The sequence below is a fragment of the Notamacropus eugenii genome, chromosome 2, assembly GCF_028372415.1.
Source record: "Notamacropus eugenii isolate mMacEug1 chromosome 2, mMacEug1.pri_v2, whole genome shotgun sequence".
Lineage (NCBI taxonomy): Eukaryota > Metazoa > Chordata > Mammalia > Diprotodontia > Macropodidae > Notamacropus > Notamacropus eugenii.
In genome coordinates, this window is record NC_092873.1 from 101,139,579 (window position 1) to 101,201,185 (window position 61,607).

At 39.6% G+C, this 61,607-nt stretch overlaps 2 protein-coding genes across 4 annotated transcripts; both read right to left on the reverse strand.

The window, feature by feature from the left end:
- Positions 1-24,952: 24,952 nt before the first annotated feature.
- LOC140526097 (uncharacterized) lies at positions 24,953-32,670 on the reverse strand. 3 transcript variants are annotated; one of them, XM_072642037.1, is made up of 5 exons: positions 32,520-32,670; positions 31,849-32,253; positions 28,043-28,127; positions 26,075-26,169; positions 24,953-25,545 (listed from the first exon to the last, which is right to left on the reverse strand). In XM_072642037.1, the coding sequence occupies exons 1-5, from the start codon at positions 32,569-32,571 to the stop codon at positions 25,493-25,495; spliced, it is 690 nt and encodes a 229-aa protein (XP_072498138.1). In that variant the 5' UTR covers positions 32,572-32,670; the 3' UTR covers positions 24,953-25,492. The 3 variants fall into 3 exon arrangements, with proteins under 3 accessions (XP_072498138.1, XP_072498137.1, XP_072498139.1); XM_072642036.1 differs by having other exon boundaries at positions 26,075-26,196; XM_072642038.1 differs by lacking the exon at positions 26,075-26,169 and having other exon boundaries at positions 32,520-32,667.
- A 12,341-nt stretch (positions 32,671-45,011) lies between these two features.
- On the reverse strand, positions 45,012-58,227 carry LOC140526096 (uncharacterized). The gene is made up of 7 exons (XM_072642035.1): positions 58,030-58,227; positions 57,358-57,759; positions 53,521-53,605; positions 50,370-50,405; positions 49,453-49,568; positions 48,241-48,275; positions 45,012-45,978 (listed from the first exon to the last, which is right to left on the reverse strand). Exons 1-7 carry the CDS (start codon positions 58,085-58,087, stop codon positions 45,838-45,840), a joined length of 873 nt encoding a protein of 290 aa, XP_072498136.1. The 5' UTR covers positions 58,088-58,227; the 3' UTR covers positions 45,012-45,837.
- Between the last annotated feature and the right edge of the window lie 3,380 nt (positions 58,228-61,607).

The window sequence follows — 61,607 nt, forward strand, 5'->3', positions numbered from 1 at the left end:
TGGTTGAAAGTAATTAAAAATCTGTGCGAAGCAGGGTGGTTACTGAGATGGAGAGACCAATTCTGGATTTGAACTCAGGGATTTCAGGATGGGTGCTCTATTCACTGAGCCCCCTAGCTGCCGCAGAAGCAATAATTTTAAAGGCAAAAGGCCTTCCCTGAATTAACAAGGGATAGATTATTTGTTCTTCCTTACTGCGGGATCTCTGTAGAGGGCTGTGCTGAGCTAACCTCACTTTGCAGAAGACCTGTGACAGGAAAGGGGAGGATGGAGGAGTGGTCTCTCCACTTTCCCAAAGGTTGAGTGACTTGTGTTATACAATAAAGAAGTGTTTGAGCATGATTTAGAACTCAGGCCTTCCTGTCCTGGGCCATTGCTCTAACCATTCCACTGGTTTTGTTGCAGTCATTATTCAGTCATTTTTTTTCAGTCACCTCTGACTATTTGTGACCCTATTTGAGGTCTCTTGGCAAAGATACTGGAATCATTTGCCATTTCCTTCTCCAGCTCATTTCCCTCTCTGGGCCACAGCTTCCTTATCTATAAAAAGCAATTGGGCAAGATCATCTCTAAATTCCCTTCTAATTGTGAAAGCCCATAACTCATCCAAGACAAAGGTTTTGACCCCTGAGGAAGGTCATGTGTATCTCTGTACCAACATCCTCCTCCTTCTCTCCTGTATATACAGTAATTCTGCATCACAGAGGATCCTTGTTCTCACTTCTAGGATTCAAGTTTTTCATATAGGATTAATTAATCCTTGGGGATGTTGGGGGTAGGGAAGGTGTAAGTGGGCTTGCTTATTAAGAATACCTCATATAGGGAGGGATGGATTGAAGAAGGAAGAACTGATGAGCAGCAGAAAGGGTCCAGCTGTGTTCATATACCATCCATTTGTGCTGGGTAAATTAGCCCACTAATATGTTAATATAGGGAAATCAATTCCTAATGTATAAGATAATAAGATCATTAATATATTAATACATTGATTTTTCAATTATAATCAAATTATTTCTCATTTTCTTGTCCCCAGGAAAACCATTACCACCTTACTGTCAGAGACTCATGCTTTCTCTCTCATGCCCCCTAAGTCTCCTATCCCCCAAAACTTGAGGTTCTATACTAAATAGATCTTTTAAGGACTACCCAGTCCCTCACCACTGCCTCCTGAGGGGAAACTTATTTGGTCTCCAGTTCTTGCAATGCTGGCCTATTCCACAGGCTCACTGGGGATATGAGTGGAACCAAGGTTGTGCCCCATCTGTGTGTTGGCATAGATTAAATCTCCAATACTGAGCTGGGTGGCATGCATCAACCATACACACTGGATGACTTCAGAACCTTCTTCTTGCATTTCTATGGTGACATCCTAGGAGACAGAGAGAGAGGGAGACCATCAACCAGAAAGTAGATCAGGGTGGGAAAAGCTGTTGGTGCCAAATTTGGTGTCCTCAATGTGGGGGTGTGGGCTAGAAGAGAGGGAAGTGAGACACTACAATGGGGGAGGGGAACATGCCTAGGAAACATACCTGGGAATGTCATAGAGTCACATATAAAATATTGGAGCTATCTAGTACATTTCCCTCAATTTATACAGAAGAATACTGAATCCAAGCAAGGGGAGATGACTTTCCTAACACATGGAGTTAGTGGTACAGCCGGAACTAGATCCAAGATTTCCCAGTCACATTCATTCATTCAACAAGCATTTATGAAGCAGCTATTATGTGTCTGGTACCAGGCTAGTTGTGTCCATCAACCTTTACCAAGTGGCTATTATGTGCTGGGTACTGTGCTAAATGCAGGTATTTTATTTGGATATTAGGGAATTACAAGGCATAGCTTATGAGGCAATAATAATCATACTAGGGAATTCAGATCAAGTCCAACCTAAGGAATCCACAGTGAATTCTGTAACTGCCATACACAATGGAAGTAGCTTATGAGGTTCAATCATGCAGCACACTGTTTACAATGTGCATTGGGACCTTGGCTTCAGTCCTAGATCCCTCAGGAACCCCATTTCCTGACACTCTCTTTTCTCTGTTGCTATGACATTATCTTATTCTCCTCCTTCCTGTGAAGCCATTCCTTCTCATTCACCTTGGCTGGATGTTCATTCAGATTACATTCACCCATAAGGAGCATTCCCTAGGACTTTATCCCAGACTCTTTTTTTTTCCTTTTCTCCTATTTCACTTGGTGATCTCATTAGCTCCCATGAATTTGTCAACTCTATGCTAAGGATACTGAGATCTGCTTATCCAAAGCCTTACTTCTCTCATAGGTTTCAGACTCAAATTTCCAACTGCCTATTGGACATCTTGAACTGGATATTCATAGATACAATATTTCACCTCATAATCATCGCACCCTGTTGTTTTCAGTCCAGAAATTGCATTATAACTTTTCATTGTGTAATTGTCACAAGGCATAATTCTGTTGGTCATGCCACGTAAAAGGTAAATAGAGCAGCAATGTATTCACCAGTGGCATATGGATACACATTTATCTTTCATGCCTTGTGATCCTAGAATTCTTAGCGCATGTGCATTGTCAGTATATTTCTGAAAGTTGACCTGTGGAGTTTGATTAGTGTTGAAGTATTAACAGTATTATCACTCAACCCAATGAAGAACCTTAGGCACAAGGGGAATGTATGGGTAAGTGAGGCTGCTATGAGAAAGTTGTTCAATATGGTGAAACTTACATCTTTCTGCATTAGCTCAAGTGTATGGTTTGCCAGCAATACATTAATATCCAAAACATTTTTTTCTCATTATGTATTTAATCTTGCACCAAGGATAGTTTAGTAATAAATGATTTTTAAGTAGTACTGGCACAATTTTTAAAGCTTCACATAATGGTCACAGTCCACTTTTTTGCAAAAAAAATTTTTAGCATATAATCTGTGATAATTATGCAGTGAAATATAGTATCTCAAACTCAAAATGTCTAAAACTGAATTGTTTTTCTCCCCAAACCCTCCCCTCTTCCAAGTTTCCCCATTACTATATAGAGTATTATTGGAAGCTCATATCCTTTGTATCATCCTTAATTCTCTCTCTTTCTCTCTGTCTCTGTCTCTCTCTCTCCTTCTATGGCCAATTTGCTGCCAAGGCCCCTGTTAATTTGACCTTCATAACATCTCTCTCATATACCCCTTTCTCCCTTTTGACACAGCCACCACCCTAATGTAGTCCCTTATCAACTTGTTGTTCAGTTGGTTTTCAGTCATTTCCAACTCTTCGTGACCTTCATGACAGGTTTTCCTGGCAAAGATACTGGAGTGGTTTGCTATTTCCTTCTCCTTCTCATTTGACAGATGAGGATACGGAGGCAAACAGTTGGTCTTCCTGCCTCAAGACTTCCCCCATTCTGGTTCATCCTTCACTCAGCTGAGAAAGTGATCTTCTTAAAGCTCATGTCTGATTATGTCACCCACCCCCAACCACCTTCAAATCCAGTCAACACAAGTGGTTCTTTATCACCTCCAGGACAAAATATACCATCCTTTGCCATTCAAAGCCCTTCACAATTTGGTTCTCCACCTTTTTAGTCTGCTTACTCCTCAATCCCCCACCCCTGAAGTACTCTGTGATCCAATGTCACTGGCTTCCTTGCACAAGACAATCTATCTCTTGGTTTAGTTCATTTTTGCTGATTGTTCCCTATGCCTGGAATTCTCTCCCTCCTCATTCCCACCTTCTGACTTACCTGCCTTCATTCAAATCTAAGCAAGAATCACATCTTCTATAAGAAGTTTTTCCCAATCCCCCTTATGTTAGTGGCTTTCCTCTGTTGACCATCTGTAGAGAGCCAGTCAAAAAAGCATTTATGAAGCACCTATTATGTGCTAGGCATGAAGGATACAAAGGAAAACTAAAGATTGACCATCCTTCCTCTCAAGAAATTCACAGTCTAATGGAGAAAACAAAATAAAACAACTTTGTATAAGCATAGATTTAGCCCCTTGGGGGCCCAAGGCAACTAATTCTCTTAAGATAGTAAGTTCCAAAACAGTGGTTGATATGCATTGGTAAAGGGAATTTCCTCCTTTGGAGTTTCCCAGTGCCATCATCATCCTGGACTGAAAAGGGAAAAAAAAAACTTCCAAGGAGATTACAGGATCAGAGGGACTAGAAAAAGAAAAGAATTTAGGAATTATCTGGTCCAAACCTCTCACATTATAAATAAGAGATTTAATCTCTCTATAGAGAGATTAAAGTGAAAATAACCTATATTTCTATACGTTCTATGATTTATCCTCTCTAGATTTAGAGCCAGAAGGAAACATGGAGGACATCAAGTCAAACCCTCCCTCCATCCCCATTTTATAGATGAAGAAAAGTGGTCAAGCGACTTACCTTTTGACTTACGCAAGATGACACAGCCAGAACTTATCTGTGGTGAGCTTCAAATCTATATCTTTCTCACTCCAAGACTAGTCATCTACTAGTCATCATCCTAACTTGCTGTGTGACTGGAAAAGTCAATTAACCTCTATATTTCTCTGGTTCCTTATTTATAATGTGAGAGGTTTGGACCAGATAATTCCTAAATTTTCTTTCCTTTCTAGTCCCTCTGATCCTGTAATCTGCTTGGAGGGTTTTTTTTTTCCCTTTTAGTCCAGGATGATGATTGCACTGGGAAACTCCAAAGGAGGAAATTCCCTTTACCAATGCATATCAGCCACTGTTTTGTAACTTACTATCTTAAGAGCATTAGTTGTCTTGGGCCCCCAAGGGGGTAAGTGATTTTTCCAAGGTCACTGACCCAGTGTATGTCAGAGGCAGGACTTGAAACTAGGTCTTCTCTCCCCAGGGGCCAGTTCTCTATCCACTGGGTCATGCTGTTCTATGCCATGGAGAGAACTCCCTTCCACTACAGGTTCTAGGACTGTTGTCTAAGGCAAATGAAATAAGATATGTGAAGTTGTTTTGAAGGGTACAATTCTCCGTAGACACAAGTAACTTACCCTAGCCTTTTTCTTCTGCTCCTGAAGGTCATCAAAGGCATGATGGCAATCTTCATCACCTGTCAAAGCACATGTCTTTAGAGGACCTGCCCTTTAGGAGGGAGCTGAGATCTACTCCATTCCTCTTACCTCCCCCAAATTGGGATCTGTCTACTGAAAGAAGTGTTTGCTGTGTTTCTTGATACTTTTTACCCTTCCCCCAATTAAAACTTACCTGGTTTATTTTCCACTTCTACTTAGTACCCCAAAGAGTGTCTGTGTATTCTTGTGTATTAAGAGACAGAGACAGAGAAGAAGCAAGAGAGTGGCAGAGGCAAAGAAAGACAGAAAGAGACAGAAACAGAGAGAAAAAGGGATAGAACCTGAGAGACTGAGACAGAATGAAAAAGGAAAGAAAGGGAAGAAAAAGGAAGAAAGAAAAGAAAGAAAGTGGGAGAGAGAAAAAGTCAAAACCGAAGAGAGTGATAGAAGTAAACAAAGAAAGAGAAAGACAGAAAGAGAGAGGGGACATGGGGGGAGGCTGACAGAGACAAAAAGAGAGACAGAGGTAGAGAAAGAGAAAATCAGAGAGGGAGAAATCAAGTTTCTTCCCTATTGAAAAGCCTTCAGTGGCTGCTCACTATCTCTTGAAAAAAGAATTTCTGGCTTGGCATCAAAGCATTCTGCATTCTAATTTTCACCTATGTTTCCCATCCTTATTTCACATTACTCGTCATTGACTCCACCTCACCTTTCTCATCCTGACAGTTCTGTCTCCATGCCTGTGCACATGATGCCTCCTGGACCTAGAATCAGACTTCTCATCCCTTAATCTGATCTTCCTCTACTAAAGTCCCTCTATTCCTCCCTGGCTTAGGCCAGGTACCACCTGCCCTATGATGTCTTTCTTGATCCCCTCACACATGGGTCCCTAATTTGGCTCAAAGTGATCTCTTCCTTTTTAAAGTTCTGTTTTTGCTGAACCTTGGACCATGACTTCAGTGGGTTTGCGTCAAAAAGTGAATAGCATAAGCACTCAATTAGGTATAGAAATCTTACCCTATAGGAATGCTGCCTTGTTAGAGTTAGATGAACTATTCTGCTGGTAAATCCTGTGGAGTTCTTGTTTTTCTTAGCAGCTTCTGAATTTCCCCATCATTTTCATCAAACCAGTCTTAGTGTTTGTGAGTGTTCTGACCCAGTTGAACAAATGCAGTACACCAAATCTCTGAGAGCTGCCCACTTCTTTTCTGCTCCACTGTTGTCAACTGTGCGTTGGTTCAACTTTCACTCCAAGTCAACAGCAAACTGTTCATGCTCAGAGAAGGGCTCTAATTTGTTGACATTAATTCTTCTGGTAGTTATTTTGCCTTGGGTGCAGCACTTTTGATGAATGCAAATATTTAGCTTGAAAAGGATAAGTCTATGATCAGTCCAGTGCTCTACACCATACATTGCCTTTGTTACTCAAATATCTTTTTTGTCTCTTCTCTTATAATCATATAGTCTATTAGTAGCCAGTGTTTGCTGCACAGGTGCATCTGTGAAGTTTTATTGCATTTTAGTAAACAGAAGACAATGTTGGTGATGAGAAGGTCATGTGATGCACAAGTCTTCAGCCGTAAATGATCATTGCTGTTGCTGTTTCCAACTTCATGCCCCCTTAGGACTCCCTGCCAAGTCTGGTAGTCTGAGCCTACTCTAGCATTAAAGAAACCCAGAATTATAAGCTTGTCCTCCTTTGGCACATTGATTATATGGGTCTCTAGGTTATCGTAAAATTTTTCTTTGACTTCATCAGCATTTAATTCCATCAAAAGTAAAGTACAAGTAAAAGATAGAGAGATGCTGGATTCCTGGCTCAGTAAGAAGGCTGATGAAGTTCAGTTTTATGCTGATAGTAACAATCCAAAGCGCTTTTATGATTCCCTGAAAACTGTTTATGGACCAATAACCTATGATGCATCACAACTACTCAGTGCTGATGGAGCCACATTGATTTGTGATAAGGACATGATCCTAGAGAGATGGGCTGAACACTTCCATGGTGTTCTCAACAGACCATCATCAATCAATGCTGAAGCCTTTGACTGTTTACCTCAGGTTGAAGTCAGTCCCTCCTTAGCTGAACTTTCAACTGAAGAAGAGGTTCTGAGGGCCATTAGGCTCCTTTCATGTGGCAAAGCACCTGATACTGATTCTATTTCAGCTGAGATTTACAAGGTAGGGGGACCATTGCTCATACAAAAGCTGACTGAAATTTTCCAGGTTATATGGCAAGAGGAGGTTATCCCCCAGGAGTTCAAGGATGCCTCCATTGTCTATCTCTATAAGGGTAAAGGGAATAGATTGTCCTGCGACAATCACAGGGGGAATCTCTCTCTTAGTCATTGCTGGCAAAATTCTTGCTAGCATCCTCCTTAGTAAGCTGATCTTTCACCTGGAAGATGGTCATCTACCTGAGATACAGGGTGGCTTCAGATAGGGCTGAGAAACAATGTTTGCTGCCCAACAACTCCAAGAGAGATGCCAGGAGCAGAACAGAGGTCTGTACACAACTTTTATAGTTCTGACCAAGACTTTGACACTGTTAGTCATGAGGGCTTAGGGAAAATTGTGTCAAAATTTGATTGCCCAGAGAAGATCATCAATATTGTATATCAATTTCATGATGGCATGTTTGCCCAGGTTCTGGATAATGGACAATGCTCTCATGCCCTCCCAGTCACCAATGGAGTGAAACAGGGCTATGTGCTTGCTCCCATGCTTTTTATCATGATGTTTTCACACGTTGACAAATGCTTTTAATGAGGATGAACATGGCATCAAGGTCAACTACTGTACTGATGGTAAGTTTTTCAATTTGAAAAAGGCTACAAGCCAAGATCAAAGTGGAGGGAGTGGTGGTGCATGATTTTCTGTTTGCAGATGATTATGCACTCAATGTAGCCTCTGAAGTTGAGATGCAAAAAAGTATGGATCAATTCTCTGCTGCCCGTGCTAATTTTGGTCTAATAATTAACACCAAAACACCACAGGTGCTCCATCAGCCACCATCATACCATCTGTATGTGGAACCATTGGTTTCAACAAATGGAGAAGTTTTGAATGCTGTGGATAAGTTCACTTACCTTGGCAGTGTACTTTCCAGGAACATACACGTTGACCATGAAGTTGATGGCATGCATTGCCAGAGCTAGCTCAGTGTTTGGGAGGCGCCAAAGAAAAGTTTGGGGCAGAAGAGGTGTTAGACCAACTACAAAACTGAAGATCTACAGAACAATTGTGCTGACCTCATTGTTACATGTTTGTGAAACATGGACAGTCCACCAGTGCCATGCCAGGAAACTGAATTGCTTCCATTTGAACTGTCTTATGAAGATTCTGAGGATCACCTGGAAGGATAAGGTACCAGACACTGAAGTCCTTGCTTGAGTTGAACTGCCAAGTGTTCAAACTATGCTTCAGAGAGCACAACTCTGATGGGCTGGCCGCATTATTCAAATGCAAAATGCATGCTTGCCAAAAAGTCTATTTTATGGAGAACTTGCAGGGGGCAGGCAATCATGTGGTGGCCAGAAGAAATGACACAAGTACACTCTCAAAGTCTCTCTCAAAAACTTTGGGTTTGACTGTGCAACATGGGAGCCATTGGCACAGGACGGCCCAGCATGGGGCACCTACATCAGAAAGCAGAATTAAGACAGCCCAAAGTAAATGCAGGATGCACAAGTTTGGGATATCTAACCCAAATACTCACATAGACTATCAGTGCCCAACCTATGGTAGAGCATTCCGAGCTTGAATTGGTCTGATCAGCCACAGTCCAACACACTGAAATTTTACTTTACAATGGTGACGTCATTATGGTCTTTTTTGAAGAGGAAGGACAACAACCAACCAACCAACCCCATAGGAAGTAGTAGGGAAAAGGAAAGAAAAGGGAAGTTAAATTGAGGGAGGCAGTGATCATAAGCAAAACACCAGTGAGGAGGCAAAGGGAGAAAGAGAGAAAAAAGCATAAACAAGGGGGAAAATAGGGTGGAGAGAAAAACACAGTTAATATTCATAACTGTGAATGTGAATGGGATGAAGTCTCTCTCAAAATGGAAGCAGATAGCAGAGTGGATTAAAAACCATAAGCCTGTAATTTGTTGTTTGCAAGAAACACTTTGGAGGCAGAGGGATACGCACAGACTAAAGGCGCTTCACCTGAAGTGAAAAAAAAAAATGAAGCAATCTTGAGCTCAGAAAAAGCAAAAGCATAAATAGATCTAATTAAAGGAGATAAGGAAGGAAACTACATTGTGCTAAAAGATACCATAGACACTGAAGTAATATTGATGTTGTGTTAGAATCTGGACCCCTAAAATGAAAAGACCATGTCTATGGGACCTGGACCACAAAGAGGGAAAGACCCTGAACTTTTCCACAAATTTCATGAACCCAGCACCTGAACCCTGGCAATCACCTGAGGCACCTGGCCCATCCCAGCCAATAATCCTTTTAACTGCCCTTTCACTGTGGCTTTCTGGCCACTTAACTCCCTCAGTCATCTGCATTTGGCTACTTGCTTACTTAATCCCATCCAGAACTTCCCACAGTCTTTCTGCATTAAAGTGGTTATCTTGTCCTCACGAAATTGTTCAGATTCTTAAAATTCAGCCCCCTAGTATTGGCATCACAAGTACTGCAGACTCACTAGGAGTCAGGCTGCTTCTCTTGGTGTTACAATAAACCAGCTACTTTGACTGAAAGGATTCTAAAGTAGTTGAATTCTTTCAAAAACAGACCTGTGCCCAATACCCTTGCATTTCAAGGTTCCCAGCACCCCTAGACCACAACAATAGCATTAGTAAACATATATGCACCAAGTGGTATAGCATCCAAATTCTTAGGGGAGAAGTTAAGGGAAGTAGAGAAAGAAATAGACAGCAAAACTATACTGGTAGGGGAACTCAACATCCCCCTCTCAGAACTAGTTAAATCTAAGCATTAAATAAATAAGAAGTTAAAGAGGTGAATAAAATTTTCGACAAGGTAGATATGATAGAACTCTGGAGAAAATTAGAAAGGGATATACCTTCCTCTCAGTGCTTTGTGGCATCTACACAAAAATTGACCATGTATTAGGACATAAAATTCTCATAATCCAATTCAGAGAGGCATAAATATTAAATGTGTCCTTTTCAGATCATGTTGCAATAAAAATTACATATAGTAAAGGGCTATGGAAAAATAGACTAATAAATAAATGGAAATGAAATAATCCAATCCTAAAGAATGGGTGGGTCAAACAACAAATTGTAGAAACAATCAATAATTTCATCTAAGAGAATGAAATAATGAGATAATATTCCAAAACTTATGGAAAACAGCAAAAGAGGTCCTTAGGGAAAGTTTTATACCTCTAAATGCTTATGTAAATAAGATAAAGAAAGAGGAGATCAATGAATTGGGCATGCAACTAAAAAAGTTAGAAAATGAACCAATTAAAAATTCCCAATTAATACAAAATTAGAAATTCTGAAAGCCAAAGGCAAGATAAATAAAATTAGAATTAAGAAAATTTTGAACTAATAAATAAAACTAAGAGCTGGTTTTATGAAAAAAAAACAGTAAAATAGATAAATCTGGTTAATTTGATTAAAAAAGAAGAAAACCATATTACTAGTATCAAAAATGAAAATGGTGAACTCATCACCAATGAAAAGTAAATTAAAACAAGAATTAGGAGTCATTTTGCCCAACTGCATGCCAATAAATTTGACAATCTTACTGAAATGGATGAATATTTACAGAAATCTAAATTGCCCAGATTAACAGAAGAGGAAATAAAATGTTTAATAGCTCCATTTCAGAAAAAGGATTGAACAAGCTATCAATGAACTCCCTTAAAAAAATTTCTGTGGCTTGATGGATTTACAAGTGAATTCTATCAAACATTTAAAGATAAAACTACTTGAGAAAATAAGCAAAGAAGGAATCCTACCAAATTCTTTTTATGATAGAAATATGATTCTGATACTTAAATGTGGAAGAGGAAAAACAGAGAAAAAAATTATAGACCAATTTTCCTAATGGATATAGATGAAAAAAAAATTAAATAAAATATTAACAAAGAGGTTGCAACCACTTTTCATGAGGATGATACACTATGACCGGGTGGGATTTATACCAGAACTGTAGGTCTGGTCCAATATTAGGAAAATATCAACATAACTGAACATATCGAAGGCAATCCTAACTGAAATCATGTGATTATCTCAATAGATACAGAAAAAGTTTTTGGCAAAACACAACAACCATCATACATTAAAGAGCATGGGAATAAATGAGGTCTTCCTTAAAATGATAAGCAGCATCTCTCTAAAACCATCAGAACACATTATAATTAATGGGGATAAGCTGGAAGCATTTCCAGTAAGTTTGATGGTGAAACAGGCATGTTCATTATCACCACTGCTATTTAATATGGTACTAGAAATGTTAGTTTTTGCAGTAAGAGAAGAAAAAAAAGAAATAGGGAAGAAACAAAGGTATCACTCTTTGCAGATGATATGATAGAATCAAGTAAAAAACTACTTGGAATAATAAACAACATTATCAAAATAACTGGATAGAAAATAAACCCACATAAATCACCAGCATTTCTATATATTGCCAACAAAGCCCAATAGCAAGAGATAGAAAGAAAAATTATATTTAGAGTTACTGTAGACTTAATGAAATATTTGGGAGTCTTCCTGCCAAGATAAAGTCAGGAACAATATGAACACCATTACAAAACACTTTTCACACATATAAAGTCTGATCTAAATAACTGGAAAAATATCAGTTGTTCATAGGTAGGGTAGACTAAGATAATGAAAATGACAATTCTAACTAAATTAATTTTACTTATTCAGTGACATACTGATCAAATTACCAAAAACTTACTTTATAGACCTAGAAAAAAATAACAAAATTCATCTGGAAGAACAAAAGATTCAGAATATCAAGGGAATTGATGGAAAGAAATTCTAGGAAGGTAGCCTAGCCATACCCAATTTTGAACTGTATTATATAGAAGTAATCATTCAAACTACTGGCTACTGGCTAAGAAAAAGAGTCGTGGATCAGCAGAATAGTTACATATACAAGACATAATAATTAATGACTGTAATAACCTACTGTGTGATAAACACAACGATTCTAGCTTCTGGGATAACAACTCATTATTTAACAAAAACTGCTGGGAAATCTGAAAAATTGCATATGAGAAGCTCGGCATAGAGCAACATCTTACATCATATATCAAGATAAAGTCAAAATGGATATATGATTTAGATATAAAGGCAGATATTAATAAGAAACTAGAAGAGCATGGAATGTTTTATCTTTCAAATTTGTGAAAAACAGAGTAATTTATGACCAAAGAAAAGATAGATAACATTATGAAATGCAAAATGGATAATTTTGACTACATTATATTGAAAAATTTTTGCACCAACAAAGCCAATGCAACGAAGATTAGAAGGGAAACAGAAAGCTGGGAAACAATTGTTACAACCGTTGTCTTTTCTAAAGACCTCATTTGTCAAATATATAGAGCAATGAATCAAATTTTAAGAATACAAGTCATTCCCCAATTGATAAATGGTCAAATGACATGAACAGGCAATATTCAGAGGAAGAAATTAAAGGTCTCTATAGTCATAGGAAGAAACACTCTAAATCACTATTGAAAATAGAAATGCAAATCAAAATATCTCTGAGGTACCACATCATACCTATCAGACTGGGTAACATGACAAAACAGGAAAATGACAAATATTGGAGAAGATGTAGGAAAACTGGTACATGAGTGCATTTTTGTTGGACTTGTGGACTGAGATTGAACCATTCTGGAGAGCAACTTGGTACTATGTCCAAAGGGCCATAAGACTGTGCATACCCTTTAACCTAGCAATACCACTTCCATAGAAGAATGCCAAAGAAATCATAAAAATGGGAATCAGGCCCATATGTACAAAAATATTTACAGAATTGTAGTCAGTGCAATAATCACAGAGCCTACAGCAGCTATGAATATGCCAGCACAATTCTGAATAGTGAATATAATAGTAGAATATAACAGATTCTCCATACTGAAGGCAGAAGAAAAACATTAGACACCAGAAAGCTAAATCCATCACAGTAACAAAGAAATCCACCATAGCAAGCAAGAAGTCTATATACATTATCAGGCTTTCCCAGAAACAAACAAACACACTTGAGTTTAGCTGTCTACCTTTCTCTCTCCCTCAGTTCTGAATGCTCTGACTAATTTCCTCTCAGCTCTGCTCTATTTCCACCACTTCCTGTTCCACCCTTCCTGCTCCACTCCCTGCTATTCCATGTGACTTGACTCATGTGACTCAGGCTTCCATGTGACCCAGGCAGGTCACTAGGGTCCATTAATGAATGTGAAAGATCTTTCCATTTAAATTTCCATTGAAAGAACCTCTTTTTCTGGTGACCAAGAATTGAGGGGATGCTTATCAATTGGGGAATGGCTGAACATGTTTTGGTATATGAATGTAATGGAATAATATTGTTATGTTGGAAATGATGAGCAGGCAAACTTCAGAAAAACCTGGAAAGACTTATATAAACTGATGCTTAGTGAAGTGAGCAGAAGCAGGAGAATACTGTACACAGTAACAGGAGTGTTGTGTGATTACTAATAGGATAGACTTAGCTCTTATCAGCAATGTGAGGATCTAAAATAACTTGAAAAGACTCATAATGGAAAATGCTATCCATATTCATAAAAAGAATTATGGAGTCTAGATGCAGATTGAAGCATTATATTTGCTATTCTTTTTTTCTCCTTTCTCATGTTTCCTCCCACTGGTTCCATTTCTTCTTTACAACATGAAAAATGTGAAAATAGTTTTAATATTAATGTGGATGTAGAGCCTATATTAGCTTGTATGCTCTATGATCGGAGAGGGGAGAAAGGCAGAGAAAATTTAAAACTCAAAATCTAATGGAAGGGAATGTTGAAAACTAAAAATAAATTAATTTTAAAATTTAGCATTGAGCAAGTAGAAGCTAATGACTCTATGAGACACTGAGAATCTCTCAAACAAAATCAAAAGAATGAAAAAAGGAGTAGAAAATACAAAACACCTTATTGGAGAAACAATTGACCAGGAAAATAGATCCCAAAGAGGTAATTTAAGAATTATTTTCTACCTGAAAGACAAGATCAACAAAAGAACTTGGACAACATTTCCAAAGAAACTATCAAGGAAAACTTCCCTGAGGTCCTAGAACCAGAAGGTAAAATAGTCATTGAAGGAATCTGCTAATCAACTGCTGAAAGAGATCCCCAAATGAAATTTTCAAGGAATATTGTAACCAAATACCAGAATTATCAAGATGATCAAGGAGAAAATACTCCAAGCAGCAAGAAGTAAACAATTTAAGTATCATAGAATCACAGTCAGGATTATGCAGAACTTAGCTGCTTCTAAATTAGAGAACTGCATGATTTGGAATATGGCATTCCATAAGGAAAAGGAGCTTGGATTACAAACAAGCATCAGGTACACAGCAAAACTGAGCATAATCTTTCAGGGGATAAGGTGGATATTCATTATGGTAGGGTTTTTCCAGTCATTCCTGATGAGAAAACAAGAGCAAACAAACAAACAAAAATAAATCTTCAAATATAAAATCCAAGAGAAGCACAAGAAGATAAACAGGTAAGAAAAGAAAAAAATCTTATTCAATAAGGTTAAATTATTTACATCCCTACGTGGGAAAATGAAACTCAGTATTTGACAAAAACTGCTAGGAAAACTGGAAAATGATATGGCAGAAATTGGGTACAGATGACCATCTTACATCATATACTAATATAAGGTTAAGGGGGCAGAGCCAAGATGGTGGAGTAGAAAGACTCACTCTAGCTCTTTCCCCATAAAATACATGTAAAGAATGACTCTCAACTAATTCTAGAGCAGCAGAAGCCACAGAAGCACCAAGTGAAGGAGATTTCTAGGCCAAGGTGACCTGGCAGGCCAATGGAAAAGGTCTGTAGCATTGGACATGGAGCATAGCGCAGATCAGCCTAGGCCATGCAGCACTGGGAGGAGCAGGACCTGAGCAGGCCTCAGGGGCAGAATTCCCAGCAGCAGAGGAGGTTCTCAGATCCCTCAACCCACAGGCAACAAAGGCAGCTTCAAAGGACAGTGAGAGAGCTTTTTCAGCTGGGTGAGAAGGGAGCAGGGTGCCCCCCTAGCTCCAGCCCCAGGAGGTGGCAGCAGAGGCAGCAGCAGCAATGGGCAGTGTGGCTGCAGTGGCTATGGTGGCTGTGGCAGGCAGCAGCCAGATTCCATTGTTGGAGCCCTTAGCTTAAAGAACATGAGAGAACTGAGCAGCTGATCTGAACCTCAGCCTTGAGTGGTGGCCCTTTCCTCCCCCTAAATCTCTTGGAGGAATTGAGCAGCTGAACTTAATCTCATACTGAGTGGCTGCCAGGCCCTGGGAACACTTGGCCTAAAGCCCCTGAGGGAATTGAGCAGCTGATCTGAATCTCAGCCCTGCGTACTGCTGTGGTGGAACTGGAGACAGTTGCAGAGAGGGAATTCTGCTACTTGCATATTCTGGGCAGAAAAGTATCTTGTTGCTCCCAGACCAGCATGCAGGCTTGATTGTGCCACCTTGGAGGAACTGAGTTCTTGCAGGTCCCCAGAGTATACCCTACTCTTGACAAAGGACTGAAAAGTCAAGCAATTGATTGGGAAAATGCCCAAAAAATGGAAAAAATAAGACATAGAAGGTTACTTTCTTGGTGAACAGTTATTTTCTCCCATTTTTTTGGATGAGGAAGAACAATGTTTACCATCAGAGGAAGACATAAAAGTCAAGTCTTCTGCACCCCAAACATCCAAAATAAATATGCAATGGTCTCAGGCCATGGAAGAACTCAAAAAGAAAATTGAAAATCAAGTAAGAGAGGTGGAGGAAAAGTTGGGAAGAGGAATGAGAGTGATGCAAGAAAATCATGAAAAGTGAGTCAACAGCCTGGTAAAGGAGACCCAAAAAATGCTGAAGAAAATAATACTTTTAAAAATAGGCTAACTGTCAGCACTCTTTGTGATGGCCAAAAACTGGAAATCAAGGGGATGCCCATTGATTGGGGAATGGCTAAATAAATTATGGTATATGAATGTAATGGAATACTATTGTACTATAAGAAATGATGAACAGGAAGACTTCAGAGAGGCCTGGAAAGACTTATATGATCTGATGCTAAGTGAAAGGAGCAGAACCAGGAGAACTTTGTGCACAGCAATGACCACAGTGTGTGAGAGTTTTTCTGGTAGACTTGGAACTTCATAGCAATGAAAAGACTTAAAAAAATTCCCAATGGTCTTCTAAGGCAAAATGTCTTCCACATCCAGAGAAAGAACTATGGAATTCAGTCACAGAATGTAGCAGACGATTTTTTTTGTGTATGTATTATATTTTGGTTTGTTATATGATTTCTCCCATTCTATTTAATTCATCTACACATCATGACTATAGTGAAAACTTATTTAATAAGAATGTTTGAATAGAACCTATATAAAATTGTATGCTGTCTTGGGGAGGGATGGGGGAGGTAGGGGGTAAGGAGGGAAAATAATAATCTAAGTTATATGGTAGTGATTGTAGAACACTGTAAATAAAGAAAATTAATTAATTTTTAAAAATAGGCTAACTCAATTGTCAAAAGAGGCTCAAAAAGCCAATGAGGAGAAGAATGAGTTAAAAAGCAGAATTAGCTAAATGGAAAAGGAGGTTCAAAAGATCACTGAAGAAAATAGTTCTTTTAAAATTAGAATGGAAGAGATGGAAGCTAATAACTTTGTGAGAAACCAAGAAAGTACAAAACAAAACCAAAAGAATGAAAACATGGAAGATAATGTGAAATATCTCATTGGAAAAGCAACTGACCTGGAAAATAGATCCAGGAGAGATAATTTAAAAATATGGGACTACCCGAAAGCCATTATCAAAAAAAAAAAAAAAAGCCTAGACATCATCATTCATGAAATTATCAAGGAAAACTGCCCTGATATTCTAGAAACAGAGGGCAAAATAAATATTGAAAGAAACCACCGATCACCTCCTGAAAGAGATTCAAAAAGATAATCTCCTAGGAACATTGGAGCTAAATTCCAGAGTTCCCAAGTCATGGAGAAAACATCACAAGTAACTAGAAAGAAACAGTTCAAGTACTGTGGAAATACAATTAGGATAACACAACATTTAGCATCTTCTACATTAAGGGATTGAAGGGCCTGGAATATGATATTCCAGAAGTCAAAGGAACTGGATTAAAACCAAGAGTCACCTACCCAACAAAATTGAGTATAATACTTCAGGGGAAAAATGGTCATTCAGTGAAATAGAGAACTTTCAAGCACTCTTGATGAGAAGACCAGAGCTGAATATTTGAATTTCTAAGATAAGGTTAAAATGGGTACGTGATTTAGACATTCAAGGTGATAGTATAAGCAAATTAGGAGAGCAAGGAATAGCTTACCTGTCAGATTTATGGAGAACAGATGAATTTATGACTAAACAAGTGATATAGATCGTTATGAAATGCAAAACCAATTATTTTGATTATATTAAATTAAGAAGCTTTTGCATAAAGAAGATCAAATGCAGCCAAGATTACACGGGAAAGAGAAAACTGGGAAACAATTTTTATTACCAGTGTCCTGATTAAAGACTCATTTCTAAAATATAGAGAGAACTGAGTCAAATTTATAAGGATACAAGTCATTCTCCAACTGACAAATGATTAAAAGATGTGAACAAGTCATTTTCAGATGAAGAAATTAAAGCTATCTATAGTGAAAAAATACTCTAAATCACTATTGTTTAAAGAAATGCAAAAGAAAAAAAACCTCTTAGGTACCACAACACACCTATCAGCTTGACTAACATGACAAAACAGGGAAATGATAAATGTTGAAGAAGATGTGGGAAAATTGGAAGACTAATGCATTATTGGTGATATTGTAAACTAATCCCACTATTCTGGAGAGCAATTTGAAACCATGTCCAAAGGAGTATAAGGCTTTGCATATACTTTGATCCAGCACAATACCACTGCTAAGTCTGTTTCTCAGAGATCACAGAAATGGGGAAAGACCCAGTAGAACAAAAATTTTTGTAGCAGCCCATTTTGTGGTGGCAAAAAATGAAATTGTGGGTATGTCTATCAATTGGGGAATGGCTGAGCACGTTGTGATATATGAATGTATTAGAATACTGTTGTTCCCTAAGAAATGATGAGCAGGCAGACTTCAGAAAAACCTGAGAAGTCTTACCTGAACTGATTCTGAGTAAAGTGAGCAGAAGAAGGAATTGTTATTGTACACAATAACAAAAACATTCTGAGATGACCAGTTTTGATAGATTTAGTTCTTCTCAGCAATACAGTGATAAAAGACAATTCTAAAGACTCATGATGGAAAATGTTATCCATAACCAGAGAAAAAAACTATAGCGTGAGAATGCAGATAAAAGAATATCATTTTCTCTTTTGTGTTGTTACTTATTCTTTTTCTTGGTTTTCCCCTTTTATTCTGATTCTTTTTTCACAACATGACTAATGTGGAAATATGTTTAATATAATTGTACATGTATAGCCTATATCAGATTGCTTGCTCTCTTGGAGATGGGGGAAGAGAGCTAGGGGGAGAAAAAAAAGAAATTCAGTTCAAGAGTTGAGTGTAGTATCAAATGGAGGCAGGGAGACTAGCCAGTAACATGAATTACTGCAATGATCAAGGTAGGAGTTTATGAGGGTTTGCACCAGGATAGCCCTGTCAAAGGAGAGAAAGGTTATATTTTAGAGATTTTATGAAGGTAAAATCAACAAGCATTGGCATCAAATTTGGTAGGTTGCGGGGACGGTGGGACCGTGAGGAGTAAAATATAACACTTACCTTGTCAGCCTGGACTATTGGGAAGATTGTTATGCTCTCAGCAGTGACAGTGAAATTTGAAAAAATGAAGGTTTATGGAGGGGAAACATATCAAGTTCAATTTCAGGACATGCTGATCTTAAGCTGTCTGTGTGATATCCCATTCAACATGGGCAGTGGTAGTTGGAGATGTGAGAGTGGAGGTCAGTAAAGAGGTTGGGGCTAGATAAGTAGATTTGAGAACCATCAGCATAGTGATGATAATTCAATATATTGGAGGAGATTGAGAAGAACAGGTGAAATAATAATAGAGGCAGAAGAGAAATAGGCAGAACCCTGTGGAAGACCCACTTTTAACTGGTGTGACCTGGGTAAAGATAAAGCAAAGAATACTTGAAAGGACCAGTCAGATAGTTGGGAGGAAACCCAGGACAGAGTAGAGACACAAAAACCTAGAGAGAAGGAAGTTTCAAGGAGAAGAGGATTATAGATAGTCAGAGACTTCAGAGAAGTCTGTAAGGATGAGGATTGAAAGTAGACCATTAGACTTTGTTTTTAGCTTTCAGCACCCCTTACAGCCCCAGCCCACCTTGGAGAGGTCTTGGTGAGTCAAGGCTGCAACTGGAGGATGAGGCAGAAGGGGCTGCTTCCCCTTCCTGGGAAGGGAGAAAGTTGTTGGAGTGTGAATGACCCCACCTCAGACCCCTTCAGTCAGTCCCACAAATTCCAGTGGTACGTCAAGGAGGAGCTCTTAGAGAACAGCAGCATTTGAAATTCTCAGCTCCTTAGTATTGCTGAGAACAAACTCTACTGAATGGAGGAAGAAGAGGAGGACAGGACTGGGGGAGTGAGGAATTACTAGCTGGCTTCTGTCTTGGGTAAGTCCCCAGAACTCCACCTTCTCCTAATCCTCTTCATCGTCCTCATCATCTTTTCCACCAGCTGAAGCATCAAAAGAGAGGCAAGGGGGAAGGAGTCAGTGGGCAAGAACTGTGATCCCTGACCCTGTGTGTGGCCCAAACCCCTCACCTCACTTTAACTGTGGTTAGGGAAGGGGAACCAACAGAGTCACTCTGGGCTGGAAGATGGAAAGATTGGGGATGTACCAGGGGGAGCTGGTCTCCAGGGGCAATTTCCTGGGAAGGTCACGCTCATCCTCAGAAAACCTCTGACACTTAAGATGTGGAGTTCAATGTCCTTGAAAAAATAAAGTTAACAGGTGACTATTAAACGAGGAAACATGGGAAAACTAGGAAATTCTTTGGAAGAGAAAAATACTTCCACTTCGTGAGGAAAGATGAGTTGGAGATAGGATAGAATACTAAAACTGCCTCAGTGAGAGGGGATTTTGAATGACTCTGGAGAAAAGAATTTGGATCCTAATGTAGGAAAGAAGCAGAATTATTGGGAGAGGAGGAAGAAAGACAATAAAAATAGTAGGTAAAATACGAACAAGAGAAATACTAGTGAGTGGGATAGGTTTAGTGAAGACTTCTCAGATTGTAATTCTTCTCCCAGGGGTGAGGGAAGGCCTAAAGGCTCAAGGTTACAATATTTTTAGAATAGAATAGTTCCATATAAGGATATAAAACGGTGTAGTGTATTAGGGTCTCAATGATTGGACAAAACTCACATAATTCCTCGATGTGTTCATTTCAAAAGGGATTGGTTAGATTTCGTGTCTAGAATGTAAGATCATATTCTCAGCTAATGAGGATAATGGTCAGTGGGGGGGAGGAGGGACTTGCGTTAGGGTCTATATAAATCACTGCCCTTTTCTTTGTCTTCAGCTTTCCTACTCCTACAGGTTAGCCCCGCTTCTCGAGAATCGAATAAATCACTTTTCTGTCATCACTCTGAGAGGCCTCTGAGTAACTGATTTACATAGGGACCTGAGCCATCCCACACACTAGCCTCAAGCCTCCCCAGTTCCTGCATCCACCTCTTCCCTTCCCCACTAAGTCTCCAGCTGCATCTTCAAACACCACATCTTGCCAAGGTTTCCTAGATGCCATCACCCCGCCTCCCTCCCTTACCCTCCCCTCTCCTCCTCAGTTCCTATTTCCAAAGGCTAAAGATGCTTCATTCTCTGGAGAACGCTGTCTGGACTCTGGAAGTCCCTGAATGTCAGCTTCCTTGGGTGGGGAGTCAGAAGAAAGAGGTGGGAGCAGGGGCAAGGAGATGTTAAGCTTGTGTATCTCTACCTGAGGGGAGGGGAAGAACTGCCCTTCTGGTGGAGTAAGGGAGAGGGGAGTGAGAAGGTGCGAGGGAATCAGTCTGTTTGCAGAAGTGGTAACAGAGCAGGGAATCTTGTCTCCTACTGAGGGGAGGGTGAGGCTTGCGCTCCACTTCATCCTTGTATCTCACCCTGGAAAGAGGCAGAAGTCCCTCCCCAGTCCAAGTGCACTTAATGTCTAACATTCTGAGGGCTCAGAGTGGGCTGGAGCAGGTTGGATCATGGTCAGAGGATATTCTCATTCTTCTGACTGGAACATGAGATAAGGCAGGTGCAGCAGGAGGTGAGAGTCTGGAAGGTAGAAGGAATGTATGTGTTTGGGGCAGAGGCCCCCTGTCTCATCCACAGAGATACGTGAAGCAGGAGATAGAACGTGCTCATTCAATAAAGAAACATTTATTAAGGCTCTGTAGGTTGGGGGCTGTGGAGAGGGTGAGGTGAGGAGTAAAATTGTAAGAAGATTGGAAACATGAGGAGAGAGGGCTGTGAATGCCAAAGTATTGTATATTTGCTCCTGGAGGAGATGAGGGATCTCCCAGAGTATGTTGATTAGGGTTTGAGCATGGTGGTGCCTATGCTTTAGGAAGATCATTTTCGTTACTGGAAAGAAGATTGAGCAGGCAGAGACATGAGGCACCCAGTTGGTTACTGCAGTAGTACAGGAATGAGGAGATCAGTGTCTAGCAAGGTGGCGGCAGTGTCAGAGGAGAGGAAGGGGTGGATGAGAGAGATGTTATGGGAATGAAATCGACAAGCCATGGGAGCAGATTGAGTATGAAATTATGTGTGTGTGTGTGTGTGTGTGTGTGTGTGTGTGTGTGTGTGTGTGTGTGTGTGAAGGTGGTGGTGGTGTGGGTGTGGGTGTGGATGGGTGAGTGTTGGTGAGTGAGAGTGAGGAGCCCAGATAACACAAAGCTTGCCAGCCTGCATGACTGAGAGGATGGTTGTGGATCCTGAGTAGTAGCTTGGTATCTGAACTCTTTCTTTATAGGGTGTTTACAAGGTTTTTTGTTGTTATTGTTGTTGTTTCTTTGTTCAGTTTTGACTTGGAGTAGATTTGTTTTATTATGTTCCAGTAAGTTTGTAACTTGAGGTTTCTTTTAGGAAGTGATTGGTAGATTTTTCTATAATTTTGTTTAATGCTCTGGTTCTAAAAGATCTGGGCAATATTTTACTTCATTACTAGGCATTTCAGTGGGACATAACTGTCAGGCATTCCAATATTTATTATTTATATGTTCTTAATCTGGTTTCCAGCTCCATTTTTAATTTGAGGTATTTTATTTTCTTCTTTTTTCTATTTATTGCCTTGATTTTAAAATTTCTTATTGTCCAGTGATGTCATTATCTTTTGCTTGGTCCTTTCTGTTTTTCAGGGAATTTAGTGCTTGGGAACAGTTTTCAATTTCTTATTCCAACCTATTAATACCCTTTCTAATTCTTTCTGGCATGTCTCATTTCTTTTCCAATTATTTTTCTCAAGTACTCTCATTTCATTTCCAAAAACAGTTTTTAACTTTGGATCATCTCTTCCAGGAATTTTAATTGAGTTTGTGCCTAAACTGTGTTTTTTCTCCGAGTCATTGTTCGTAAATATTTTGAGATTATTTTGTCTTCTCAACTGAGTTTTGAGCTTCCCTGCTAACAAAATAATTCTTTATGTTCTGGTTCATTGTTTGTTGAACATTCTTTTAATTGATTTTTTGCCTGAGTCTTGTGTTAGTGCTGGATTCTGTAGCTGTTCTGGAGTGAAAGTCTGGGCTGATCTTATTGCTGCTTTTGTGAGAATTGAACTCTCTGTAATTTCAAGATCTCAAGGAGAGATTAAGGACTTGCAAGCCCTCATTGTGTAGGTCTCCCTATTTAGTCTAATCCAGGACAAGTGTACCTGTTTTCCCCTTAATCTAAATTCTTGATCTGAGTTTCAGCTTGAGCCACAGTGGGATGATGTTGGACTGGGGAGGGGCTTCTGCCTCTTTCCAGGGTGAGATACAAGGATGAAATGGAGCATGAGCCTCACCACCCCTCTTTGGGACTCATCTGGAAGGCTTTGTTGTTCATAGGGACAGAAGTGTAGCCTATCCTTTGATCTGGTGTCTGTACCCTGCTTATTCCTCTACAGCCTGGGCTAGATGCTAGAACTGAGACCCTGCTCTGTTCCTGGAGTCTGAGCTACACTATGGCTCCTTCCTTTTCAAATTTTTCCTTTCTAAGTAGGCCAGGACACCATTTAGGTCCTCCCTAACCTGGAACACCAGCCTCATGGGTGCGACTCCTTCTTAGTCTGTCCTGGATCAATGACAAAATGGGCAATAAAGCTATCAGTTGGCACTTGTATCCACTACAGTGCTCTGGTCCTGGTTTCACAAACTTTGGTTCTGATATAAGACATCCTCTTGATCTGGTGCTCATTCTCTTCCTGGGCAATACAGGATTCTGTTCCAATCCCATTAAAGACCTCTCTGCTGTTTCTCTGTTCTAACCTGAGCTAGACGAATGACTCAGTGGGACTTCTTCTGTATTTCCCCATTGAGATTCAGTTTGCTGCCTTTTCTATGTTTTTTGAAGTTTTTTTTGGAGGGGAGCTTGTTTTTCTGGCTTCCTGCTAGTTTACCATCTTGACTTCATCTCCCTAAACCCTGAGACTGTCCTAGAGCCTAGAACTCTTGCCTGAGCCTCTAGAAGGACAGAGCTAAAAATGGAGCTTGTCTTATTGCACTAATTTTCTGTTCTTCCGCCCATGAACACTATGTTTAGGACCACAAACAGTGTGCAGATTTAGGAGGAGAGTGAGGGGCAAAGATACTATCATTGGAGCTGAGATGCAATTAAGACTCAAACAAATGGGAATAGAGTTGTCTCATCTGAGAGGGAGCAATTCAAGTGGACAGCTGCTGCTAAGGATATGGGGGTATATACATAGGAAGGAGATCTATGGTGGAAGCAGATGGAGACTCCTGGATCTCTTCACTATGAGTTTTGTTAACCACTCTCTATGGCCAGAAGGGGCCAATGGCAAATGAGAGACTACCCTTTCTCTTCTTTTTGTTCACACTAGCTCTTCCCCACACAGCCTTACTAATCCTTTTTCCAGTTCCAGGGAAGGGATTTGGCTAGCGAGGGTTAAGAACAAGGGGAGGGTTGAATATTGAACATACAGTCCTGCAAACTAAGCAGAAATTCATTATTCCCTTTTGGTCCCCTGGGGTCCAGAGATCAATTAGTAGGCATATCCACTAGGTCCTCAGATCATAGATCATAGCTCAGAAGCTGAAGAAAACCTCACACATCATCTAATCAAGAGGCTATTAATGTATGGTTGAAGAACCCTTTAGGGTTCCTGATATCCTTTCTGAATATCTGCTAGGTTAAAACCAGTTTCACCATAATACCAAGACTCTGTCTCTTAAAATTCTCATTCTCTTTCTGGTGTGGGTCAGATTTTCTCCATATATTCTAATGTAAATAACAGACTCAATGCACAATCGAGTAGGACAATCCAACTATCTCTTATTAATTCTTACTTTAAAGAGCTTTGCAGGAATATGTAAAATAATGTGGCTCTTCTCATTAATTTTGCTTTCTTTAAACATTTTTTTATTCAAAAAAGTTTTTAACATGTAAAATGTTTATTTTTCTTATTTGAAATGTATTTATAAATATTTAAAAATCTTGTCAATTCTCATTTATAATAATAGATATTGATAGAGTCCCCATAAACTTAGACCAGCCTAAACCAGATTAAGACCTAATTGAGAAATAGGTAAGAAAATGAATAAATATACAATACAATGCAGACAATATTCATAAATGTTTTATATAAGTCAACTGTAGCACACAGGAGTCATTATGTACAAGTGAGTGACCCCCATTTATACTTGAGTTTTACATGATATTCCCGAAAATGTGAAGAGGCCAACCTGGCCAACCCAGGAAGTCTCTTCAGGGAAATGGTGAGAAAGAAGAATGGATCAGTAATTGAGGGCCACATTATGAAAGGTCTTGAGTACCAGGAATTTGAGCTTCATATCAAATACAATGAGGAGTCGTTCTAAATCCTCAACAGAAAGAGACTCATACATCCACAGAGCAACAAGAATGTTAGGAACAGACATGTGTGGTTCTCATCATAAAAGAGAAAAAGGGGTGAGCTCTGAGGTCCACTCAGAGCTGAAAGGGCAAATAAAGGGCTTTGGATGTGGATAGGAAATCAGCATCGCTATGGTGACTGGATTTCTTGTCTTGATAGGGAAATCCCCATATTGCTCTTGGCTTGGGCCAAGCTCAGGATGGCAGGAACATGCATCAGGCTGGGATGTACATTGCAATGAATTCATTTCATTTCAGGTCATTTTGTTCTTGAGAAAGCCCAGAGTGGCTCCTCCCTTTCTCTGAGGAAATAAGAGAAAATTCAGTTAATAAATCTTTCTCCATTGTACTTTAGCCTGAAATTATTCCTTTTTCCCCTAAAGCCTGACTGAAATCCACCCAAGATGAGGTCTAGGTAGAGACCCCAGCCAAATGGACAAAATCAATGGCACAGAAAAAAATGAACCAATTACCATTTTCACTTTCTCATTATCCCTCCTCCTTCCCACTCCTTTGCAAATACAAGCTCAGTGTGTGTCCAGCAAGGCCTCCACATGGCCTCCAGCTCATAGTCTCAAGGTAAATACTAGAAATACAAGCTACATATATTCAGAATGACATTTCCTTTGTATTTATTTATTACTGTTGGCTTTTCAAGGGAATCTCGATCACAACACCTCAGACTCTAGCTCCAAGAATGAGACTTTTAGTAATACCTGGGCATCTTTCCTTCAGGGCTTGGAGTTGAGGGAACTGCCTCTGACTGGGGATTGAAAAGGCCACACTATCTTGTGCATTTAAAATGAAGTCAGATTGAGGGATCCTACTCACCTGGGTCCCTGCACCTGCCCAGCAGAACAAGCAGAGCTGTGAAGACTAGGCCTTTGGTCACAATGAGCCCACACAGTACACTGATAATGGGGGAACTGGAGAAAATAGAAGAGTGTTGTGGACTATGGGAGAAGGGTAAACAAGAAAAGTAAGATAAAGGCACAGGAAAGCAGTGTGGTGGTGGGGTGAGCGACTCTTAGGTCTTGTCCTCAGCTCCACCTGTAGAGGTTCCCTTTACTCCCTCTGCTGATTATCTCCTATGTGTCTTACCTCCTGTATAATTTATCCTGTACATAGATTTTCTATGGAATTGTTTATATACTGTCTCTCCCATTTTTCTGCGAGCTCCTTGAGACCAGAGATGGTTTTTTTTTCCTTTCTCTGTATCCTCAGAGCTCAGCAGAGTCCACAGCATACAGTAGGTACTTTACTGACTTTCTGATGGAATCCTCCTCAGGTACTATTCACATATGGTACATAGTATGTCTGCTATAAAGGATTAATGGATTGAGGGTGAAAAAGAGCATGCCTCCCTGCCTCCTCCAAGGAACACTAACAGGCTGGAGGCTTCAGGGAGTAAAAGAACAAAGAGGGCATTTGAGGTGAGACACTAAGTAGGGGGAAGGGGAGAGAGGAAACACAAAACATCCTTCAGTAGAAATTCAGTGGTCACCACTTCTGTGTACTTTGTGACTTCAGGATGTATGAAGATTTGATTTGTTTTTTTTTGAGATTTCTATTGCCACAGGGGTCCAAAGCAGGGCTGAGGCTTTCAGTGAATCCAGGAGCATTTAGGAATTAATGACCTGCCCAGATCCAGGAACTGCACTGGATGGTGGGAGAGAAGGACAGAAATGGTGGGATCTCAACCTGCAGGGAGCTCCCCCATGTTCTGTGGGAATGACAACACATCCACCAACAGGTAGATACAACGTTCTAACCAGATCAATACAAAGGAATGTTTAGGGAAGTCACTGCCAATTAGAGGGAATGAAGAAAGACTCCTGTAGAGGGGGTTGCTTGAGTTGAGTCTTGGAGGAAACTCCAGATAATTAAGGGTAGATGTGGGGAGGATTGCTTTGGAAGCTGGGACAGACAGTGCTGGCATGGAAATGAGAGCTGACATGTCCTGTGTGAGGAAAAGCAAGGAAGATTGTTTGCCTCAAGAACAAAGGATGAGGAATACAGGAAAGTTCTAGAAATCTAGAAAAGCTGACTAGGGACAGAGTATGAAGAGTGTGAGAAGGAACTCAATAGTTTGGATTATATCCTAAAAGTAATAGGAAACCACTAAAGGTTCTAGGGGTGACATAGCCAGATTTCTGCCCATCAACCATGACAGAACACTGTCCAGCTTATCAAGAAGAGAGATGTGTTTAACAGAGAGGAACTGGGGGATTAGTCTGTTTTATCTGGAGGTGAGGAAGTGTGATAAACAATATTCACTGTCATAAATGTAGTGGTTCAGGAGTGGAAGGGCTCAGCACAGGGGTGGGGACCCTGTGGCCTTCTATGTCCTTAAGTTCAACCCTTTGACTGAATCCAAATTTTACAGAACAAATCCTTTTATTTTTATTAATACAATTTTGTCCTTCTTATATTATTATTATTATTACAGCTAAATATTAATGCAGCTTTCAACATGAAAAGTTTCCCCATCCCTGGCTCAGTATATGACACAAAGTAGTGCGGGTTCAGGAGTGAAAAATGGCAGCCAGTGCTAAAAGAAATGAGATTTCAAATCATCTTAAACACTGAAATGAGGAAAAGGCAGAAACTAGTAAGTGCAATCCCACTAGGCCCAAGAAACTCTCATCTCCCTCTGTTTGCCCTTTTCTTCTGGCATCTAGAAGGGAAAGCTGGAAAGAGCTGACCTTAGACTAAGAGTCCAGGGCAGCACAAGACAGCCCCACACTAACTGCTGAGGGAGCTCCTGAGACAAAATGGATTTCTAAAAAGGAGTTGTACCTGCTGGTGGCCAAGGGGGTGGCAGAGGTGATGAGAGGTATCTCAGTGGCAGGTTGAGAATATTTGGTGGTCTTGAGTATTGTGGCTGAAAGAAGAATAGAAGGAAATATTTGGCTTTGACCAGACACCTTCACCTTTCTTCTTTTCCCTGTAGGGCCCGGAATACTAGACTGCTTGCCTCAGTGAGGTAAGGCCCAAGCCTAGAAAAACCTTTATGCATCATATACAGGCATGTTGTGGGCTAATATATTATATTGTATCATATTCCATTCCTTATGTATTGTCATCTATTCTAGCATATTTCTATTGCCAAGGTCCCCATCAGACTCTTTTTCCATTCTCAGGCACTCTAAGGACCTGATACTTCCTCTATCCCCAGGATTAGGGTGTAGTTCATGTCCAGAATGATGGCAACTAACAGTTCCCAGCTGCAGAGCATTTATAATCCCCAAAAAGTGTTTTCCATACTCATTGTTACATTGGTATGTACCTTCCCTCTCCACACCCATTTTACAAATGAGGAACTAAGCTGAAGAGTGGTGGAATGACTTCTGTGGGACACAGGATGAGTATCTTTCACCACTAAGATTTGGCCCTATGTCAAGCGATAGAATATAAATTCTGAAGGCAAAATTGCCTTTGGTTACCCTATGCCCCTCCTCCTTGTACAGTCTCTTGTAGTTTCCATCAACTCATCTTTTTCTAAGTTTTGGCATGTAGAAGTTGAGGAAAGATCAAGCCTCCTTAGGACAAGCAGGCAGTATAGGTGCTCCCCAGCTTTGCCAAGAGAGAAGCTCTTTTGTCCCAGGTGGTTAACTTGTGACCAGCTCCTCAGCTCAGCTGACTCTGCTCTGTCTGTAATATCTCTCAAGATTAGGAAGTGTGATATAAGAGAAGAAATGGGTAGAGGAAACTCCTACTTCAAACCAACCACACTGGACAATGGGCTAGGCCTAAAGGATATCAGATCTTAGGTTATGGAAAGCTTAAATTTGAGAGTAAGTGAATTTATGCTAGACCCATTGCAGCCCTAGGCTCCCTGTGGTTGAGTCAGTGAATCTTGGAACACGCTAGTGCATACTAAGGTTGGGAGAAGTTTAGGTGTAATGTACATAATTATGGGAGAGAGAAGGAAGTTTTTGGAAAGTAGAGGTACCTCTTGGTGGCCTAATTGTTGCAAATAACCTCTGAGCTAGTTTGTATCCCTTTCCTGGGGCTCTGTTTTTGACCTGCAAAGAGAAGAAACAGGAGACTATCTCCTGATCCTACCCAGGTGATGCCAGCACAGGAATGCTGGCCCTATAAGGGAATGACACTTTAAAAAGTACAATGCCTTGTGTGTATATAATTTATGGTATATCTTATGGTGCTGTGTCAGATCCTATTCATTATACAATCTCGAGGATTCTATCCTGTCATTCCTGCGGCTGTCATGGTGAGGCACCTCAGGGGTCCTTCCTCTGCCACGCCAATAACATGGTATATCGTGTCTTACAGGCTGTTCTTTCTTCAGGAAATGGCTAGAGCTGTTGTCACATGAAAACAAAGTTGCATCTTCCCTGCCCTAGCTCCAGGTGAGTCACTGAAGCCTCATATACATAGAAAAAGTACAGAGACTTCAGGAATAAGAGGAGCACAGCAAATTTTTGTCTGTTTACAGTTATTTGTTGTTAAGTGTATGCACATATGTGTGTGCATATATGCACATACCGTATATGTATGAATGAGTGTGTTTCCATGTATGAGTGTATGAGACACTGGGTCTCCATGATTTCCAGGGATAGCTTCTAATCAGGCTTGGAAAAAGGTAATTTACCTTCACCAGGGAGAGAATCTGGGTAGTACAGTGGGTGGAGTATAGGGCCTGGAGTTGTAAGTTCAAATCTGGCCTCAGACATTTACTAGTCTGTGGCAAGTCATTTAACCTCTGTGTTGAATTACTTTGTATTATAAAATCCAATAACTTTTTCTCAATGCTCATTCTTCCTGACCTCTCTGTAGCCTCTGACACTATTGATCACCCTCTTTTCCTTGGTACTCTCTCTTCTCTAAGTTTTCTTGACCCTGCTCTCTCCTTGTTCTCCTCCTACCTAGATGACCATTTCATCTCAGTCTCCTTTGCTAGATCCTCATCTAAGTCATGCCTTCTTAGCCTAGGTGTCTCTCAGAGGCTCTCTTCTCTTTTTCTCTACTACTTCCCTTGGTCATCTCATCAGTTCCCATTGGATTGAAGCATTTTCTTTATGCTATTGCTTTTTAAATTTATCTATCCTACCTTAACCTCTCGGCTGACCTCCAGTCTCACATCTCCTACTGCCTGCCAGATATCTCAGACTGGATGTCCAATTAACATCTAAAACTCAGCATGTCAAAAACTAAACTTATTATCTTTATCTTTCCCCCCTAAACTCTTCCTACCTGTAAATTTTCCCATTGCTGACTAAAGCAACATAATCATTCCAGTCTTCCAGGCTCAGTCATCTTTGGATCCTCACTGTGTCTCACTTTTCACATCCAATTTGTTGCTAAGACCAGTTGATTTTACCTTTGCAACTTTTCTCAAATGTGATCCCTTCTCTCCTCTGATCCTGTTACCATCTGGTGCAGGTCCTCATTCCCTCATACTTTAGCTATTGTAATAGCCTTGTAGTAGATGTGCCTGGCTCCTCTCTTTGCCACTCGAATTCATCCTCCATTCAGCTATCAAAGTGGCTGAACACAGATCCAACTATATCACTTCTCTACTCAGTAAACTCCAGTTGTCCTCTATTGCCTCCAGGAACAAATACAAAATTCCTAGTTTAGCAATGTAACCTCCAGCACCACCTTTCCAGTCTTCTTACACCTTCAACCCCAACAGATTCTCTTAGATCCAGTGAAACTGTACTCCTTTCTTTTCCTCAGACAAAGTACTCTGTCTCTTGACTCCAGACATTTTCTCTGGTTGTCCCCCATGTCTGGAATGCTCTCTCTAAATCTCTGGTTCCTGACTTCCTTCAGTTTTCAGCCAAAATCCCACCTTATACAAGAAGCCTTTCCCAACCACTCTGCCTTCCCTTTGTTAAGTATTTCCTATTTATCCTTTATGTAATTGCTTCTACATATTTGCTTCCTTTTTGCCTTCCTCATGATAGTGAGATCCTTGAGGGTAGGTAGAATCTTTGGCTTCTTTTTGTATCTGTTGCACTTAATATTTAACACAGGGTTAGGGACCTGGCACATAGTAGGAGCTTAATAAATACTTATTGACTGACTGTGTGCCTGAGTTTCCTCACCTGTAAAATAAGGATAACACTTACCTCCCAGGGTTTTTGTGAGAATAGAATGGCATAATATCTATAAAGAGCTTAGACAATACCTGTCACATATGAGGTGCTTGATAAATACATATTCTTAGGGGTTCTTAACTCTGGTGTCTAATGACTCCCAAGGGTTCATGGACAGATTTCAAGTAAATTTCAATGTAGAGAAAAAGCACATATTTATTTTTACTAGCCTCATGTTGAAATTCAACATTTCCTTCAATAATTTAAAAACATTATTCTGAGGCTGGATCCATAGGCTTCACCAGACTTGAAAAAGGTCCATGACACAGAGAAGGTCAAGAACTCGTGGGGAAAGAATGATTGTGAGGAGTGGGGAAAACTGAGGGGAATGAGGGAGGGGAGAAAAAGGGGGGACTAGAAAGGATGAAGGGCTATCCAGAGATCCTGATGATAGCCACCGTCCCCTTGGAAAGGTCTTCATTTAAGCACGTCATTAACAAACTTGTTGATTTGAACAGGCTCTACCTGGAAGGGACTTACCTGGGGACACCACCAGGTGGAATCTCTTCAAGATGACTCTTTTCCCCTCAGAATCAAGGATCCCACACTCATAGATACCTGAATTATTTACTCTGAGCTTATACATCACGATGGTCATGATGCCACTATTGCGGTCATAGGAGGAGAGGCATTCATTGCCTAAAAATGAAAACTGGAAGTTTCCTTCTGAGCCTAGTATATTACAGTCCTCTCCACCCTCTTTCTTTTTACACCAGTTCATCCATCCATCATATTCCTGGAACTTGTAGGAGCAGTTCACCCTGAATGTCTCCTCTTCCAGTTGTCTGTGCTCTTCCTCAGCCTGATTTTCTTGTCCCCTGAAGCCTGAAGATTTTAGCCCCACCTCCTGAGGTTGGAACTCAGCCCGAGTACTCCCTGGCTTGCCTGGGGAATAAGAGGATGAGTGGGAACCTGTCTCCTCAGAGAGCATCCTCCTCTGCTCTCCCATAGACAGAATATGCCTCAAAGAAGAAGCTCAGAGAATCTCTCTCCCTTCTCTGCCTCTCAACACTCCACAGTGCCCACACCATCCCTTCTCCAGAGCCTTCTCTCACATTCCTCCCCTGTTTCTCATTACTATTCACTTGCCCCCCAGCCCTTCCCTTCTCATGCTCAGTTCTCTCTCAACCCCTACCTGTTTCCCACCCCACCTGAGTTTCCCAGTGACAACAGGAGCAGCAGCTGTAGGATTTCTGGGGCCATGCTGGTCTTCTCTTGTTATTCAGAAGAAGGCAATACAGGAAGCTGCCAACCCTCCACTGGCCCCCAGGCAGATAGTAGGAGGGGTGGGGCCCTGATGCTGCTCTTCCTCCCTCTGAACCTCTATGAGGGAAGAAGAACTAAATGTGGGATCAGAGGGAAGGGCCCTGAGGCAGGAAGTGAAGGGCATTAGAAGGAAGCCCAGACCCCAGAGGGGAAGGGCAACAGAGCCTTTCCACAGTGGAGGATGGTGGGGGAGGAGGGTACCAGTTACATAATTCAAGGCTGAGGTCCATGCATCTCTCAGGTGCCTCAGCCTGAAGTGTCTCCTGTGAGATATGTGACTTCAGATCCTTAGCACAGTCTGGGGTGGGGAAGATGAAAGAGGGGCCAAGGAGCAGTTTGTTACCATCATCTGCCTTTTTCTCTGAGTCTTTCCCTATGGCTAAGAAGTAGCAAAGATGCATTGAGAGCTTCCACTTTCTTTTCTAGAATACACAAATAGTAGAGACTTTAAAAGTCAGCAGTTGGACTTTTTCATTTTATTTATTTATTATTTTTAAATGTTTATTTATTTACTTTTAGTTTTCAATATTCATTTCCACAAAATATTGAGTTTCAAATTTTCTCCCCATCTCTCCCCTCCCCCACCCAAAACACTGTGCCTTCTGATTACCCCTTCCCCAAATCTGCCGTCCCTTCTATCTCACCCCTCCCTTCCCTTATCCCCATCACCTCTCGTTTCTTTTTAAAATTTATTTAAGTTTTCAGTATTCAAAAGTCAAATATAATTTTTAAATGAAGAAATTAAGAGTGAATTTAAGTTAAAAATTAGAATTCTCAATGCAAAATTAAAGATGACAAATAGAAGAATAAGAGAAATTGAATGCATATGTAACCCAAGACTCACCATCTATTTGCATAAGACTATCTTCATCGAAGGGGATTAATTATTCAGCTCTCCCTGCCTGAACGAATGACAAAGTTGGTGAAAACTTGGAAGAAAAAGAGATCTTAGTCTTCTGGCTCCTGGTTTTGGGAGGGAAGATGCATTGTTCCATATTCTTTTGAGAAAGACTCTGAGAAGAAGCTGGCATACAGAGGAGTTGGTGCTTTGATTATGTCTTTATCTCCAGCTGATTGCACAAGAGAGTTTGGGGAATTTCCTTTTGGGTGAGGTTTGATACTCTCTCTGTCTCTCTCTTTGTCTCTCTCTATGTCTCTGTCTCCCTCTCTCCCCTAGTGAGAGAACTCATCCACTCTGTTTATTGTTTTTTATGTTCTCACCTCTATACCTTCTGTGATTTCCAATTGCTATTGACTTTGTTAGGTGGATTTATTTGCTACATAAGCTATTTATGAGACTAATATTTGATGGGATGAGAGTCAAGCCTTGGACATTTAATTTGGGGAACTCTTTCCCTTCTAAGGGATAGCCATAAGAATCTCACCTTACACTTAAATATTTTATCTCCAAGATTAATAATATTTAGGGAGACAGATATAATTTTCATCTGCTACCCCCTGTCTCTGAGTGGACAGCCTCTGGCAAATTTCCTGCTTTTCCTCCTGGTAGGTACCAAATTCTCCCCTGGAGAACAGTGGATGGAGGAAACTAGAGATATCTATTCATGCCTTCCTTAGAGTCACATCTAGACAAACCCATGTGTAACCCATATGGGAAAGAACATATATTTTCTATGTGATTGAAAATTTCTACAAAGAAATAGAGTCTCTGAGAGAGGGAATAATAGATTTAGAATAAAAAATGTAGAAGTGGAAGAAAATTTAGCTAAAAAGAAAAAAGTAGTAATGTTAAAAGATCATAATAATTATATATAAAGCAGAGTTATTGATCCTAGATGGGATGTGCAAATATAAGGGCAATAAGTCTCCAAGAAGAACCTAATTTTTAAAAATCTGAATATTATGATGTAGAAAGTAATACATGAAAGCTATTCAAAATTTCTAAATATAAAGCACTAATTCATCTAATTCACAGCTTCATATAATTTCTTTTTTCTCTATAATTTTTATTTTAAACATAAATATAAAATAAGAAAAGAAAAAATAAACAAACTTAAATACTAAATCTAAAATGGTATAAAATTAGAAAAGAAAAAAAGCATTGCTGTGTCCACAGCAGAATGTGAAAGAAGATTCAAAATACACTGCCATAAATTTCCTTTTCAAGAAAGCCTATATAATAAATACTACTCACTGTATTGAGAGCTGTACATCTTTGCTTTCTTGTAAGTTTTATTTTGTTCTTTTTTTCGCTTCCTCTTTCCTCTTCCCCAAGACTACAATTAAACACACACACACACACGTATTCAACAAGGCCAGCTACTGAACTGATGGTGAATTATTTGACTTGAAAAGACTATAAGCCAAGACTATGGTGTAGGGAGAGTTGGTGTGAAATTTTTTGTTCACAGATGATTGTGCACTCAATGCAGCTTCTGAAGCTGAGATGCAACAGTGTATTGATAGATTCTCTGCTGCTTGTGCTAATTTTGTCTTAACAGTTAACACCAAGAAAACACAGATTCTCCACCAGTCAACATCACACCATTCATATGTGGAACCATCAGTTATAGGAAATGGAGAAATATTGAATGCTTTGGAGAAGTTCACTTACTTTGGCAGTAAAGTTTCTAGGGATGTACACATAGATGATGAGGATGACATTGCCAAATGTAGTTCAGTGTTTGGGAAACTCTGAAGGAAAGTGTGAGATAGAAGAGGTATTAGACTGCCAACCAAATTGAAGGTCTACAGAGCTGGTGTGCGAACCTGATTGTGGTATGGTTGTGAAAACTGCGCAGTTTACCAGCACCATACTAGGAAACTCACTTCCATCTGTATTATTTTAGGAAGATTCTGAAGATCACCTGGTAAGATAAGATACCTGACTGTGAAATCACATAGCTAGTAAGTGTTCAAGGCCAGATTAAACTCAGGTTTTCATGACTCCAGATCCAGTGCTGTATCCACTGAACCACCTCAGGGTCCCTAGAGGTGAAAGACAATGTTAAATGCTACAGAAGGATCAAGAAAGATGAGGATTAAAAGGAACACATTAAATTTCATTATTAAAAGATCAATGGTAACTTTAAAGAGAGCAGTTTGAATAGAATGATGAGAATGTAAAGCCAAATCTCAGTTATTGTTCTTTTTAAAGTGATAGGAGAAGCAGCTAGTATAAATAAATTTTTAGAGGAATTTGTCCAAAAAGGGAAGGAAGATGACTAGAGGAGGTGGTAGGTCCAAATAAGGGCTTTTTAGAAGGTTAACAGGGTTATTTTTGTGTGCATGAAAGAGGCAGTACCAGAAGATAAGAGTTTGAAGATTATAGAAAGAGTGAGGATGGCAGAATCATCTGCTGCAGAAGATAAGAAGGGGTGGGAAGAAGGAAGCAAGAATTTATATCTAGGCCCTTTTCTGGAGATTATCTTGATATGTGGTGTGAAGTTTTAAGCTAAACCTAATTTCTGCTGGACTGCTGTTCAGTTTTCTCAGCAGTTTCTATTAAATGGTGAGTCCTTCTTCCAGTCACTGGGGAATACTTGGCTTTATGAAACCTATCAAACTTATGTATTTGCTTATAAAATTACTAAGTATAAAAAAACCTCATTCAGTAGGACAAATGATGGTGCTCCCTGCCACTCGATATTGTTGAAACGATGCTGACAAATCATGTGTAAAGCAACTTCAAATGGTTCCACTTGAAAATAATGTAGTATGCAAGAGAGTCACCCACAAACCTAAATGAGTTTTATGATGATCTGATAAACTAAAATCTTCCTCCCAAGTGGATGAAACACCAGATGTAATGAAAGATTTGATTATATATGTAAGATCTACTGTAAAATTGATGTTAGGAAAGCTTTATTTCTTTATAAGCCTATGAATAGCAATGTCTCATCTAGAAAAGTATTTCAGCATAATTGGTAGATTTTAAAAATGAAAGTGATGTAATGTGGGAAAATTATATTGGTCTGCACTGACAGAGTTCAGTTGATATGCAAACAAAATACAGGTCTCCAAGCACTAGTTCAAAATGGGCCACCTCATGAAGTATGTACACATTGTCTGCTTCACAGATAATTTGCAATAAGAAATATGAATGAGGAACTACATATTATCACTACATTTCAAAGACCTAGGTATTCATGAATATGAATAAATAAACAATTAATTTCCCATGGATAGCTATGATATTTGGTCTTTTCTCTGAACAAAAACAACATATAGATTTGTATTGTGGTAGCATGTTGGAAAAAACTAGTAGAACACAAAAATATTATGCATTTACTATGAGTGAATAAGAAATCCTTTGGTTTGTCAAATAAAACAATACAAATTTTGATACTTTTCATAACTTTTTTTTTTTTGATGATATGGGTTTTCTTGCTGTTAATAAGGACAAGTTATCTGTGTGAATTAGGGTCTGAAAGGGAATGATGAGCAGCAATATGGTCAGGGCCACCATAAAGTCTTCAGAAACTTTGTGCTGAAAAAAAAGCAGTATCCATCATATTAATTACATAATATTAATGGTTATTCTATAAGTTATAAATGTGAACACTGCCAGTGATTTTGATCAATCATCAAATATTTCCTATATATAATTTTAATTCTGTTTAAGGTTTGTCAGTATGTTTTTATAAAAGATTAATAAGTCGGTAATTTTATGTGCCTAAAACACAATCTAAGAATACTATTTAGATAAATTGTATTCTAAAAAGCATGGCATGGGGCACAACATGATGTTTTGTTTTATTTTTAGGAAAGGGCACGGGACTATGTAAAGTTTGGAAACCAAAGGAAAAAGGAGTCCTTCCCCAAGTAATTTATGTTTGTTTGTTTTAAGTATGCGGAACAAAGGGTCATTGCGTTCCATTGTCTCTGAGTCTTGCTTACCTAGTCTATTCCATTTATTACTTCTTCATTTTTGACCTTTACTAAAGTATAGTGAGGATCACACTTTTATAATAAGATATGAAATCTGGAAGTGCCACACCCTCATTATTTCAACTTTGTTTCATCATTTCATTTGAGGTTCTATAAAATTTTGTTTCTACAAATAAGTTTTGTTATTGTTTTATTTAGCTCTACAAAGTAATCATTTCCTTGAGCTGTCTAGCCATAGCACTAAATCTGTCAACAGACATAGTTAATACTATCATTTTTACTATATTGACAATGACTCTGTCATAAGCAATGAATAACTCTCCAATTATTTAATTACTTCTTTAAAGAATTTTTGGTTGTTGTGCTTATATAAGTCTTACACAGTAGATTAAGTCTCAGGAATTTTATTTATTTTGCAGGGTTATAAAATAGATTTATTTTTATTTATTTCTTCATTTTGGCAACAAACATTTTAATATTTTTGTTAATTTATTTTCTTTATTGCTATTTGTCTTAATGCTGATTCTCTGAGCTTTTCCATATAAACTCTCATTTGGTCTGCAAATAAGGCTTATTTTGTCTTTTCTTTGTCAAGATGCATGCCTTGAATTTCTTTATCATCTGATTTCTAGCAAAAGCTTTTCTAGTTCAGAGAGGGAGATCTTTGATTTACACTTTTATTTGTTTAGAGAGATTGACTTCCTTGAGTCAAGTAATGATAGTTTTTGCTTTTAAATTGTGTAATTTTCATTTTGTAATGTTTTCTTCTGTGGGAACCAAATAAATTCTATTTCCACAGTTTGGGGTCATCAGGGTTGTGACCTAGCATGGTCAGGTAGAGGTCAGAAACTTGTGCATGGGTTTGATGAGCTGTTTGAGAGAAAGCCTCTCAGAAAGGAGAACATGAAGTCATGCGGTAATGGATTGTGTCACGGGAGGTCCAAAAATTTGAAACAGTATAAGAAGCTTCCATTAGTCTGAAGAAATTGTAGTCTTCCTGTAGGCTTCCTGGAAGCTACCCATCCATTCAAGGGAATGAATGTAGAATACCCTCCCTCCTCTGAACTCTATTTTAATAAATTTTCCTTGATACCCTTTGGTGTGTGAAGTCTATCTGTAACAATTTGGTGCCCAATATGGGACTCGACTCACTAACTTCAGGGAATGAGAAAATACAGGGAAAACACTCCTGTAAAAAAAAAATTACAGTTCCTGTAAGTAAAGTCTACTCCAGTTGAAGCACATGAAATCAGACTACAGGTAAGGAATTCAGAGGAATTGGGGGACACAAATTGCTGGCTGATCAGGTACCCCAGTATACTTGGCAAAGATAAGATTACCCCAACATCTTGCACTCTGGGCTGACCTTTTATTCACAGAGTGAAGTTCGGCATGGCAAACTCTTTGTTGGTCATATCCCTGCCCCGGCGTTTCCTGGTTGGCCTTAATCTAATAAGAGAACTTGGGCAGAGACCTGGAAATTCCAGCAATTGTGGGTAAATTGATGTGTGCTGTAATGCTTTGTTAGATGTCTTGTCTTTGTGTGTATTTGTGAAGTGTTTCATAGTGGTGTTGGTGGAGTGTTGGAAACCTTTTTTTTAAGGGAAGAGGGTCTTTCTTTCTGTATTCTAAACTCTGGCCAAGTTTTTGAATGGTGATGGAAATATAAAGGAAGGGGAAATCTTTTTTCCCTTAGACAGAGAGGGCCAGGCCATTCCCTATCTTGCCTAAGGAGAGTCTCTTTTGCATTGGCAAGTAAAAAAGAAGGAAGTAGTCTCAGCCAGTCTGCAGTGAAAGACTGGGCTTTGATTTGATGTGATTTCAAATCTAAAACCTGTATTTTATGTTTAAATTGGATCAATATCAGACAGTATGTTTAAAACTGAAAGTTCACTTTGGAATTTCAGTGATTTCTTTTGGAGGCATTGACTCTCTCCAGATTCTGAAGGATGAAGATAAGGAGGCTTATCTTAAGGAGTGCTTAGGCAGTCCATTATTTAATCTTTTGAAACTATGAAGGCTTCTTCCTGGGGAGATTGGAAACACCCTGTCAGTATCCTTAGGTCTCTACCAGGATCAAAAGCCTCATCTTAGAATATTGGCATATTTTAAGCTAACCTGAGGAGAACAGGTGTGATTTCAAATTCTTTGTAGAACTTTATATGGTTTTCCTAGTACCAAGGGAGAAAGATAAAGGGTGGAACAGCAGAGTATCCATGTGCTCTTTACCAGGGGAAATTACTCCCTCTCCCCCCAATCTGATTCAAAAGGTAGAATTGGATTGGGAGAGCTCCTTGTCTGGTGACACTTGAAGGGGGGAGAGCAGATGGAAGATGCATTTTCAGCTATTTAAGGAAGCAGAATAAAAGCAAAAAAGCCATGCAGAGCTGAGAATGGCCATCATGTGTTCCTTCAAGGGATTAATTATGGGAAGATATGAATGAGGTTTTCTTTTAAGTAGCAACTGTATTTGACTTAAGAAAACAGGAGGGCTAATATATTTATCATTAGTGATTATAAATCCAGTTTTCATATGATTCACGTCAAAATCTGTCCTACAGGAATAAAGGGCAGCATCTGAAAGTGCTCTTTCTATCAGGATTAAGCAGAAAAGGTATTGTTATGTGGCATGTGAATGGTCATATGGTAGATGCAACATTAATTTAATTATCACAATTTTAAAATTTAGATTTTGACATAGATAGATAGATAGATAGATAGATAGATAGATAGATAGATAGGGGTTTTAAGAGGATATGATAGAAATTTGATAATTTGAAACTTATATTTGGTTATGAATAAGCAGTGATAATGCTGATGTTTGCTATATAATGATAGATTTAACATCTTTACTTTGTTTAGGCTGGAATCAAATTCCAGTGAACACAGTTATGGTTCAAATGGAAAGGAATACTGGATAATCTGAAAGCTGGGATTGAGAGATTTGGAAAGATAAATAAAGGTTTGATTGAAAATATGAAAGACAGATAAGGTTCTCTAGATGGAGTCTGAGCACTTTCATGGATCTGATTAACAGGAGGACTGGAGAAGGAGTTGGGGGTGACCCCAGATGGTCTGGGGTTCCAGGGTTGGTCTTGATGGGTCTGACCGGTAGCCTGGAGAATTGGATCGATAAGGAATAGTGATAGGGAAAAGCTTATGGGTCTCAGGAGAGCCAGTTCAAGTGGGGAAATCCAAGGAGCTTTCAAGGAAAGGTTTTCCAGGGCCTTGTTAGAGAAATGGAACTAAAACTCTTTTGGGGTAAGGGACAAAGGTCTGGACTTGGAAAAAGGTCTTTAAATGTTACGAAGAGCAATTGGGTAAATCCAGTTGACTGAATCAAATTACTGAGACTAAATCAGAGACATCTTCAGTTTGGGGAAAACAGAATTTCAGTGTAGTTTCTCAGAGGCAGGTAAACTCTGGTAATATTTTGCACTGATGGAAAAGTTGCATGTTTCTGTATTGATTTGAATTCATTTCATGAACATAAGTTGAGGCTAGTGTTCAAACTTATGTGTATAACTCATTCTTTTAGAATGAGCATGGTTAGAAAGGGATAGAGAAGCTTGGGAAACAGATGTAAATCTATTAGAGTAATAACATGGTTTTAATAGTAAATTTGATTTTATGATCGTTATTTTATCAGGAATTAGAACAAGTATAGAAAGGCATGCAAGCTACTTAAGATTTGCTTTAGAAGATGTTCCTCAGCCAATAATATTTGAAACTTATTATTGGGAGCTTGTTATTTTAAGATTTTTATGAGACTACTTATTATCTGACTGTTCCTATGAGTCTAACTCCAGGTGTGGATAGTAAGAAAGGCTGTCTGAGCCACTGATCCATGATGCCAGTGAGCCTGTGAGATGCTGGTGTGAATTTCAAAGAGATGTTCTCATGGGAAGGTTGGGAGAATGAATGTTCAGTCAGAGCCGAGGCAGGATTCTCCTGACTCAATTTCCCCACTGACACCTGGCAAACTCTAAGCCTCGCTAGATGCCAGGTGACAATCTACTCCTGCCTGGCATTGATAAGAAGTTAAGGAGATGTTGTTTTCTCAAAATGTCCCTACTCAGTGGCAATTCCCTATAATCAAAAGTTTTGTAAGCATAATGTCAGATCTATTAAGTGGTTGGTTGTTGTCCTTCATCTTCAAAGAAGACCAAAATGACATTACCATTGTAAAGTGAAATGCACATCTGGTGAGCAGTCCTGTGTCAGTGTCTCCCATGTTGCACAGTCAAATCCAAAGTTCTTGAAAGAGACCTTGAGAGTGCCCTTGTCCTTGTATTTCTTCTGGTGACCATGTGATCTTCATGCAAATTCTCCATAAAATAGTCTCTTTGACAAGTGTACATTTGGCATTCAAACAATGTGGCCAGCTCATCGGAGTTGTGCTCTCTGAAGCATAGTTTGAATACTTGGCAGTTCAGATGTATAATAAATCTATACTAGATCTATTAAGTAATAGATTGTTGGTAGGGGAGCATCTGAGATTAAGTCTAAAATTAAGCTATTAGGCTTAGGATTTTAGACCAACAACAGTAAGTTAAGATCCTTTATTTCTTAGTAATAGCATGGGAACAGTTAGATTGAGGGCCTGTGAGATTAGCATACGTAGTTATTTTTTTGTCTCAGTTGGTTAATGTTAAAAGAAGAGTGGTTTGTGGCCTATCTTGTAAATACTTTAAAAGAAGCATCACATGACCAGAAGTTGGAATTGTTTTATGATGTGATATGTAATTTGTTAAAAATGATTACTTATTGTATTTGTGTATGTACTGGAGCCTGTTATTAATTCTTTAGTGAAATCTCATTCTTCTGCTGGGGAAATGAATAGTGAATTAATGTAAAATGTAAAAACTGGGTTCTAATGTGAATTACTTAAGCGTGACAATTGGCCAAAGTTCCAATTTTGATTTTGTAAGAGTGATAAGTATGTAAATCTTAGGAATGGTAATTTAAAATTTTAGTAATTTCAGTTTTGTAGGAGAGTGGACATCTGGATTTTTACAAGAAGATTTAAGGGAAGAATATGCTGACATGCTATGCTGAAGATGACTTGAACAAGCATCCAGATCAGAAAACTGCATCAGATGATGTTCTTTCTCAGACTACTGTATGAGATGAAAATTCTAAAAGGATGATTCATTGATTTGCCTTTTTCTTTTGAATCTCTGTATCTGTACTTATAAAAGGGGACTTCCGCCTTGTAATATATCAATGTGTTGGTTAACTTTGCTTCCTTCCCATGTTCATATATAGGGGAGATAGGTGAAGCGAAGAATTCACAGGGGAAAGAAAATGAGGAAGTATTGATTGGATTTAGGTGTGGAAACAGAAATTTTAATAAAAAGAAAAAGAGGAGAGTTTGGAGGAAACAAGGAAGTTCTGTTTCCACAGTTTTGGGTGACTAGGGTCATGACCTAGCACGGTCAGGTAGAGGTCAGAAACTTGTGCACGGGCTTGATGAACTGTTTGAGGGAAAGCATATCAAAGAGGAGAACATGAAGTCATGTGGCAATGGACAGTGTTGAGGGAGGTCCAAAAATATGAAACAGTATAAGAAGCTTTCATTAGTCTAAACAAGTTATAGTCCTCTTGTAACCTTACTGGAAGTTACCTGTTCATTCAAGGAAATGAATGTAGTAGGTCCTCCCTCCTCTGATTTCTATTTTAATAAATTTTCCTTGATACCCTTTTGTGTGTCAAGTGCATCTCTCACCTTTCCCTCCTCCTATACTGATGAACTGTCCTCTTGTAACAAATGTTTTGCTATTGTTGTCTCTCTCACCCCAACAACCTCTAATCAGTGTATTCCTTTTTTTACTGTAGCTTCACGATTTTCAGGCAAAATTTTTCATGTAATTGGAACTATTTCTTTTAAATTTCATGGGATATTTTTTTTTTGATTTGTAATTCTTCCTCTGCTCCTAGCTGTACAATGTGCCAGATCTCATTCTTTTCCTGAGTTTTTTATAGGTATGACCTTCAATATTTAACTTCCATATCCATTTAGAGCTCTGTGATATATGGTATCCATTGGACTTTTATTTTTGCCAAACTATCTTCCAGTGTTTCCAGCTATTCAGACCCAACAGGGAACTGTTCCTCAAGTATTTTATGTCCTCAGGTTTATGAAACACCAGGCTATTGAATCTCATTATTTTTTATTTTTTTACTGATTTTTCTTATGTGTTTTAGACTGTACCAAACTGTTTAAAATTTAAAAAAAACCTCTTTTAAACTTAAATACAAAGTAAGAAAAGAAAAAACATTGTAATGTACACATGTATACGGCCATACACATATATGTAAGACCATATTATGCTTAGTTCCACTTGTCATCTGTTTTTCTGAAGGTGGATAGTATCTTCCTTCATATGTGCAAGTCTTTCCATGTTTTGTTTTCTAAATCCAACACTTAACTTGTGCTCCACAAACCAAGTTTTCTAGATATCTATCTATCTATCTATCTATCTATCTATCTATCTATCTATCTATCTACATATACATACTATATATCTACATATATAGTTTATATATACTTTATCTTAAAATAAAATTAAATCTATATATACAGTATATACATATATATATTTTCATCTTAAAATTTACCTTTGAAAAAAATATGCACTTCAACAAACTCACTAAGACCACTCATTCTATAGATACCTAAGACTGCAATTTAAGTACAGTATTGTTGAAAACAAAATCTTAAAGCATACTCCTTCAAAATCACCAATAAGAAAAACCTGGTTTCAAGGCTGAAAACTTTCCCGAGATTTGGGGACAAAAGAAAGCATACCTAGTGCTCTTCAATGTGGTGATTAATCTAGGTATCAGGGTTTTTTCAAACTTTTTTTTATATTGGCAAGAATTGAGTTTCTCCAAAGCCAAAAGTTTAAATGTCCATTTGTTTCTGTGACAAGAAAATAAAACCCCAAAAGGAAATCTGGACTTACAAGTAAGCATTTTTATGGCATAAAGTTTTGTAGACAGCACAGGCAACAAAATACAGGAATTTACAACCAGGGAGCAGCTTACACACTTTTCTGTTCATTGAATCCTTGTTTCAAATAAAGTTTATGCTAGCAGCTTGGGTGTCTGAGGTCTCCAGTGATGATGTTTGACAAGGAGTTCTGGGGAGGGGAACAAAAACAGTTTCTGAAGGATTGAAACTGAAAGCCACCCAAAGGGAAATGAAGAAGTACACAGTGGGTATGAGTAGGCTACAGTTCATGACCAAACAAGTATTGGGAAAAAGAAGTGGTATGAAATGTGTTATCACAGAGATTAAGGAACAGAAAAGAAAGTGGATGACTCATGTGACAAGACAGAAGAATAGCAAAGGTACAACCTTTGATAAACACAAAACATTGGGAAACCTAGAAGTCTTCCAGACTGTTGAGTTGACTCTGTCTCTTTCTGGACAAGAAGGATGTGATTCACATAGGATGAAGGGTCATAGATGAGTTGCTGTTGTTGACTTGAAAGTTTGTTTAAGAAAAAGGCAAACAGGCTAAATGCATACAGTTTATTCCCTTAATGCTAGTGGTTACATGAAGTCAGAATAACTTCTGACTGCCTGATGGAAGAATGACCAGGCTTAAATATACTTTACCATGAGAAAGGAATTTCCTTAGTTGAATAAGTTGTAAATTCAGTGAGACAAGACAATTAACACAGTAGTGTCAGTTGGAATTTATGATTCCAGGATATCTGACTTTCCTCTATATAGCATATATCTCTGTGATACAAGATAAGGAAAATTCCATCAGTCTGGTTGCAGGCATCCTGTCATAAACAGGTCTTTGAAACTGCTGACACAGGAAAGGGCATTTTTAGAGGAAAGCTAAGCAGTCTGATTGATTAGTTCAGGTTTGGGCCCTTATTAAAGTCCAAAATTTATATTAAATGATTATCACTATCTGCAACAATGCAACAATGATATGACAATAATCATATCAATGAGATCCCAAATCCATGAACATACTACTTCCCTCTCTGCAATGTCAATTTCTTGCCTATGAGAAACACATACTAGGCTTAGCACAGAATTTTGTACAAGGTAAATGCATAATATATAAAAAAGATGTTTTCTTCTTACTGGACCTTTTTTTTTATAATGTCACCACTTCTTACTACCCCCCCTTCCAAGCCACAACAAAGAAATATAGCTAAGCAAACAAATCTATACATGTTTAATAACATATTTGTCATTTCCATACATTTTTATTCTACTACTTCTTTGCTGGAGGGGGCATGCTTCATCAACATTGCTATTAGTGAACTCTCCTAGTCTCTCCCCATTGGATTCTGAGGAGCATTTGATTTGGGTAGTTGACATCAATTCCTTGTTATGGTGGCATATTCCACAGACTCAACAGGATTATGAGTTTTGACATTGGTCAGCTCTCTGGGACTTCTGTTGGACACTGTGGCATAATGAATGTCCTCAGCATCACTGTCCATCTTCATGGATGAGCCCTAGAAGCCAGGGGAAGAGAGATAATATCAAGCCGCACTGGGAAGGAAGAAACACTGACATGGTAGGTAGAGGGTAGAAAATATCTAGTAAGCATCTGTGGGGAGTGTTATAGATTCATGTACAGAATGTCTGAGCTAGAAGAGACCTTTGAAATTATTTAGCCTATCCCTTCATTTTATATGTGAGTAAATTGAGACCCAGACAAGGGAAGTGACTTACCAAGGTCACATATAAAGCTAGAGGCAGAATAGAAACTACACTTCAGATGCCTTGACTGCTATTATAAGCTCCTTGAGGGTAGGGACTGTCTTTTGCCCCTTTTTGTATCCCCAGAATTTAGCACAAAGCCTGACACCTAGTAGGTGGCGAGAGGTGGCATAGTAGAGTTTATTGTTAAAATTTACCAGCAAGTGCCTCAGGTAGGGAACTCAAATCAAGCCTATATTAGGGAATCCAAAACGAGTTACTGTAGTTGTCCTCTACAACCTTTTTTTGTGACCAGGTCAGTCTGTCCTCTGAACCCAGAAAAGAAAAGAGGGGTCCTTGGAGTACTACACAGCTCTAACAGCTCATTTTTTATAGTTCAGCAGAGTGGGCTTCCTCCTCTGACAAGTCTGTCTTCCCCACAGTCCCAACAAGGAAATCACTTCCAAGATAGCCTCAGTTCCTAAAATCCAATTAGGACTCCAGTCCTCTCAATTTGGACATGAATGGCCACATCCACACTCTCAGTAGGGAGGAGCTCATTGTCTGCCCCAAAGGCTTTCTCACTGCCCTGTAGGCTCATCACATTGATTGAAGAGATCATCATAAGAATTAGGGAATTCCTCTGATCAGCACTTTGATCCACCCCCACCCCCATAATACTGATACCAATAACAAGGCATTTCAAGAACATTTAGGGGTTTACAAAACACATCCCTTGCAGGAAACTTATGAAGTTGATAGTACAAGTATTATCCTGATTTTAGGAATGAAGAAACTGAAGCTCTAAGCAGTTTTATAACCCTCGTGGCTCATTCAGATAGGATATGGCAGAAATGGAACCAGAACCAGGCCTCTTGGCTGTGGGTACACTGCTTTTTTCATCATACTAACCAATCTTTAGTGTTTAATACATTTTTGAAAATGAGAGATTTTTTTAATGCATTGATAAGTTGTCTTAGTATTCTGTATTTGTCCTATCTCAATTGATCAATTAATCAACAAACATTTATTAAGTATCTACTATGTGCCAGACACTGTGCTAAGCAATGGGAGGACAAAAGGAGGCAAAAGATAGTTCCTGCCCTCAAGGAGATAACAATCTAGTGTTCCATCTCTTGCATTTAATAACATTTTTTTGACTTGTGGTACTTGCTGATCTGAACCTTCCTGAATAAAGGAGCCTTCAGAGACACTATTCCTCCTGCCTCAATTATTCAGTGCATTGGCAACTCTCAGTATGATAGCCTTTGAATATTTTGGGCCTCTACCAAGTCTTCCTTTGATGATGTCTCATTGAATGACCTCAGAGATTTCTGGGATTTCTCACACTAGGTTCAGAAAAAAAAACCCAAAAAAACCAAACAACCCAGTCTCCTAGAGTTCCTGATGATCTGGAAAGATTAGCTCTGTGAGACTGTGCTCCATCTTGTACCTTCTGAGAGTACTGGCTGGGCCAACACTCTGACTTCTCTAACCCTGACAATATTGCCCCATGCACCAGAATTCCTAGTTATAACATTGCATATAAGATAATAACTTTATAAAACTGAAAATGTAGTTTCTCATTTCAAATATAATCTTTATGATCTATGACACTAATTCTGCCCCTTTCTCTTTTGAGAGCTCTTTTAGACTAGGAGAGTATGAAGGGAGAGGAAATTTCTTATCTAGAGGCAAGGGAATGAATTCTGTTAGACAGGCTGAGTTTTGTTTTGTTTTGGGCAATGTGTGTCATAGTAAAAAGTGCATAGGGTAGGAGACTAGAAAGTCTGGAATGGAGTCCCCACTTTGTCACTAACTCATAGTGTGAGGTTAGTCAAGTCTTCTGACCTCTGTGGACCTCTTCCCTTGCAAAATGAGTAGGCTGAAGTAGGTAATTTATTCCTTTCCAGCTCTAAATGACAGGATTTAAAATCTGCTTATGTAAAGAGTAATAAAAACTTCATCCTGCCCTCAGCATAGGGCTGTGGTTTGCATCAGACAAGATTACACAGGTGAAAGATATGAAGCCATCTATAAGTACATACATGTAAAGGATAAGTAGTCTTACTTACCTTTGACTTCTGTCCCTGAGTCTCAGAGTCATTACCTGTCAAAAGAGACACCCTTAGAGGAGTGAATCCCCTACATGGAAGTTAGTAGGGGGATACTACCCCAGTTTACCAGCTCTGTTCTTCTTCACTCCCAGCTTAAGGCTTATCACCATGGGTTCTGTTTCTCCATTCCTAATCCTTTATTCTACTATCTCAACACAATTTAAAATGTAGCTGTCATGAGTTCAATTCCCATTCTGGGGCTTGAAATAGCTAGTTACTGGAGGATTTAAGAAGAACCAATTGGGGAAGATTCCTGATGCATTTAGTTGTGCATGCATGTGTATAAGCTACTTAATCTGGCACTCAAAGCTCTATGGAAACTGGTTCCATTCAGTCTTCTCAGACTCATCTCCTACTGCTTCCCTTAATGTATTCTTTGTTCTAGCCAAACTCTGTTCTCTTCACTTTCTATGCCTTCACTCATGCTGTTCACCAGCCTCGTCTCCATGTGTTGTGGTCTCTCCCTTGTTTCAAGCCCTAAATCGGATGTCATGTCCTCATGATCTTCCTCACTCCTATTCCCACCTTTGGAGCTCAGCTGAGAGTGATCTCTGCTTCGTCTCACTTCTCATAGCACTATGACCAGGCCAGTTTTGTATTCATCTCACCCTCTCATAGAACATTTACTCAAGTACAAGTCCCCTCACCTCTTCTCCTTTATTTTGTAAGCCCCTCAAGAGCAATATCTGTGTTGTGTCTGTTTTTGTGTTCCCCAACACCTAACATTGTCTTGTACATAATAAACATTTAACAAATCTCTATTGAAATGAATGAATGGAGAATTCAGTTGAATTATGGTCAGTGACATGGAGAAAAGAAGAAAGAGAAATATTTATCTCCAAGTATTCATTCATTCATTCAGGGTACATTTGTTGAACACCTACTATATGCAAGACTCTTTTTGCTAAGAGGATAGAGGAAGGAGTCACAAAGTCCCTTCCTCCATAATATACTAGGGGGACTGGAACATATATAGTCGAATGAGGTGCCATAGAGGAGAGAATTAGAAAGGGATCAGTCAGCAGATTGGTTCCATAGTGTTCAAAGGCTATGTAGAATCCTGAACTCTATTTTGCTGGCCTGAGATCACAATGTTAGAAAGGCAGGACATCAGAGAAATTGGTAGTGGAAATGTAATGTATAAAAGGGTTAAGATACCCCATTTCTCACCTTCCCTTTCTTTCTGGCAGATCTTCCTGGTACAAATGATGCCCACAACAAGGAGCACTGATAGGAGAAGGCAAGAAAGAACCACACCCAAAATGAAGGATTTCTTCTCTGAGGAACTTAGAGGAAGAGAGAGATGTTAGATGTGAGAAAAGGTGTGTGGGATGGGGAAGAAGTAAACTACCCTGGGGACTGGATTTGCTCTACACCTCATGTAATGAAATGGAGTGCATTTTGGCAGCAAGGGTATACTGCCACCTCAGAGGGTAATTTAATACCAGGACTTTCAGCCCAAATATTAGGTTGCCAAATCATGTGGTCACAGCTTTTTCCCAATATTTGAGGATGTGGTAAGATAATGGGTAGAATTAAATGTTTGTACTGATCAATTGGACTAATGGGTTAGTTTGTATTCTCTCTAATTCCCTGTAACACTCTTCACATTTATAGGTTCACAGGATACCTGGAAGATACCTTAGTGATCATTTTGTCTAATACTCCTAGTTTTTGTAGGAGAAACTGAGGTCACGCAGACAATTATTTAAAGTGTTGGGACTAGGTTAGCTTCTCTTTAAGGAGGATTGGATTTAATCTTATTTATAGATCTGCCCATCTAGCAAATAATAACAATGCAATCTATAACACTTACCCTTGACTAGGTGGTACAGTGTCTAAAATGCTAGACATGAAATGAGAAGATCTGAGTTCAAATCCAGTCTCAGACACTTACTAGCTGTGTGATGCTGGGCAAGTCACTTAAACTCTGTTTGCCTCAGTTTCCTCATCTAGTAAATGGGGATCATAATAGGATCTACCTCCCAGGAGTTCTGTGGGGATGAAATCAGATGATAATTCAATTTAATCTTGTTTATTTTTCTGCCCATCTAGAAAATGATAACAATGAAATCTATAACACTTACCCCTGATCAGGTGATACAGTAGATAAAGTGAGAGACCTGAAATGAAAAGATCTGAGTTCAAATCCAGCCTCAGACACTTACTAGCTGTGTGACCCTGGGCAAGTCACTTAAACTCTGTTTGCCTCAGTTTCCTCATCTATAAAATGGGGATCATAATAGTATCTACCTCCCAGTGTCTTTCTGGGGATTAAATGAGATGATAATTGTAAAGGTCTTAGCATAGTGCTTGACACACAGTTCATACTATATAAATGTTATCTATTATTGTTATTATAATTAATTATTATAGTTATAATTATTGTTATAATAATATGCCATGTGATGTGATAACAAAGCACTAGCCTGAGAGGCAAAAGATCTGAGTTCTGGAACTGGTTTTTCCACTATCTCCTAAGGACTAGGTTAGCTCTTTGTTAAAGTGTAAGGCCCAATCCTTTTTTAGCCTTTGTCGATCTAGAAAATAATAACGTGAAATCTCTCTATATAATACTTCCCTCTCACAGGTGGTAAAGTAGATAAAGTGCTAGGTCTGAAATGAGAAGACCTGAGTTCAAATCCAGCCCCAGATGCTTACTAGACATGTGACCCTGGGCAAGTTATTTGAGGATGTGCTAAGAAGAGTGGACTGCACTAAGTGTTATACCAGTCAGCTGTATTAACAGGGTCACTTGTATACTCTCTGATTTTCTATAACAATTTCCACCTTTATAGGTATATAGAATACCTGGAAGATACTTTGGTGATCATTTTATCTAATGCATATGAGGAAAATGTGGTCACACAGTAAATTATTTGAAATGCTAAGTCTAGGTTGGCTCCTCTACAAGGTGTAATATCTTCGATTTAATCTTATTTTTACCTTTGTTGATTGAGAAAATTATAACAATGAAATCTATAACACTTCTCACTAGACGGTAAGTGCATATAGTGCTGAACCTGGAATTAGAAAGATCTGAGTTCAAATACATCCTTAGACACTTAGTAACTGTGTGACCTGGGCAAGTCACTTAAACCTTGTCTGCATCAGTTTCTCAATCTGCACAATAGAGACAATAATTGCACTTATCTGCCAGGGTTGTTCTGAGGATGAAATGAGATAATATTGATAATAGCTATTATCATTATTTACCGTTCTCTCTAGACAGTCTTCCCTCATAGTGATTACTCAAGAAATGTCAAGCTCTTGGATTTCAATGAAGTTTGTTTAGCCAAGGTTTAACAGAAACACAATTCCATGAAAGGATCATGAACTTTAGAGATCTTAGGCATGATACAATCCAACTCCCTCACTTCATGAATAAGGCAATTGAGTCCCAGAGGGAGATAAATGCTGAGAGGACTACAGATCTCAGTGATGAAGAGAATCTGGAAAGTGCCCCCAGGAGCAGAGATGGCTTTAGATCTGCTTTCTTAGATCCCAGGATTTAGAGCTAGATAAAGCCTCATATGTCATTAAATTTAACAATTTTATATTATAGATGGGAAACTGAGGCTGAAAGAGGGAGATGACTTGCCCATGTTCAGACAGGTAAATATCAAGCAGTGAAGAAATGAAGATTCAGGTCCTCTCTTGAATTCCATGGTCTTAATAGGTTCCAGGGTTTTTCCATGCCATGGGGTCATGTTGATGTGATTCCCATTTAGTGGTTGGAGAACCTCTTGGGAATTCAAGTTGACATTTCAAGAAGTTAGTTCTAAATTTTTTTAAGTGGCCCTGCTCACTCCAAACAATCGCAGATTATGAGTGGTATGTTAAATTACTCAAGGGTTTCACACCTCACTTTTTTGTTGTTAAAAAAGGTTCACTGAGCAAAAAAAAACTTGGGAACCACTGAAGTAGAGAGATAAAGAGTGGTAGGAGGACATTACATGCCATGTAGGCACAAGATAGAGTACAATTTCTGAAGGCAAAATTGTGCAGTACAGAAAATTTGACTTTGGTAACTCTATGCCCCTCCTCCTTGTACACTATCTTGCCACAGGGGCCCAAACCAGGGCTGAGGCTATCAGTGAATCCAGGAGCATTTAAGACTTCATGACCTGCCAGATTCAGGAACTGCACTGGATGGTGGGAGAGAAGGACAGAAATGATGGGATCTCATCCTGCAGGGAGCTCCCCCATGTTCTGTGGGAATGACAACACATCCACCAACAGGTAGATACAAAGGTCTAACCAGATAAATACAAAGGAATGTTTAAGGAAGTCACTGCCAATTAGAGGGAATGAAGAAAGACTCCTGTAGAGGGGGTTGCTTGAGTTGAGTCTTGGAGAAATCTCCAGATAATTAAAGGTAGATGTGGGGAGGGTTGCTTTGGAAGCTGGGACAGACAGTGCTGGCATGGAAATGAGAGCTGACATGTCCTGTGTGAGGAAAAGCATGGCTGGAGCATGAAGGATGAATACAAGAAAATTCCAGAAATCTAGAGAAGTTGGCTGGACCCAGAGTCTGAAGAATGTGAGAAGGAACTTAGGAGTTTGGATTATATCCTGAAAGTAATAGGGAGCCACTAAATATTCTGCGGTGACATAACCAGATCTTTGCCCATCAGTCATGATAGAATGTTGTCCACCTTATCAAGAAGAGAGATGTGTTTAACTGAGAGGAATTGGGGGATTTGCCTAGTTTATCTGGAGATGAAGATGTGTGACAAACAATACTCATTGTCAGAAATGTGGTAGTTCAGGAGGGAAGGGCGCAGCACAGGGGTGGGGAGCCTGTGGCCTTCTGGGTCCTTACATTCAACCCTTTGACTGAATCCAAATTTTCCAGAACAAATCCTTTTATTTTTATTAATCCATTTATATTCTTCTTTTATATAACTATATATGAATATATATAATTACAACTTAAATATGTGACAGATACAAAGTAGTGTGGGTTCAGGACTGAAAAATGGCAGCCAGTGCTGAAAGAAATCAGATTTCAAATCATCCTAAACTTTGAAATGAGGAAAAGGCAGAAACTAGTGAGTACCGTCCCACTAGGCCTAAGGAACCCTCATCTCCCTCTGTTTTCCCTTTTCTTCTCCCATCCAGAAGGGAAGGCTGGAAAGAAGTGACCTTAGACTAAGAGTCTGGGACAGCACAAGGCAGCACACTAACTGCTGAGGGAGCTCTTAACACAAAATGGATTTCAAAAAGGAGTTGTACCTGCTGGTGGCCAAGGGGTAGGCAGAGGTGGTGACAGGCATCTCAGTGGAAGGTTGAGAACATTCAGTGGTCTTGAACGTTGTGGCTGAAAGAAGAATAGAAGGAAGTACTTGGCCTTGATCATACATGTTCACCTTCCTTCTCTTTCCCTGTAGGGCCCAGAACACTAGACTGCTGGCCCCAGTGAGGTGTTGGGCCTTGAGAAACCTTTAGGCATCTTATGCAGGCATGTCGTGGGCTAATATATTATATGATATTCCATTCCTTATGTATTGTTATCTACTTCAGCCCATAGCTTCTACTGCCAAGGTCACCATCAGATACTTTTTTCCATCCCCAGGCACTCTAAGGGCCTGATACTTCCTCTGTCCCCAGGATTAGGGTGTGGTTCATGTCCAGAATGATGGCAATACTAACAGTTCCCAGCTGCAGAGAATTTTTATAATCTACAAAATGTGTTTCCCACTTTTCATTGTTACATTGGTATGTACCTTCCCTCTCCACCCCCAATTCACAAATGAGGAACTAAGTTGAAGAGTGGTAGAATGACTTCTCTGGGTCACGCGATGAATATCTTTCACCACTAAGATTTGGTCCTATGTCAAGCAATAGAGTATAAATTCTGAAGGCAAAATTGCCTTTAGCTACCCTATGCCCCTCCTCCTTGTACACTTCTTTGTACTTTACATCAACTCCCCTTTTGCTAAGGTTTGGCATGTGGAAGTTGGGGAAAAATCAAGCCTCCTTAGGACAAGCAGGCAGTATAGGTGCTCCCCAGCTTTGCCAAGAGAGAAGCTCTTTTGTCCCAGGTGGTTAACTCGTGACCAGCTCCTCAGCTCAGCTGATGTCTGTAACATCTCTCAAGATTAGCAAGCATGGTATAAAGAGAGTTGAAGTAGAAATGAGTAGGAAGAGGAAACTTGAAGAGGAAACTCCTACTTCAAACCAACCACACTGGACAATGAGTTAGGGTAAAGGATATCAGATCTTAGGCCACTGAAAGCTTAAATTTCAAAGAAAGTGAATTTATCCTAGGCTCACTGCAGACCAGGGCTCCCTGTGGTAAGGATCAGTGAATCTTGGAACAGGCCAGTGCATACTAGGGTTTGAAGAAGTTTAGATGTAATGCACAGACTTCTAGGATAGAGAAGGAAGTTTTTGGAAAGTAGCAGTATCTGTTGGTGACCTGATTGTTGCAAGTGACCTCTGAGGTAGTTTGTGTCTCTTTCCTGGGACTCTGTGTTTGATGTGCAAAGAGAAACAGTACAGAGACACTTGTGCACTTGCTATCTCCTGATCTTACCCAGGAGCTGCCAGCACAGGAAAGGTGGCCCTGTAAGGGAATGACACTTTAAAAAGTACAGTTCCTTGTGTGTACATGAATTATGATATATCTTTCGGTGCTGTGTTAGATCCTATTCATTATACAAACTCCAGAATTCTATCCTGTCGTTCCTGCTGCTGTCATGCTGAGGTACCTCAGGGGTCCTTCCTCTGCCACGCCATTAAGAACATGGTATATCGTGTCTTACAGGCTGTTCTTTCTTCAGGAAATGGCTAGAGCTGTTGTCACATGAAAACAAAGTTGCATCTTCCCCTGCCCTAGGTCCAGGTGGGCCACTGAAGCCTTCTATATATAGAAACGGTACAGAGACTTCAGGAATAAAAGGAGCAAAGCAAATTTTGTCTATTTACAGTTATTTGTGTTTAAGTATATGCATGTATGTGTATGCACATATATTCATACCGTATATGTATGAATTACTGTGGACATGTATGAGTATGTGAGACCCTGGGTCTCTATGATTTCCAGGGGTAGCTTCTAACCAGGTTTGGGAAAAGGTAATTTGCCTTCCCCAGGAACAGGAACTGGATAGTACAGTGGATAGAGTATGGGGCCTGGAGTTGTAAGTTCAAATCTGGCCTCAGACATTTACTGGTCTGTGGCAAGTCATTTAACTTCTGTGTTGAATTACTTTGTATTATAAAACCCAAGAACTGTTTCTCAATGCTCATTCTTCCTGACCTCTCTGTAGCCTCTGCCACTATTGATCACTCTCTTTTCCTTGGTACTCTCTCTTCTCTAAGTTTTCTTGACCCTGCTCTCTCCTTGTTCTCCTCCTACCTAGATGACCATTTCATCTCTATCTCCTTTGCTAGATCCTCATCTAGGTCATGTCTTCTTAGCCTAGGTGTCTCTCAGAGGCTCTCTTCTCTTTTTGTCTTCTACTTTTCTTGGCCAACCCATGAGCTCCCATTGGATTGAATCATTTTCTTTATGCTATTGCTTCTTAAATTTATCCTACTTTATCCTCTTGGCAGACCTCCAGTCTCACATCTCCTATTGTCTTCCAGACATCTCAGACTGGATGTCCAGTTACCATTTAAAACTCAGCATGTGAAAAACTGAACTCATTATCTTTATTTTTTCACTTAAACTCTTCCCACCTGTAAATTTTCCCATTGCTGACTAAAGCAACATAATCATTCAAGTTTTCCAGGCTCAGTCATCTTTGGATCCTCACTGTGTCTCACTTTTCACATCCAATTTGTTGCTAAGACCAGTTGATTTTACCTTTGCAACTTTTCTCAAATGTGATCCCTTGTCTTCTCGAATCCTGTCACCATCAGGTGCAGGTCCTCATTTCCTCACACTTTAGCTATTGTAATAGCCTTGTAGTAGATGTGCCTGGCTCCTCTCTTTGCCACTCGAATTCATCCTCCATTCAGCTATCAAAGTGGGTGAACACAGATCAACTATATCACTTCTCTACTCAGTAAACTCCAGTTGTCCTCTATTGCCTCCAGGAACAAATACAAAATTCCAAGTTTAGCAACCTAACCCCCAGCATCACCTTTCCAGTCTTCTTACACCTTCAACCCCAACAGATTCTCTTAGATCCAGTGAAACTGTACTCCTTTCTTTTTCTCAAACAAGATAGTCCATCTCTTGGTTCCAGGCATTTTCCCTGGTTGTCCCCCATGTCTGGAATGCTCTCTCTAAGTCTCTGCTTCCTAACTTCCTTCAGTTCTCAACCAAAATCCCACCTTTTACAAGAAGACTTTCCCAACCACTCTGCCTTCCCTTTATTAATTATTTCCTGTTTATCCTTTATGTAATTGCTTGTACATATTTGCTTCCTTTTTTGTCTTCCTCATCATAGTGAGATCCTTGAGGATAGGTAGAATCTTTGGCTTCTTTTTGTATCTGTTGCACTTAATATTTAACACAGGGTTAAGGGACCTGGCACATAGTAGGAGCTTAATAAATACTTATTGACTGACTGTGTGCCTGAGTTTCCTCATCTGTAAAACAAGGATAACACTTACCTCCCAGGCTTGTTGAAAGAATAGAATGAGATAATAATTATAAAGAGCTTAGAACAATACTTGGGACATATGAGGTGTTTGATAGATATTTCTTCTTAAGGGTGCTTACCCTGGTGTCCAATGACTCCCAAGGGTTTATGGACAGATTTCAAGTAAATTTCAATGTAGGGAGAAAACACATATTTATTTTCACTAACCTCACATTGAAATCCAACATTCCCTTCAATTATTTAAAAACATTATTCTGAGGTTGGATTCATCGGCTTCACCAGACTTGTAAAAGGTCCATGACATAGAGAAGGTCAAGAACCCTTGGGGAAAGAATGATTGTCAGGAGTGGGGAAAACTGAGGGGAATGAGGGAGGGGAGAAAAAGGGGGGAGTATAAAAGACCAAGGGCTGTCCAGAGATCCTGATGATAGCCACTGTCCCCTTGGAAAGGTCTTCACTTAAGCATGTCATTAACAAACATGTTGAATTGAACAGGCTCTACCTGGAAGGTACTTACCTGGGGATATCACCAGATGGAATCTCTTGAGGATGATTTTTTTCTCAGAATCAAGGATCCCACACTCATAGATACCTGAATTATTTACTCTGAGCTTATATATCATGATGGTCATGATGCCACTATTGCGGTCATAGGAGGAGAGGCATTCATTGCCTAAAAATGAAAAATTGGAGTTTTCTTCTGAGCCTAGTATATTACAGTCCTCTCCACTCTCTTTCTTTTTACACCAATGCATCCATCCATCATGTTCCTGGAACTTGTAGGAGCAGTTCACCCTGAATGTCTCCTCTTCCAGTTGTCTGTGCTCTTCATCAGCCTGATTTTCTTGTCCCCTGAAGCCTGAAGATTTTAGCCCCACCTCCTGAGGTTGGAACTCAGCCCAAGTCTTCCCTGGCTTGCCTGGGGAATAAGAGGATGAGTGGGAACCTGTCTCCTCAGAGAGCAGCCTCCTCTGCCCTCCCATAGACAGAATATGCCTCAAAGAAGAAGCTCAGAGAATCTCTCTCCCTTCTCTGCCCCTCGACACTCCACAGTGTCCACACCATCCCTTCTCCAGAGCCTTCTCTCACATTCCTCCCCTGTTTCTCATTACTATTCACTTGCCACCCCCCCAGCCCTTCCCTTCTCATGCTCAGTTCTCTCCCAACCCCCAGCTGTTTCCCACCCCACCTGAGTTTCCCAGTGACAACAGCAGCAGCAGCAGCAGCTGTAGGATTTCTGGGCCCATGCTGGTCCTCTCTTGTTATTCAGAAGAAGGCAATACAGGAAGCTGCCAACCTTCCATCTGGCCCCCAGGGAGATAGTAGGAGGGGCGGGGCCCTGATGCTACTCTTCCTCCCTCTGAACCTCTATGAGGGAAGAAGAACTAAATGTCGGATCAGCAGGAAGGGCCCTGAGGCAGCAAGAGAAGGGCATTAGAAGGAAGCCCAGAACCCAGAGGGGAAGGGCAGCAGAGCCTTTCCACAGTGGTTTTCATCTGCTCGGATTTGTGCTGAACACATCTGACTTTTCCACATACTCACACTTCAGGAACTGCTAGTAGATTTTTCTCCTCCCTCTGAATTTTAGAAATGAAAATGTCACTTGTGAGGCCTCTGAGCCCTAAGGAGGTGTCACGAACCCTCCCACTGAACAGCTAAAGTCTTAAGAGAGTGTGGCTCCTCTGTGTCATGTCTTAGTCCATTCACTTCCTCTTCTCATACCACAATATCCTCAATATGGTGACACTCAGGATGGTGGGGAACAGGGTACCAGTTACATAGTTCAAGGTTGAGGTCCGTGCATCTCTCAGGTGCCTCAGCCTGAAGTGTCTCCTGTGAGATATGTGACTTCAGATCCTTAGCACAGTCTGGGGTGGGGAAGATGAAAGAGGGGCCAAGGAGCAGTTTTTTACCATCACCTGCCTTTTTCTCTGAGTCTTTTCCTATGGCTATGGAGTAGCAAAGATGCATTGAGAGCCTCCTCTTTCTTTTCTAGAATATAGAGGTAGCAGAGACTTTAAAAGTCATAAGTGGGACCTCTTCATTTTGTTTATTTATTATTTTTAAATGTTCATTTATTTACTTTTAGTTTTCAACATTCATTTGCACAAAATTTTGAGTTGCAAATTTTCTCCCCATCTCTCCCCTCCCCCACCCAAAACACTGTGCATTCTGATTACCCCTTCCCCAAATCTGCCCTCCCTTCTGTCTCACCCCTCCCTTCTCTTATCCCCATCATCTCTTGTTTCTTGTAGGGCATGATAGATTTCTATACCCATTACCTGTATTTCTTATTTCCCAGTTGCAAGCAAAAACAATTCTCAACATTTGTTCCTAGAACTTTGAGTTCCAACTTCTCTCTCTTCCTCTCTCCCCACCCATCCCCATGGAGAAGACAAGCAATTCAATATAGACTATATATGAGTAGCTTTGCTAAAGGCTTCCATAATAGTCATGTTGTGTAACACTAACTATATTTCCCTCCATCCTATCCTGCCCCTCATTTTTTCTATTCTCTCTTTTGACCTTGTCCCTCCCCAAAAGTGTTTACTTTTAATTACTCCCTCCTCCTATTTGCCCTCCCTTCTATAATCCCCCCATACTACTTATTCCCTTCTCCCCTACTTTCCTGTAGTGTAAGATAGATTTTCATACCAAATTGAGTGTGCATGTTCTTTCCTCCTTCAGCCAAATGTGGTGAGAGTAAGCTTCACTTTTTCCCTCTCATCGCCCCCCTTTCACCTCCATTGAAAAAGTTTTTGCTTGCCTATTTTATGAGAGATAGTTTGCCCCCTTCTATTTCTCCCTTTCTCCTGCCAATATATTCCTCTCTCACTTCTTAATTTTATTTTTTTAGATATCATTCCTTCCTATTCAACTCACCCTGTGCCCTCTGTTTATGTGTGTGTGTGTGTGTGTGTGTGTGTGTGTGTGTGTGTGTGTGTGTGTGTGTAATTCCTCCAATTCCCCAAATACTGACAAAAGTTTCAAGAGTTACAAATATGATCTTTCCATGAGGAATGAAAATAGTTCAACTTTAGTAAGTCCCTTAGGATTTCTCTTTCCTGTTTAACTTTTCATGCTGCTCTTGACTCTTGTGTTTGAAAGTTAAATTTTCTTTTCAGCTCTGGTCTTTTCATCAAGAATGCTTGAAAGTCCTCTATTTTAGTGAATGACCATTTCTTCCCCTGAAGTATTATAACCAGTTTTGCTGAGTTGTTGATTCTTTGTTTTATTCCTAATTCCTTTAACTTCTGGAATATCATATTTCAAGCTTTTCGAGCCCTTCATGTAGAAGCTGCGAGACTTTGTGTTGTCCTGATTGTATTTCCTCAATACTTGAATTGGTTCCTTCTGGCTGCTTGCAATATTTTCTCCTTGACCTGTGAACTCTAGAATTTGGTTACAATATTCCTAGAAGTTTTCCTTTTGGGATCTCTTTCCAGAGGTGATTGGTTGATTCTTTCAATATTCCCCTTTGGTTCTAGAGTATCAGGGAAGTTTTCCTTGATAATTTCTTGAGAGATGATGTCTAGGCTTGGTTTTTTTTTGATGATGGCTTTCAGGTAGTCCACTAATTTTTAAGTTCTCTCTCCAGGATCTATTTTCCAGGTCAGTGGCTTTTCCAATGAGATATTTCATATTTTCTTCTATTTTTTTATTCCTTTGCTTCTGTTTTATAATTTCTTGATTTCTTATGAAGTCATTAGCTTTCATCTGCTCCATTCTAATTTTTAAGGAATTATTTTCTTCAGTGAGCTTTTGGACCTCCTTTTCCATTTGTCTAATCCTAGTTTTTAAGGCATTCTTCTCCTCATTGGCTTTTTGGACCTCTTTGGCCTTTTGCGTTAGTCTATTTTTTTAAGGTGTTTTATTCTTCAGCATTTTTGGATCTCCTTTAACAAGCTGTTGACTTGTTTTTCATGATTTTCTTGCATCACTCCCATTTCTCTTCTCAATTTTCCCTCTACTTCTCTTATTTAATTTTCAAAATCCATTTTGAGCTCTTCCATGACCTAAGACCAATTCATATTTTTCTTGGAGCTTTTGATATAGGAGCTTTGACTTTGTTTTCTTCTGGTTTTATGTTTTGTTCTTCTTTGTCACCAAAGTAAAATTCTACAGTCTGAATTTTTATGTTGTTTGCTCATGATCCCAGCCAAATTTTCTTCCCGTGGTGGTGGTGGTGGGTGTATTGTCCCAGGCTTCAGGGATTTTGTATCAGCCACTCAATACCCCACCATCTGTGGGCCCAGAGCTCTGGAATCAGCTGCCACCTTGGGCACCAGCACCTCTTCTTCCCTGGGACTATGGCCAGACCTCAGTCAGATCAGGTCCCATTGAGCTTTCCCAAAGCTGTCTTTGGAATTTGTGGGTTGAGAAATCTGGAAACTGCCATGACTGCCAATGATTTGGACCTCTGAGGTCTGCTCTAACCCTATCTGCAGTGGCACAGCCCATGCTGGACTGCACTTTGCTCCCAGCCTTGTGGGATAGTGGGTTCTTGTCTAATTTCCAGGCTATCTTGTTCTGGAGGTATGTTTTACACTGCCATTTTGTCGAATCTGCAGCCCTAGGATTTGTTTAGAGTCATTTTTACAGGTATTTGGAGAGGTTTAGGGGGAGAGCTCGAGAAAGTCCCTGCTTTTGCTCTGCCATCTTGGCTCCATTCCTTCCCCCTTGACTTCTGAGTCTTGCCACAATTTACAGAAGGTGGTTCAATGGATGGTGCAGGACCTTGAGTCAGGAAGATCTGTGTTCAAATCT

Coding starts and splice junctions, on each gene's coding strand:
- LOC140526097 (XM_072642036.1), bottom strand. CDS start 32,571: ATGGCCCCAGAAATCCTACAGCTGCTGCTCCTGTTGTCACTGGGAAAC. Junction 28,128..31,848: donor CCACCTGGTGGTGTCCCCAG/GTAAGTCCCTTC, acceptor TTCTTCTTTCAG/CCACAATACTCAAGACCACC. Junction 25,546..26,074: donor GGGCAGGTGCAGGGACCCAG/GTGAGTAGGATC, acceptor TTATTTCCTCAG/AGAAAGGGAGGAGCCACTCT.
- LOC140526096 (XM_072642035.1), bottom strand. CDS start 58,087: ATGGGCCCAGAAATCCTACAGCTGCTGCTGCTGCTGCTGTTGTCACTG. Junction 50,406..53,520: donor TACCCCTTGGCCACCAGCAG/GTACAACTCCTT, acceptor TTTTCATTTCAG/GTCTCTCACTTTATCTACTG. Junction 49,569..50,369: donor ACTGTATCACCTGATCAGGG/GTAAGTGTTATA, acceptor TCTTCCTCTAAG/TTCCTCAGAGAAGAAATCCT.